Here is a 72,089-nt window from a genome sequence, read left to right on the forward strand (position 1 = left end):
TATCAGTAACTTTGATCCTTAAGAAGCCACTATCATTATTTCACCCGCTTTGTTGCTTTCCTGCATCCTTCCTCTGTGTTTTAAGGACATTTTTGGTGGTACTTATATCTTAATTGCATTACACTGGTTTGTTTGTAAGCCCCCAGAGTCTCATTGCATCAAGGTAATTGCGATGTTGTGGTTAAATCACCATGGCAACATTTTTTATCTGGCCGTTATAAACTTCGACATTAAGAAACTGAAAAACAATCCGGCTCACTTTCCACTGAGCAAGCTGGGGGCTTTGGAACCAAATGCGTCCTATTAAGTTTATACACCAGCCTGTAAAACCTGTGTGTGTGTGAGTGAGTGTGTGTGTGTGTGTGTGTGTGTGTTTTGTGTGGTATGTAAAGAGGGGGAGGGGTCTCGTTTTATTCAATTATGGGACTCCTTTCTACCCAAATCAAGGAAGGAAGTTGTCTCAAGTGTTGACTGGCAGTCTGGCAGAGTGCGGTGAGACTGGAAACTAAAGTTAAGACATTCAAATAACACAACCATCCTAAACATCCTGTATAATTATATCGTAAAGAGCAACAGCAGCTGAATCAAAATCTATAACAAACAACATGATTGGGAAATTTTCCTTTCTATTGCACACATACCCACCTTTAGAACAGATGATGGCAGAAAAGGGCACAAATGCACCGCTTCAACCCGTCTATAATTTGTGAGTACTCGCTGACACATCAAAATGAGGAGTTGCATGCATAAAAAGTCAAATACTGTAATTAAGTACAATTTTCAATTTTCATGTATACTACTTTATACGTCTTCACCATTACATCCTAAATTCTGTACATTTTGCTAAACTACATTTATTTGACATATTTACGTACTATTCAGATTTGTGTTTTTCGTACAATATGGTCAGTTTTTAAGATATGATGCATTGTTATAGATTAAACTACCCAACAGTGTATGAAGTGGTTAAAATTAGCTCCGTCTTGACCAACTGCAATACAAAGTACTGTTTACATGTTAATGTATAAACTACCTTGACATCATGATATTACAGCACTGACAGAGACAGTTCTGCATAATTAGTACTTTTACTTTTGATACCTTTATTACATTTCATTGCAGATACTACTGTACTTTTGCTTGAGTAAAAATGTGAATGCAGGATTTTTACTTGTAATGGAGTTTTTTTATAGGTAATTATCAATTGGAATGATGGAAGAAATATTGGGATCTTTTACTTAAGTAGCATGGCAAAATCACACTATTAAAAAAAAGTCCTGCACTCAAAATTTCACTCCATTCGAAGAATAATTCCGTTAGTCACAAAATATATTAACAGTATATAAAAAAGGAAAAGTACTTGTTAAATTGCCCTATTTTAATAATAGCGTTGTGGAGCAAATTCTTTACTTCTTTTTAAATCAGTTTAATCTACAACAATGCATAATGCTTTATGGGTTGATCTCATATTTTGTTATTTGTCTAATAAATGTAGTGGAGTGAAACATTTAATATTTCCCTCTGAGATGAAGGGAATTGGGGGACAAAGTGAATCAAGCAGTGCACAAGTGCCTCACAATTGTACTTGAGTAAAAGTACTTGGTTACTTTCCTCCAGTAATACATGGTGAAGAGGGATTCACAGCTTTGACTAATGTCTGTGATGCCTGCAGGCTAACAGCTCCACTGTGAATTACGAACATTTGTATTAATGATACAAAATATGCAGCATTTGATCTAAAAAAAGATGCGTCAAGAGGAAAAATGCTAAATGAAAAACAAACATCTTGAATTGGTCGAGAACCAGATGGCCTCTTTGACATTAAGAAGCCGCTTTGGCATTTTGAGGAGGCAGTCCCAGAATGATTTCCGAGGAACTTCCGCAAAGCGAGGTACAAAGCCCACAGATATTTAAGCAATATCCATAGCAATTTACTGTTTTATTTACAAACTGAAACATATGTTTCTAGACCTTTGCAGCCCCCCTCCCCTCCCGTCTTTCTCTATTACCACACAGATTTACTGCTTCAGGATTTCTCCCACACTATCTCTGCTTTTTGCTTTTATTTGTCACCGTAATATCTTCTTCCTTACCCATCAGTCATTCAAACTCTCCCTGCAGACCTGCCTGTTAACGGCACATCCCCACCTTTACGCTCAGCTATTGTTTCTCTCCTCCTCTGACTCTTGTGTTTTCTGTGTGCGATGCTGTCCGTGCCTCTGGGACCACTGCGAGCTCGCATCTGAAACATTTTACAGAGACACATATTTGCTGTTTTAGAGCACAAAGGGATATGCCATGGCAGAGGCTGTTTGAAGTGGCTTCACAGGGGGAACCAGAACCAGAACGAGGGATTTGGGAAACCATAAAGAAACGTTAGCGCAATGTAACTTTGGTGAATTCATCTAATCTAATGGAAGTGGGGATTGATTCAATGTGAAGGCGCACCCCTTTGAAGCTGGCCCTGTTGATGTTTCTAATGCAATAGCTCTGTTGTAGAAACGCAGCATTCCTCTCTACCTTGCACACAGTGCTTCACTGTGAGTTTGACAGGAGTGGATGCGTGATAGTGCCTAATCCAGGAGATCCCAGGTTGGCACTGCTTCCAGTAAAGCAGTATTTGAAGTGTGAGATTGGAGACAGCAGTGCCTGACTCCCTGCAGGCTCCTTATCTAAAGACATTATGTTCGAATTGATTTGTGGGGTGTTTTTCTGGTTTACGAACAAGGAGCTGTGTAGAGTCCAAAAGGTGTTTCAGTGCCCTTACAATTTGAAGACATTCAGACTGAGAAAAGAGCACATTCTATCTAATGTATCTATTAAAACAAGAGAGGATCTGAAACGCATTTACCTAATGGTGGTTTTCCTTTTCTATCCATGGCCTTGTATTGCATTGGTGTGAATATATTATAATATTATATTATACTTTATATTGTCTTCCTCACATGATATTCTGTTGTCAGCGATCAAGTTTTATATGAAGCTGTCTTGTGGTTTAATAAGCTCATTTCAGAAGTTCAAGTCGAAACAGCGGCCGTATGGTCAGCTCTGATTTTCTGACTCACCGACTCTTATAAGTGTTGACAAAGAAGGTGAACCTAAAACATTGAATTTGAATAGCTGACTCAGCAGAGGAAATTACTTTCATGTGATGATTTGCTATATATAGTGCTCAATCACGTCAGCGTCTTTCTGCCTGGCTGTTCAGAGTCAGCATTATTAACTGAAATAGGCAGTGTGTTTTTTTCAGTTTGTCATGTTACAATTTTAATAGAAGCAAAATGATTCCTTTTCATCCACATAGAAGTTACTGTTGCTGTTTTTTTTCTTTTTGTGTAGCCCATGTGTCACATTATCACATGCACACAGAGATCATATGACCTGCTGTTCGCACATATGGACATGATGTGATGCAACATTCAAGCAGCATTACCCGCTCACTCACATGCACGCACATCTAGCCTCAAATCTCAAAACAAGTTTAATCTACCACTAGCTTGTTTGATGTATTTTTTTGTGTAAAACACTGACAAACTTTATAAAGAAACTTTTTAAAACAGACCCCACTTTACAATGCTTTATGTTGTAACTAATGGCTTATTAAAAGTTAATAAATAACTTATTAATGCTTCTTATAAATATTTTTGGGTTGACTGAGTGGACCATATGACAACTTACTTTCTGGAAAAGGGCTTTTTAATAATAATAATAACCTACATTTAAAACAGCATTATTACCAAAGGGAAATTGTATGTTTTTCTTAATAATGGATTAAACATTTGATTAAGTTTTTACAACTTTAAAGCCCTTTATAAAGAGAAACAGTCTCAACTACACACAGTGAATGTCTGCATTTAACCATCATGCACTTCTTCTTCCCTGGATGTCCCAGAATAAGCCACATGAGGCTTTCTCCAGCATAACCTGGTGCTCAGCGTACACCAGCCCAGCATGCTGTATCCCCAGCTCAGCTGGGAGCTCCACTGGGACTGCTTGTAATGTGCCATGGACGAACCCCAGCACTTAAACACTGTAATCAGAGCCAGAGCAGGATATTGGCTAAATTACACATGAAAGCAGGGACATTTGAAGGAAGCTTGAGCACTAAATATTATGATAAATTACGGTCTAATACGAAAAGATAAGTCACAGCGAAACAAGAATAATACAGGCTTGCACGCAGTGCAGGAGGGAAGTGTTTTTAATGCACAATTTCACTTTTAAAATTTGAAAAACACGTATATGTTAAAGGTATCTATAAACATCTTACAAAACCATCTCACTGCAAGGTCCATTTAGTTGCGTTCTGGAGATTTAAATCATGTCACATGATCCTTGTCAGCGAATGGATGTTGCAGGTTGTTGTTTCTGTAGATTCCATATAAAACACGAACATTTCTATACAACATTAAATAATAGGAGTGAATATGCAAATAAAAAATATGAAGAAAAACCAAAAAATTATATTTATTAACAGTTCAACACACACAAAAAAATTGCAGATCCGCTTCTTCCGGACTGTGTGGGTGTGATTGATCAGATTTGATTGACAGACCTGGCAAGATGAGAAAACAGCCCATTTTGATTTGAATACTGTGAATGGTGTACACATGTATATCATCTTTTTCCATATGAGTCCAGAGGAACACAGAAAATAACAGCGCAGACAGACATTTCTCAAGTGAAATAACAAAAACTGCTCCAACGCTGTCAAAAAGTTTGATTTCATTCATCTTGAGAGGCTAATTTGGGAAACTGGTTTTCAGGGCCTTTAAGGATGTGTTGTACATGTTGTCTTATTAGTTTTATAAATTAGAATATTGAATAAATTATAATCTCGATAAAAATGTGTCTGTGCCTTTGTGGGCCCATTCTTACCAACTGCGCTTCTTAAGATTTCTTTATGAATTTGTCATTCCAAATCTCAGACTTAATGGAATAGTTTGACATTCTGGAAAATGTACTTATGACTTTATTGCTGAGAGTTAGATGAGAAGACTGACGCCACGCTCACATTTGTACAGTAAACACGAAGCTACAGCCAGCACCAGGTTAGCCTGGGGGAAACAGTTAGCCTAGCTCTGGTCTTTAGTAACATAACTAACCAAAAAACACAATTTGTAATCTTTACACTTTTAAGGAGGGTTTAACAAACAAGATTAAGGTGTTATTTATTGACCCTTAGAGGCTGATTGTGTACCTTAGGAGAGAGCAGGCTAGCAGTTTCTCCCTGTTTACAGTCTTTATGCTAATCTAAGCTAACCAAGCTGACTCCAGCTTTATATTTAACTCACAGACACAGGGTGGTACTAATCTTCTCATCCAACTCTTGAGATGAATATTCTGTGTCCACTGATGGTTAAACTCTTGAAGGTAAACCTTTTTCTACACCCTTGCACAGTTTGCATTAGATTTGCTTATCATCCACACCTCTCGTCTCCCCGTGCCCCCCCCCCCACACTCCACCCAGTCCCATCACCACCATCCCCCACATACCATGCACCTTCACCCCTTCACCCCCCCACCGCCCGCTCCTCCAGAACCCCTCTAAGTGGATACCCCACAGGAAGGGCTTCTCCAGGGGGGAAATGGGTCCCAGATGTCTGCCTTTGTGCCACTATAGGCTCCTCGGGAGGGATGGAGCCGTGGACGGGTGGGTATGGGGTGGAGGAGGGTGTAGTGTGCAGTGTGCAAACATCAATAACAGCAGCCAGGAGGGTGAAGAAACTCCCGGGGTGAAGGTGAGGAGGAATTTAATGATTAGTTCCTTTTGTCAAGCCAGCGTGGATTTCCAAACACATCATTTATGATTGGTCACACTGCCGCGCTCCTACCAGCTGAGCACGTCACCGCAGCGTTTCGACTTTTTGGTGTATGACGGTAATTGAATTGACTGCATTACGAACTTAAAGAAACTGTTTTCCCCTTTTTTCTTTTCCTGGAGAACTTCAAAAGTTTCAACATGGCCGCTCCACAGTGCAGTATTTCAGTCAGGACCAAACCATATGTTGTAGAGACAGAAACAGACAATACATATGCCTTCTTTGATATCCAAGCCCCCATGTGTATGTGTGTGTGTGTAAGCCAATATATACTGATATTTATTGATATGTGTATGATCTATTTTCAGCTCCAGAAAGGGTTAATTATGACCCCCGTGGAAATAAAACGAAGAAGAGAGCAGGGCCCGAGTGTTTAGTGAAACATTATGTCAGGACTCTGACAAGGAAATGAAATGTGCAACATCAATCAGCCTATGAGGACAGAGATCAAACGAGCCTCCACACTCCTGCATCTGGTTCTGTTTGGACAGCCTCACTTTTTTCAACCTTCTCTCTCTCCTTTCTTCTCCTTTTCTTCTCCCCTTTCCTTATTCTTCTCCCATTCTCTCTCTCTCTTCTCTCCCCTTATGTTCTCCGATGTGCCACGACATTCCCGTTGGCCCACTCGCTTTGTTTGCTCATTTTTTCCATGATGGTGGCACAGAGCCACGCGTTCTCTAAAGGTAAACGGCAGCTCCCCGAGATTAGCCTCAGCAACAATGACTTTCCTGTCCCTCCACTGTCTCCACCAGAGCTCCCAATAAGCCCCAATTCTAATACCAGTTAATCCTGGAGTTGACTTGGCCTGTTATGTAAATACATCCTCATATAATTCACTGTCTCTGTCCATGGCCTTGCTTTGATGGCCAGATGAGGGTTTTTTTTTCTTCCAAGTTGATTGAACCCAACTGGGATCGAGCTACTTTCCGTTCAACGTCCCTCTCTGAATGAAATGTAAACCAGTGCAATCACGAGGCTCATCAAGAATCTTCTGAACTGCTCTCTGCACACGCGGTCCTTCAAAAGCTGCGGCAATCACACCCAAATTGACGGCTACAAACTGTCAAACAGCGTGTCAAGACTGAAATGGGGTTTTTGTTACAACCCAGGAAACCTTTGTTGGTAAATAATACAAGTTTCTGAATATCTTGTTTCTGCGTCTTCATATAACATCTAAGGACAGTGACTGAATTTGAATCAGTTTGTTGGAAACCTCAAGGATGGAACAACAAGGAGGTGTTAGGAGGTGTTGAAATATAAAAGCTACCATTAAGTATGCTGTCATCAAAAAGTACCAAATTTCAGCGGAAAACTCCGCACAAGATTTCTCTGCAGTGATCCACACATGAGTCACTCAAGTCATGACGCATGTAAGGTATTAACGGTCACAATGTTGGGAAACAGATTCGGATTCAAAGTAAGATTAGCGCAAGATTTAGTCATTTGTCTAAATTGCAGGTTGTTCTAAACAGATTGAACAAAACATTAGCTTGAGCTATGTCATGTAATTTTCTCAAGGAGACCTGTCTGCTGTGTCATGACTGCCAACGTGTAGAAATGTCTTTAAGTGGCTGCAGACCCAGATGGGTTCGCGGTGTGGAGGTGGAACATGTGTCGGCGCTGCCCCGAGGCCATGGATGGCACAATTACGTGCTCTCTCACCTCTGCAGACTGAGGTCACTGGGCCACTGAGGTCAGGGGTTATTTAGGGTCCTGTCTGTGCTCCCTTCCCAACCCAAGGTAGATGACTAGGAGCAGCTGACGTCACCATTCTTAACCAAACGCTGCTTATGTGTTAGATAATGGTTGTCTTTGGAGGTGTGGAGGAGTTCAGTGTGCGTCAATGTGTACTGAGACAATGATTTCTGAGGAAGCTCATCCTATGAAATTCTTTCCAAGATGCATGCTTGCACTACTTCACACTTAAAACTGCTGCAGCCAAACAGATTTATAAAAAATACTTTTTTTGGTATGCAGGACTTTAAGGTCTGTCATGGCAAAATTGATAGTTTGTGCCATTTATGAACATAAAGACCACATCATAAACGGCATTGTTTAACCCACGTTGTGACCCGGGGTAAATGGATTTGTTTTATAGTGTCTGGTTACCAGCATGATAAAAACCATGGCGGACAAATGTTAGTGTGAACTCACACTTCTTTTTCTCATGTTAAAGGAAAAAAAATGAAAATTTCTTAGTACTACATCAATGCACATGATTGAGGGCTTTTATGTTGTAGGAAAAAAAGCTGTTGAGAATTCGTGTTCATAAAAATACCCTATAATAAGTATTCAATATCAAAGTTTACACTGATGACTGTCAAATAAAAGCTTTGGATTTATTCCTGTGCTAATAGTGAGTTGAAGAACGAGAATACAGACACTAGGGTGCATGCCGACTGACGCTCCAGCCCCAAATCTGGAACCCATAAAGCCTCAGACATCCCTGCAACATTAGACACAGCACTTCTTATTGGCTCAGAGGTCCACTTACCCCCTTCCTCTATCGCCCGCCCCGCAAACGCAAACTTCCTGCTTCTCTGCCTGGCTCAGGCTGAACCACGCCCTCTGGAAGTCCTCTTAGCCAAAGAGAACTGCCCGCAGGACTTGAGTTAGCGTTGGGTATAAAAGAGGCGGAGGTGGACCTGCCTGTCAGATGGTTTGTTGTTGTTCTGTCTGCCAGGTTCAGAGGGGAATGTGAATGTTAGAAATTTAACAAGGTAACCAGGAAACAGGACAGCCAGAGCGACGTCCAAGCTGATGGAGTTTCTGAAGCCGTAACATTCTTTGACGAGAGAGAAGACTTTTGTTACACAAGCTGGTCAAGTTCAGGTTTGTTGTCGCTTGCAAAAGAGCATCACAGCGACCCGTCTTTGCAGTGGAGGCTGAAAGGTTGTTGGTGGACAGTACAATGAGAGAAGAGGTGTCCTGCACCAACTCCCCCGAAGGAGGTCTGGGGGCAAGTGAAGAGGAACTGGAACGAGGATCGAAAAAGTCCAACCAAGCAGGAAATCGAAAACGTTCCCCTTTCCCCAAGAAGGACAGCCTGGGTCAGGCGGAGGAGAGCAGCACCGGCAGCCCCACCAGCCTGCTGCCAACTGGTCCGAAGAAGGTGAAGAAAAGCCCTACGACAGTCGTGTCGTTGGCCCCCACGTCGCTGGGCCCCAGGCTGGACCAGCCGTTTGAGGACCTCCACTCTCAGCGTGTCATCGCCAACGTGCGGGAGCGTCAACGCACTCAGTCCCTGAACGATGCCTTCTCCTCTCTACGCAAAATCATCCCAACGCTTCCTTCAGACAAGCTGAGCAAGATCCAGATCCTGAAGCTGGCCTCGCGCTACATCGACTTCCTCTACCAGGTGCTGCAGAGCGACGAGATGGACGCCAAGCTGGCCAGCTGTAACTACCTAGCCCACGAAAGACTGAGCTACGCTTTCTCCGTCTGGAGGATGGAGGGAGCCTGGGCAATGTCCACCAGCCACTAGGATCCCATCGAACTTCTCTCCTTAAACCCTCTCGTGTCCACATCTCCACCCCACCGCCTGTGTCTGTGTTTGCACCCATTTCATGACCTCTGAACCTCTGAATTCTTCCCCTCTTGGTCTGATGTTAACCTTTTCATCTCAAACTTGCATACATTCCTGCTCCATCTCTGTGCTCCATGATGGTTCACTTCATCTCTGCACCAGTATTAACATTCAGAGTTGGACCTTTGCAACTAAAATCTCTCACAGTTCACCCTGTTCTCCTGCATCGTTTCCACCTCCACTGCTCTCCTCTGTCTGTCCTAAAGTTTAGTCCAGCGCAACAAGACGCTCCACTGCAGCCCCTCAGGTATGGAAAATTATGCAAAAACACACACACACACACACAGACACACACAGACAGAGACAGCATGAACACATACAGAAATCATACAAACACAAACATGCACATATGTACACTCACCATTTCATCAGCACACGTGTCTTGGTTTTTCTTTCCATGTTCTAAATAGTCTTAGCAGTAACTTATTTTTATCCTTTCAGCTCAACAAATAAATACCTCCAATTAACTTCTCAAACAAAATACACAGACAGGAATAAAAAATAAATAAATATGTGTTTAAAATATCCTGTTCAAATAAAAGATAAAGATAAAACTGAAAATGTTCTAAACTTTTATTTTATAAATAATTGAGAGACATGCAGCACATAATGAAACGGGTCAATTTTAGATGTATTCAGACTAAAAACCTGAAATAACGTTGTTCTAAAAAGCACTTTTAACTGTGCATAAAATGTCATATTTATAAATAAACAATACAATCTCAATAATTGTATATAGCAGCTGTTAAAATGCCTTAATTACAACGCATCAACACAAACAAAGTGAGCCTCCATTATCTTTAGTTGTTACATAAAAAAAACACCCAATCGCAAAAAAAACATTTTATTACTATTATCTTTTACAGATTTTGTAAAAAGCAAAATGCTGATAATTATGGGCTGATATTTAGTTGTGTGTTGTTACATAAAGCAAATTTAGTTGATGAATGTCACATTGCTCAGATAATATGTCATCAAGTCAAGCGTTTGTTCTGTGTTGGTTTGTGCAAAATATTCTGAAATTTTGGGTGCAACTCTTGCAAAAACATGTCAGGGTCAAGAGATATTTCCTGTTAAATAAAAGTGTTTAAGAAATAATATAAAACAAAGGTAAAAAACTAGATATAAAGTTGATAATCATTTTAAATCTGATAACAAAGTATCAATATATTTGTAAAAAGAAATAAAAGAAATGTCTAAAAATCCAGTCTAAAAACATCCAGCATATAAACAAACCTCACTTAAAGCCATGGCCACAATCAATAACATTAAAACAATTCAATCACAATAAAGTAACTTGGATAAAACATCACCATTTCAAAGAAAACATTTCAAGCACTTTGGTTGTTTCCCTTTATTGACTAAACTGAACTAACAGCACATTATCATCATCCTAATCTAAACTCTCCAGTGTTTGACAGACTCTGATGTATTTATGACAAATGTTTTCCTACAGAATCTGTAGGATCGACTTCACACAGGGTCTGTTTTTTTTCAACCATTTTAACAGACACCAGATTCCTGCACAGGTACAGCATGAAAGCAGGGAAAGAAAGGGAGAGTGAGGAGAAATAGTGGAGGCACATCTCTCTCTCTCTCTCTCTCTCTCTCTCGCTCTCTCTCCCTCTCTCCCCTGCAGCCTTGCCCTCTCTCTTTAGGATCTTGTATCGTGCAATCAGGCCCCGCCGGGGCCCAGACAAGCAGGAACCTTTAGATTGGAAACAGTTGTGAGGTATTAGGAAGGTGTGTGTACCAGGGTTAGGGTCAGGCACACGGCCTGTGTGTGTGTCAGCGCATGTACATGTGTAATGGTGTGTGTTTTGTATGTGTGTTTGTAGTGAGCTTTAATTACCTGTGCAGAGTGTGTTTATGTGAACACATCTGCAGATTAGTAAACAGGAATACACATACAGATCTGGTTTTCTGGATTTTATCTCTCCCCTCTCCTGGTTTTAGTTTCATAAGACTTACACTTTGATTTTTGGAAATAATGCAGCTAGGAAGTCCTTCAAAATAAAATGAAAACATACAAGATGAGGCGAGGAACAACATTTGTGCTGCTGTTCTGGAAGAAATACACACTTTTCGATCAGCTAGATGTTAGGCAGAGTAAACACTTGACTTTGAACAGATATTTATATAAGATTAGATAAGATAAGATAACATTTTATTAGTCCTGCAGCGGGGAAATTTACAGGATTACAGCAGCATAGAGCATATATATAAATGAATACAAGCAAGTACAGCATTTGCACAGTTATACGTTATTCAATGTGCAGGAATCAGTGAATCACAAATACTACTGCAAGTTCTACTACACATACAACATATATTACAATGTCCAGACACACACGCACACATACACATGCAGCCGCCGGCCATGTGCACACTGCAGGTGTTCCACTCTGCCTTATTATTAAACCTCCAGTGGCCTCAACAGCAGACGTCGAGGGCTCCACTCAGTGCTGTGGATGGAATGCCAAGGCCCCTGCACGTGGTAGCAGAGTGTCCTTGAACGCAGCGCGGTAGTTATGACCCACCACTTTGCCTGCTCTGCCTGTTATCATCAGCTCTGCAGGGGCCGCCACGGAAAGTGCTAAAAATTCAAGGCTTGAAAATGACCTGAATGTTTAAGTTTAGGAAAGATGATGAGGTTAGAAAAAAGTCTGGGCAACATCAAAGACAGAGTGTGCATGCATGTATGTGTGTGTGTGTGTGTGTGTGTGTGTGTGTGTGTGTGTGTGTGTGTGTGTGTGTGTGTGTGTGTGTGTGTGTGTGTGTGTGTGTGTGTGTGTGTGTGTGTGTGTGTGTATGGAGTGTAATTTAAATTAAATTGTGCATACATGCGTTAAATGACATGTATATCAGTTTCACTCCGTTATGTGAATACAAACATAATAAGTGGTCCAAAAAGTTGAAGCCTTTTTTACATTTTTCTGAAAGCTTAAAAAGTCCTGCTATTCTCAGTCCAGATGTCCTCTATGGTAGATGGTATTTAGGGGGTGGACAAAATAATTGAAACACACTGTCAATGTATTTGATTGCAGGTCATTGTTAAGGATGTTTCTGTAATTTTGTCCACCCAACATTTCCAACATCACAAAATTAATATATATTTTTTTCAACCTTGGTTTACACCATCCGTACACAAAAAGTATCCCCATTATTTTGTACTCACTGTATGAGAACCTTTGAATTTTCCTTGAGAGTATATAGCATGCACACACAAAGGCACAAACAAGAACACGAACACACAGCGGACAGTTTTGTACATTTTGATAAGCATGATTTTAGGACGTGTGGGTGTCTGGCTCAGGATGAGTCCTTCAGAATGGGAGGATTGTTCTGTTTGAGTTACAAAAAACAATACTCTCCCTTCTGTTTATACTATAATCAAAATTCCTGTCACTGCTTTTTCCTCTGCCGGAACCACTGGCTCTGCTGCGTCTGTGAGTGAGTGTTAAAGAATTTGGACTGACCAGCTGTTGGATGCTCTTCTGTGCATATTAAATCTCTGGCTTTCACTCCGGACTCATCCGGGACCAGATGTATAGTCTTCTGTGGCTCATCTGCGTTTTAAAAGTCTCATCCAGAATTTGCAGCTTCTGATATTCATCTTTATTTTTAGAGAGCCAAACTGTGAGCTTGAACGCAGGTGGGAGGGTTGTGTGTGTGTGTGTGTGTGTGTGTGTGTGTGTGTGTGTGTGTGTGTGTGTGTGTGTGTGTGTGTGTGTGTGTGTGTGTGTGTGTGTGTGTGTGTGTGTGTGTGTGTGTGTGCTTGTATTAGTGTGTGTGTGCATTTGACTGCTACAGGCATATGTGATAGTGCATTTATATGTGTGTTGGCCTTGCTCAGACAGCTGCAGGGATAGAGAGCCATAGCGGAATCACTTCTGGTTTGACACGTAGGCAACAAAACCCCACATAATTTTTTGTCCATAACGCATCATGAGCTGTCAAATATTTACATGCACAATTCACAGAAACAGAAAAAGTTATGTGCATTTTAAAATCAAAGTTTCAATAATTTAAAAAAAAGTGCAAAATGAAAATGTTCCACAAAAAAATGTCAGAAGCCCCTTTCAATTGTTTTCTTTTAACAATTGTTTTTGGTGAATCTTTAATGGTGAGGTAGGCGATATAAATCCAGTGATGCACCACCAACAATAAAAACAACAATGAAAGGTACCTACTGAATGTACATAAATGTAATGGCTACTGCAAAAAAAATGAAGACCCTAAGTAGCATTTAAAGTGCGGTTTGATTTCATGAAAATTTTATTTTAAATGTTGTAAAAACCAGAGACATAAATGTGAGTGTCAAAAGTAACATTTCAATAAAAATGAAGAAAATCAAATGCGAAGAGCAGATTAGAGGACACCTTTCACTTTGTTACAGTACATAACAAAGAAAAGCTTTTGTCTGTCAATTTACACATTGACATATTAATGGCATAATGAGAGTCATGTGATGGGCTCACACCCACAAACACACGTCTAATTCTTTCTTACTGACTTCTGCTTCTCTCTGTGTGTCTTTCTTAAAGCATGGAAAGGCACACTGTAATTAGGGTGAACTGAGAACGCTTTAGATGAAATGTTTGCTTGTTAAAACACAGAGGAGAAGTTAAAGGAGCTGTAGGGATTTTTCCACTTTCCGCTAAACAGAAGTGTTTGTTTGTTTGTACACACATTTTATAAACTCAACATACATCTCAAAGAGTTATTTTTTTTTGCAGAAAATAGGCTTTAGAATAACACAAGCATTCAATGTTTTCTTACCTTGAAAGTGTTACGCTAATATAACGTTAACCGTTAATTCTCATCGCTTTGTTTCTCATCTCTGCAGAAAGCCGACAAATGGAAAATTCTCTACATTCGAAGAAGAAATGTGTTCCTGCCTAACCAGATAATCCCCTATTTTTTAATATCTCCCAAAACTTTTTTTTTCTCTTTCTCTGGACACGTGCTCGACTCATGACACTGAGATGTACTCTCGCAGCTTGACTCTAACAGTTTTGTGTTTCTGAAACACTGCTGAGGAGACACGACAGTCAAGCGCTGAACATTTTTTATTGATGAAAACAAGGAAAAATACAATCAGCTGGCCTGCGTTGACAATGAAACAAAATGGCTGCTGGTTCGAGTGCCTTGGGTAACACCGTGATAACCATCATCCATTTCACTCCTCGCATCGGATGACTCACTGCCAGACAGACATTATGATGACTAATGATAATGGCACAGTGATGGTTAGAGGGCGGTCACAGCCAATGAATGTTTACAGCTAAAATGCTAATAAGCTAATCGCTCTGGCTCTCAAAGCCCCGTCCTGTGGGAAAAGGGGAGCACGAGGAATCTGATGCAGATCTTCTTATTTGTTGTGCTGTAGTAAGCTGGATTGCTTTCTGTGTTTTTGGAGGTTTTTAAAGTGTATCTGTTTGTGAATTTGGTGTATGCACACTGTATTACTTTAACTCTGCTCATGCATTACACTTGGCTTTAATGAAAAATGCCCATGGGAAAACGACTTAAACCACTGATCACAGTTCAGCCACTATTCCATTTGTTTTTTTCACTTCAGCTTTGCTGTTTTTTAGTGAGCGTCACAGAGAGTTGTATTTTAAAATGCAAGACAATCTGATTGACGTATGTTTCTTTTCCTGCCGCTTTACGAAATCTTTGCAAACTTGCTGGGAGAGTTTTTTACTGAATAATACAAAATAAAAGCTGAAAGTTTCTTGTAAAATGCATAAAAGTGATGATGAAGTGATTCCAGCCACGATATAGATATTGATACCACAAGTAGTCTAATTACTGTTTGAACATGTTTCTTTTGTATTGTTTTGCATTTGCTTTTGATAATCTTTATTTTGTCAGCTCCTGTGGACAATAAAACTTTTCTTGATGCTGTATACGAGTGTTGTATTTTGATAATCAAAGGAATAATGCATTGCGTGTCGGCATTCAGTAGTAATTCAGATATGAAAGGAAGCTGTGGCGAATTTGCATAAAACATAAAATGATGCACGATTAACAAATTTAAAATGAGCATGCAACAAAAAATACATAAATGATCGTTTTCCAATGTATTTAATTTACCTTTATTAAGGATTTTTTTGGGAAACAGAAATAGTAGAAAAGACAAAGGGCCACAAAAAAAACGAAACAAAGTAATTATGTACACTGTACAGAAACAAGTCAACGTAAGTTAAGAGAAATCTGGACCTTAAATGAAGATCCAGTTCATTTAGGCGACCTTTACACAGGCTGGTCAGAATGATACTTTAAGGCACACAGGCTGACAATTTGGTCTCTACGTACGCACAGGGTTCATTTTTTAGCTCAAATACAAAAATAAGTAATTTGAATTTATTAAGACAAAAGATAAGACATTAGATATGTCAGTTCACTGTCACGAATGTTCTCATAAGACTACGCAAAGTTACACTCAGGCTGTCCTACATGATATGGAGCCGAAATTTGCCGTCATTTGTTTTCACATTTTCATTACATTAACAAATATTTGACAGGTTTCGAGTTGCGTTCACAATGCAACATAAAGAAAGAAAGAAACAGAAAAGGCAAACATACTGCACTTAAAAAAGTATAATCCATAGCACCGTCATAATTGTGTTAGACATGCAAAGAGCACTTCAAAGACACAGAATCTGAATGTATAAATAATTTTTTGGGGGAGAAATGAATTTGTTTATATATCCGTCCTGTGCTTTTGGTGCTGTTCAACTGTTTGGATAGAAAAAAAAGAAACATTCACAAACTCTTGAAAGTCTTTGAAGCTCTTTAAGCCATGCCAGTCCAGGAATGGCACATTGTTCTGATAAACTTTGGTTGCGCTTAACCTGTGTCCAATTGCACTATGTGGATTTTCAACTATCTCAGTATTATTGCTCCATTCTAACTGCTAAAATGTCGTTCTTTGGTCCGGGGAGCAAAACAATCCCCGCCACTGACAGTAAACATAACGTTGCTACGTCAACAACGGACAAAGGACACATCAGTTTGTCCTCATTATGAAAGAAATACAAGTTTAAAAGAAATTACAAAGTACAGCAGGAATGTAAATCCACAGGTAGAAACACTGGTCCACTTAACAAACATTATCAAAGTTCAGATTTTCAGACTGAAGTCATTCTGATCCTGCCATCCTGAGGGCAATGTAAGTGCACTTTGAGTGTGGGATTGTCATTAAGTCTTTGGATTGGGTCTCATCCCAATGCATCTCAAGTGTGATCTGCATTGTCACATATACAATCATTTCTGAGTGGTCACGCTGCATTGAAGCATCATGGGTGATTTGTCTTTGCTGACGTGTAAAGAACGTCTTTCACCCCTGATATTGATACTCCAATGACGAGAGGTATTAGCTCTTCATTGTTACTAATGCCAACTATACAAACTACAGTATGTCTACACTTTTAAGATGCACTTCGTCAAACACTGCTGTGTCTTCTTTGATCTGCCAGGGAGCCAAATCAATAACTGCAGCCATCTAGAGTCTTGCTGCATGTGCTCGCCCGAAAGGCTAAGAACTAAAAAAAGACTAAGACAACATGTGGACTTACAAAAAAATATGAAACATATGTATCTCAGACTTCACTGTAGCTTCACTCTTACTGGATTCTTTAACAACATAGAAAACGGCTGACATTTGCAAAAATGTGTGCCAAAGGTAAAATAAATGAATATCAAAATAATCTATGAACAAACAGGATGTTTGATTGTCACCATGGCCGAAGTGGCTGCGTCTCCTCCATCTCTTCCAGTTCACATTACAGAACAGTGCAGTGCAAAACTATCAGACGCCCCTGATCTGTTCCTTCTTTGGATCTTTGTCACATTCGGACAAATGACATCATCATAGTGGGACACAGAGGATATGTCTGCTCTCCTTCACCGGCACTCCCTGTAGGGACGACTCCTTCCGCTCTGAGTGATTGGCTCCAGTAAGCCCAGGAGACCTTTGACCCTGCCTTCAAGGTTACAACATTCTGCGTGATCTCTCGCAGGTCTGTTTAAAGTCACAGAGCTGCGCTTTGTCAAGTGTGTGTTCCTGCTACGTCATGTTGTCAGCTCCCAGTGCTACAGGAGAGTAAAGATCCTTCATTAATGGGCCTCCAGTTGTCTTTCTTTCCCACTATTTCTCAGTTCAGTGACAGATGTCCCCTTCAGGACAAGCCTGTAGAGACATCAGGAGGGTGTGCTTTTTGCCCAGGTGAATCTTTTTGCTCAGTGTGTGTTTGAATCAGAGTGATCAGACTGCAGCCAGTAGTTTTGCAGGCAGAGGAGTTTTCATGAGGCGATGAATACAGTGGTTGAACTGAGGAGGACATCTGCTTCCAGTGATGGTCCAAATGCATAGCTGTGTGTGTGTGCGTATGTGTGTGTGTGTGTTTCCATAGAGACTTGGTTAAAGGCAGCTGTCAGGAGAGTCTTTCCTCAGAGAGAATCTCTTTTCTCTGTCAGTTTTTCTGGCTTTTTCCTTAATGAACGAGAGAAGGAGAAAGATTTTATGATACATTCATTTGGGTACTGTTGCTAAAGCAGAAGATATTAAATAAGACGTCATCAAAATAAGACCTCATCCCTACTTTTCAGAGGCGATAGCTCCCATCGACAGCGAGGCGATGGCGCTGACGGCCTCGCTGTCGGAGTCTCGTCTCAGGCGCCTTCGCTGCGCCTGCAGGTAGGACAGATCCACCGTGGCGGCCGAATCTCTCACACTCTGCCAGTACTCACCTGCAGGATGCAAGAAGATGAGAAAGAGGGAGAAAAGGAGGAGAAAGAGAGAAAGATTAATGACCTCAGTTCTTGGTATTCTGGAGTTGTTTTCATTCATGGTTCCTTGAGGTGAAGTGCCTGCTCTTCATTATTTAAAAGCAGAACTTGGTGTTTGATCCACCAGTTGTAGCTGTTTGATCTGAATATAAGCATTGGCTGTCATATAAACAGCCCGTGGTCTAAATATCCATGTTGATAATTTCTAAAATATAAACTCAAATCTGTTCTCTCAGGGTCCCCGGGCTTGAGTCCTGTGACACACAGTGGGAGTAAAATCAATCAGTGTTTGAAAATGTGTTCATCTAGGAGCATGTGTGTGTTCTGGTCGTGCATGCAACTCGCATATATTTCACCCCGGGCCTAAATTATGGGCTTAACATTCTTGTGGCTTTGCAAATATTTTTAATTAATCTAATTTGGTTGGGATAACATTTGTGTGCAATCAGGAGGGGATGTTGCGAAGGTCGTGTGCCAGAGAAGTGTTTGAAGATAATTGGAGCCAGGGCAGCTGTGTGTGTGTGTGTGTGTGTGTGTGTCTGTGTGTGGGACGGCTGCAGGGAGGGATGGGAGACAGGGACGTAAAGGAGGAGAGGTGGCCAGAGAGCAGGAGGGATGAGGAGATAAAGAGGGGAGAGTGCTAAGTGGAGAAATAAAGAGACCACAGATATAGAGGATGAGAATGAAAAAAGATACTGAACAGTTGCAGAAATAGAAACTGTTTGAAGTTATGGATCATAAAACTAGAAAAGTCGATCAAGAACTGAACAAATGTTCCCGTAACTTGAGAAATATTCAATAAATTATATATTTTTTCAAAATGTTAATGTTTGTAATGTTAAATAAATCAATAGCAGCAGACATAAAGTTGCAAAGCAGCAAGTATTCATTTCCAAAACAATGTGTATATTTAATTGTACGATGCCTCTTCTGTTACTCTTATTGAGCTTTTTGTCATTTAGGACTATATAAATAATAATTGACTTCATATGAAATCTTACCATGTATAAGGCAATGAACATGTTGGTACTTTACGACTATTATCGGATGCAACAGTAACAGGTGTATTTCTTTGATCTGTTCTTCAACTCACACCAAGCAGCAACACTTTTCTTGTTGATGTTTATTGGAAATCTTCTTATTCCCTTCAAAGCAGTTGATAAGAATATATTTACATCCCACATTTATTGTGACATTTCAAAAGTATATGTGAAATGTGGCTTGTAAACTGGAGCAGGTAATGACTGACTTTGGAGAGGGTCAATGAGAAATTAAAGGCAACTGAGATAGAAAATGGAGGTGAGTGAATGAGAAATTGTGCATGTTAGATAAAGAAAGATGACAACAACTTTAGAGGACGACTAGAAAAAGAAAATAAGGTTTCGAAACAATTGAAGAATCAGCACCAATAAGAGAAATATGGGTGCTCAATGACCCCCTTATTAACGCCATGTATCCCACCTGAAGGCATCAATATCAGATTTTGTAGTTTCACAAAATTAGCATAAAGCTATATTATGAAGAGTATTTTTTTTTCAAACTGTACAGTAAATATAGACAAAATAATAATTTCTGAACTCCGCCGCTCTGTTCCTCCTCCTACTATCAGAAAAAAAGAATTTATGTACTTAAAAGGGCCACTGTGTAAAATTTCTGGGATCTATTAGGAGAAATAGAATACGATATCCATAACTATGTTTTCATTAGTGTATAATGACCTAAAACAAAAAAAATCAGAACAGCTTGCCGCACACAATTTACTGAAACAAGGAGGGCATTTCTGCCTGTGCAATCTGACCATGTTACATTTTCTTTTTATCAATTTTGATTTTTTAAACATTTATGTAGTTACTTGTTATGCACTTGTAATTACTGCCCAGCAGCCAGCTCAGAGCAAATTTGATTAGCCTACTGGTCAGGTTTGGGTCTTACGCAGTATTAACGTGTCAGGTCGGTTCAGGTCTGGAATTGATTTAGCGACAATTTGCAAGTAGTGGGTCGGTTCAATGCTGAGCAGCAGGTGAGCGGAAACTGGAAACATGCAGGACTATGGACACATTTGTTAAAATGTTTTTAATACAATTGTCATTGGCTCTACGGCCTATAGTCAAATTTCCGTGTTAACATGTGACTGGTTTCTTTGTTAATGCATTAAGTTCAAGTGTCGGTTCTCACCTTGGACCTGGAGGACTTTCTGCAATGAGTGTACAGCGTTTTCACAAGGCTTCTGGTCCAACACGGACTGGGACAGAGGCTCCACCTGGAACACAACACATTAGTGGTTAGAGGATGGAACATACTGTAAATCTCTAAATAAACACACACATGTATTGTACACACACACACACGTCTCACCTCCATGCCCAGCAAGGCACTGACGCAGGCTTCAGAGGCATCACAGATGGCTTTGAGGTCATGTCCCCCTCCAGAGCCAGGACCACCCGACCCCCGGCCAGTGACATCAGCTGACGGGTCAGGAAGCCAAAACCTGGTAGAGAAGATCACACAAACAAACACTTACACGGGTTGAATCAGATAATGACTGGTCAGGGAGTTGTCCCCAGATATTGATAAACGAGATTGAAGGATTCCTTCAGTGTTGGTGAAAGTTTTTGTAATTTCCCACGCCAGCCTTGAACTCAGAAAAGCGCTGCGAACGAACTTGGTGTCCCCCAAATTAGTTCAGAGCGGTGCGTCCTGCCTAGTAGATGACATTTACTTCTATTCAGATCAGTGCTCATCATTTAAGAATCTACATTTTATTTAAAAATAAAAAGATTTTCTCAAAACAGTGCACAAACAAACCTTACTTTATCTCCCAAGTTGAACTCAGGATTTTTTTTATTTTTTTCAAAACTCCTGCATTTCGCAGTGCTTCACACGGGTTACGTTGTAGTTGAAAGGTTGCGGCATTGTCCAGTCTGGGAGTTTTTCCGTGTTTTCGTCTTACAACTTTAACCCTTTCACAGTATGTTTTCAGTGCAAATGCATATGTCGAACTTCCAAACGGCAGTCCACCAACCAGTAGGTGACGTCAGAGTGACTACATACACTTCTTACATACAGTCTATGTTATAAGTAACTCTGCGTGATGTTAACACTAATTCATACCCATGCCATGTCTGTGTGTAAGAGTATGTTAATAAGAATGTGTGCTGTGTGTGACTGTGGGGCTGATTGATGCTTACACTTGGCTGTGACCTTGTAGCCTCCCAGTGACGACAAATGTCCTTCGACAGCATCAAAGCCAGCGGACACCAGCACCACGTCAGGGGAAAACTCGTGAGCAATGGGCATCACCACGGCTCTGAGGAGGAAGAGAGAAAACAACATACAGTTACCAAATGCTGTATCTTATGTTACACTCGCTCAAGCCCTGTGGCCTAGCTGAATTAGATAGTACATTTAAGTAATCGTATTTTCAACAGGTGTTTATAGTTTGTGAAAAAAAAAGAACTTGGAACAGTGTACAATATATTATTCTGAGAGAGGAAGTCCTTGAGGGATTGATTTAAGATCATAGTAGACTGAATATGATTAGTTTTTGTAATAAACTGAATAATAAGTTGCCTGTAAAGTTAAAAAAACAACAACGTAAAAACTGAAATCACAGCATAGCTAAGGTGATTGATTTGCGACTGGAACACTTTACAACAAAATACTTTTTCCCCCCTGGGATTGTTAACTGCAAACATTTACTTCATTGTAAACTCCATCCATTTGAAAATGATGAAAGATAAATTATCAAAGGCCATGTTCCAAGCTCTTGATCTCTGTTCTCGATCAACTCCTGGTAAGTGGCCAACACTGGAAGGTGGGGTAGCTCCCAGGTGTGAATGTGTGCAACTGTTTAAATGTGAAGCAGAGCACTGCTGAAAAAAAAAAAAAAAAAAAAAAAAGAAGCATGAGCGCTCTACAAACCTTACCCAGATTTTAAAAAATGGCTGAAGTAAAGCTAATTTAGGCAGGTGGCAAACAATGCAAAAAGTTTCTGTTTTTGCGAGTGACACAAGCGTATAAAAATGAGACCCTTGACGTCTCAGAATTGAGACGCCCACATACTGTACGCTCTACTCAGGGGAGACCACTTTCCTCGCCTCTATGCTCTCCTCCTTACTTCCTCTCATCTCCTGCTGCCAGTTATTTAGCAAGACCGTACGGCCCATGCCGCGTTTGATTCTCTCTCTCTCTCTCGCTCCCTCTCTCAGCGGCAGTTCAAAGGCGTTTGTGTGCGTCTGGTTCCTATTAGGATCTCGTCCCTCTTCTCACGTCACTGACAGCCTGCCATCTGGGATCCATTGGGCCTAATTACGCCGCCTTTGGATTCCCTAACAATGCACCCCCCACTTCTTCTCTTCTGCTTTCCTCTCTTTCATAGTTTGTCATTCGTCCGTAGCCACCTAGAAAATGCACAAGAAATATGTGCATGCACACATACATGCTATACAAAGGCCAAATAATAAACATACGTATGGTCTTCCTTTAAACTGGACGTTAGGTTTGTTTGCTGTGCTACCAGTGATTAAAATCACCTTAAATTCTGACCACTTTAGTAATCCTCTACACATACACTCACACGATGTCATGACACTTAATCTCAACACAGCTGAGCTTTCTCTTGATTGTACTAGAGTCCCACCACCACTCTCGACCACAATATTTCCCCTGTCACAGCACACGCCCAAAAACAGAGACACACATCATCAATAACTGCTAGTTTTCTGTTCCAACCTGAAGAAAAACACACAGAGGTTGGAACATCCCGTCGCTTAAATCATGTATTCAAATTGAATTATAGAATGGGCACGAGACTAGATACTTAATTGCATAAACATGAATTCATGATGCATTAAATTTTGTCTACGTAGCGTGTTATGTTTTTATTTTTGCCAGTTAATCCACAGAATGGTGGCAAACAAAGTCCACTGAAAATCCACTGTTTTCACATGATCCCTCATGTTCTCTTGATTATCTTGTTTTGGTTTTCCATGTCCAAATTACATTTTTTTACTATTATTGTGGAATTTGTAGCCTTAATTAGATAGTTGACACTGGCAGTAAATATGGGGTTGTTCCCGAGGAGGATATGTGATCTTTCAACGGAAATGCGGCTCGCACATCACAGCTATATGGTATGTGCCTCAAACCACTGGACCACCAGGACACTCCGTCTCCACAGAGCTTTGATACAGGGCAAAGTTTCTCTGGGTAACACACAATACCGTACAGTACTACAGTGTGGTTAACTGAGGAAGTTTTACACATGAAAACACTTGCCGTTTCCCAAACTGGATGAAAAATACCAAAACCAGACGCCTGCTCAGGAAGAGCCCAGTTGTTTCTTAATTAGCAGTAAACACTGGACTTAGTGTTTTCCGAGCTTGCCTATTGCCTATATGGATTTTTACCAGTATGGCTTAGCCCATTAGCATCTTTCCTTTGACGAGGGGCCCACCCACTGTGTCTGCTGCATGCAGAACCGTATAGAGCTCACATAATGTTTAATCATCTGGTGGCGAGCCAGAGTTGCTGACAGAGTTTGTAATAGTGTAGAACAGAACAAAAGTATAAAAAACAGCTTGAATGAAATGAAAATTGTGGCGACAGCAAAGGGTAGTTTCACTAGCACATGCGTGTATGGCTTTGTTGTGACTTATATCACCGCAAAAACCATATCATCATGCAAAGTGTGTAGACGTTGAATACTGCCAACCATTTTTCTGAGGATGTAAGAAATCCAATATCAAACCTGCTTAGGATACTACAGGTAATACATCACAGTGAACAAGATCCAACATTACAGAATAAGTTCATGAATATACACTCAAAAGTGGGCTTTAATCAGGACGAGGGAAATAGTGGCTTTTTGTTTGCCCTCCTGGCACACACACTAGTTGGAGTTAAAAAACAAACATCCTGTTTCTCATGAATATAATATGCTTTTCTTGACATTCCGTCACTTTGTATCTGGTGTTTTTATTAGCTAAACTAGCTTACCAACATTACGGTACCTCATTGACATCATACCTGAGGTGAATAACAACCTTGACAATGATGTAACTCACCTGATTGACAGCAGTGTTACAAACTGAATTGTGTGAAGGCCTGTGTTATGCTTTTGTAAATGTCCAACAGTCAGTAATGTATGCAAGCATATCTAATTTGTAGCAGATGGGCTTAAACATGCAGAAACACAAGTACAGACCTTTCATTTTAGATTTGAAATTGTAGAGTACTACAGTATGGAAATAAATATGATGTGGCTAATAGAGACAGGTTGAGTTCATTGTTTACCTGAATGCAGCCAGGTACTCTGCATCCCCCATGGGAGGGTTCAAACCCCCTGTCCATCCTACGTTAACATTGAAGCCCTTGCCTGCACCTGCACCCACCTGGATGGAGGGAGAGAAAGGGGAGAGAGAGTGAGACTAAGAGACAGAAAGAGTCTCTGTGAATGTCAAGAAAGTTAATGAGTCCCAGTGAAAGTTGAGAAACTGCGAGATGTTGACAGATTTGTGTCAAATGTTCATAAAAGAAGCACGCCTGTTCCAAAACCTTGCATTGCACCAATCGAGGAAAAGTGACTGACTCTGTTTAAGGCAACACCAGGGAGTGATTATGATTGCCAAATGAGGGACCGATGGCTATTAATTCGACACCCCTGTCCCTCCATTTTGATTTTGATACAATTTGTCAAGTGACCTTATAAATCAAACCGAGCCACAACAGAGCTACACCCGTTTATGATTCCCAAGGATAAAGTTATAGCTATACTGGGAAATAGTTCACATTTGGAAATTGCTGTATGATCTCGTAAAATGTTCTATTTATATATTGAAAATATATAACTTGCATATAACTGGTATGACTGTATACTCTGTTTTCTGGATATATACATTTAGTAGGTTTGCATATATGACATGTCAAATAAAAAATAGTAAACTACTCTACACAACTCATTTATATTTTATGGCGCAATGTAAATTATTTTAGTGGATATAATAGTTGTTGTATTAAGATTGACGTGTGTTTCCAAAATGCCAGGCAGAGTTGACCTCACATATTTGGGGCAAAGAGTGAACTGAGGCCCGCGTCTTGGAAAGAAGGTTTAAAGATTCCTGCCTTTTTCTTTGTAGTCCTGCTAGCAGCCATTTAGCTGTTCTCAAAGCCCCTCGCTATCAGTCAATGTGTCAGTTTGAGGGCAGGATGAAGAGGTTGATTGACATACTCTTGGCAACAAGGCGTGGTAATTTCCTTTGTGTATGTGTGTGCGCGTTTATAAATTTGTGCGTGTATGGGTGTGAGAGGATGTTTGAAAGAATGCTGATGAGCATCGCAGAGCGTCTGTCTCCATTCTTCTCTCAGTGGACGGGATGTTCACAGGGCAAACTAAAAACACATGAGGCCTCCTGTCCTTTGCCAACTGGTAATGTACCCGCATGCATGTGCATGTGCACACAGACACACACACACACACACACACACACACACACACACACACACACACACACACACACACACACACACACACACACAATTCCTGCTATTGCTCCAAGTCTCTTGCACTCCTCTCTGTCCTCTTTCTCTCTTTCATGTTTCAAGAGTTGCTGGACTGGATTAGGCCGTCGCTGGTTTTCTGTGTGGTACTCAGCACTCTCTGTTATGGCTATGACATCACACACTTACCCCATGGTGTGTTATATACCTACACGGGGGACAGCAAGACTCCAGAGGTTTACCACACAGCCCAACAGAGGTTGAGGGGCCACTTAAGGCAAAGCCACATCCAAGCCAGCAGAGCGTTTTATGTACCGTCCCTCATCGTGGGATTTTATGGGAAAACATTGACTATTTTATCCTCATTATTGTGGGGGAGGATGGAAGAGTAAAAGGGGGGGGATTTGAATGGGTTGTGAATGCCACCGTGGGTTGGGGTCAGTTCATCTGACTGAGGATAGTCATCACACTTGGTTTCTAGTAAGACCGCAGGCAGAATTCATAGGCATCTCAATTTCCTGTATGCAAACATAGGCATGCAACTCAACTGTACACATCCTGTTGTGAAGTTCTTACATCCAAAGCCCTGAAGTGTCTTAAATGAACTAGAACTAGGGAAAGAAACCTACAGCAGATACACAAATCAAAGTGCGATGGGCTCGAAATTCGAAATTTCATGTTGAGAATGATAGTGGACAAATCAAACAAGCTATTATGAGCTATTTATGTTAAGCTGGAAAAGCACTAAAACTATTAGAGATAATCTAAATGATGTTAAAAGTCATTTTCAGGTTAAATGCGAAGACAAGCACTTTGTGTCCAGATTTGTATTGTAGGCAGCTAATATTAGAAGATCACATTGCTTAGATTCCAGTAGTATAATCAAATACGATTGATCTTTCCCTGACAGCACCGACTGAGGCTCAACTTTAGGAGGAGAGATTCTTTTTAATCCCATGTACACTTCAAGATTAAATATCCATGTTAACCTGTCCCATTTCTGCTGTGCAGTGCAAACTCACTTATAATTGAGGCTTTAAATCATGTATATTATTAAGGGATTTATTTTTATAATCCTTGTTCTTGTTTGGACAAGTATATGTTAAACACAAGGCTCTTGAGCTCCCTAATGTGCCACTGGAATCACATAATTACCAAATATTTCTATGCCCACATATCTATCTTCACATGGGTGGTATTATCATGAATTATGTGTTCTTAGGAGTCAAAGTACAAGAATCTACTCAGATCATCTACTCTACAAAGAGAAACTGTGTTGTAAGTATAAATGTTACTCATGTGCAGTTTTTTTGTTAAAAAGAATCTAAGAACACGTAAACACTCACAAACACCAAGACATCACTATGACAACAGGAACAAAGCAGAAAAACACATCACTGTGTGGGAAGGCGACCAACCTCACTAGGATGTCCACTACCAGGAAAGAAGTTGCCATTGTCATAGCGATGTAGAGAGATGTACAGCACGCTCGGATCATTAAAGAAGGCTTCCTGGGTGCCGTTGCCATGGTGAACATCCTGGACAATGATTGGATGACAGGTTAGGAAGTTGCCGTTGACAGAAGAAGATATACACACATAAATAAAACAATGATGGATTTGACAAATTTGTGCAAAACAATCCAAACAATCACAAAAGAGAACTTCTTTGCCTATTCTCATATTATGAGGAACACCTTAACCATATGAAACCAAAATGCAGAGCAGGGACTGTAAACTCTGCAAGGCTTTTCCTGTTAATGGCATATGTGTTTCACATCTAAAAAGCTTTTTGATGAAGCAGGTATTAATTAATGTTTGACGCAATAACATGTCAGAGAGCACGGTGTGTGTAAAGACATGGTACAGGCTCATATACACACACATGGTGAACAGAGACGACCACCTGGCTTCAGATCATATCTGCACATGTGCGTGTGCTTGTGGATGTATGTGCATAAAACTGTGAGTGATTGGGTGTCTACTGTAAGCATACAGCGCATGACAGTACAGATCTCACATGGAGACCAGAGATAACACTGCCTTAATTAAATAAATGATAAATAGAAGTGCTACTGTAGAGGGCTGCTCTGCTTCTGGGACCTTGTGTGTGTCCACGATGCATTTGTGCGCCAGTGCATGTGTGTTTTTGTCTCCTATACATGTGGGGACCAGAGATGCTGGTCATGCGGTGGATCCTCACCCAGTCCACGATGAGGATCTTGCTGACGTTGTGTTTGTGTTGAAGCTGCTTGGCAGCGATGGCCACAGAGTTGAAGAAACAGAAGCCCCTGTGGACGAGCAGACAGGAAGAGAGTATGTGTTTCAATCAGGACATCTTCAGCAAATTAATATCACAGAATCACCATACGGACCTTAGGAACCTCGTCTAAAACGTGTCTACAGTTATGTGGCATCATGTAGTGGCTATTCAGTGCAGGTTGTGACAATCACAACACTGACTCTAATGTGCAAGTCATAGAGGGAAACTCCTGCATGGCAAACATCTACTGCAAATATTGGACGTTGTTTTGTTCTTCACCTTCCACTGCTGACAAACAATAATGGCTTTTCATATCAGAACATTATGCTGAGTTTTAAATCGTGTACCCCTGAGAAATGCAGAACCCACACATTTTGTGACAAACAGAAAACCAAGCTTATCATAAAATTTACTCAACATTCCAAATGATAACAGCGTGAATTGCTGGCAAGACGTGTGAGATGATTTCAGAGAAATTAACTCACAACTTGGAGCAGCAGTTCCTTCAACACTTGCTGTCTACAGTAAAGATATGCAAAAAAAAGTGTTGATGTTTGAAAAAACAATGGAGGAATGTTGGAAGTGGCAGTGTCAGCATGGGTCGTAAACTGTGTCTGAGTGGAAGGTATATCATATATGCTGTCCAAATCTGCTCATCAAGAAAGTCATTATCATCCCATAAATAACCAGTGACAAGCACTGCTGAGCACACACACAGTCCCAGCTGAATGTGGTTACTTGGCTAATGCCTCCTATCAAAGAATGACACACAGCCATGCACACGAATACATACACATACTGTGCGCACACACACACAAAAACACACACACACACACACACGCATAGTTTCTTTTGAGGGGCTTTGCTCTGTGTCTTGAAAGTTTAAAAGAAACTGAGCGGAGGCGGTAGAATGCCTCAGGCATCAGTCAGGTAGCACACTCACACAAACTCAGACAGACACACACACACACACACACACACACACACACACACACACACACACACACACACACACACACACACACACACACACACACATGCATGTAAGTTTGTGTGTGTGTATGTGTGTGGGTGTGTGGGTGTGTGTGTGTGCGTGCGTGCTGCTGTACTTACAGAGGGGAGGAGTGGTTTGCATGGTGTCCAGGAGGCCTCACTACTGCAAAGCCATTCTGTGAGAAGAAAGCAAAAACTAACACCTTTCTCCAACCATCACAAGTTATTTAATTTAGCTCTGTTCATTGCAGACAACATCTATCTACAGAAGAGGATTTACTAAAGCTACACTGTATGATTTATAACGTTTGTTTATTCTGCAGCCTGTTACACTGCAGCTCTGAAATTCCTCAAAAAACACATGGGACTTGCTAATAAGGTATTTTATCACCATGACACACCTTCAGCTCTCCTTGTGCCACCTTCAGGGCCAGGTCTGTGACACATCCTGCAGCAATACGGGAAGCTACTGATGTGTGAAGTTCATTCCAGGTTGTATCAATGTCTACCTGTCAGTATGAAAATGATGAGACACATAAAGAAAGATGTTAATTGAAGATACAATCAAAATAGGCTTCTAATTGTGTTTTTTTTTTAGTTTACAACTAGTTTCAGACTCATCAAAATTGGATTCAGTCTCAACTGAGATTTACTGAAATCTGACGGTCCCACTGGAAATTGACTTTCAGCAGGTTTACCACATTTAATCTAATCCAGCTGGTGTTGGTGAATGAGAAGGTGACTATTGACAGTTCTGCCTATGATGATCAAACTACCTCTATTTGAGAGAATAATTATTCTAATAGTGCAGTTTATTTTTGCAGTGTATTGACAGAGGACCTTTAACTTCTGAGGATGCTTACAATTGCTGAAAGACTTATTTTTTTTCACATCCACTTTCTCTTTGTTGCAGCTATTCTTTCCATAAACCCCCATCTTGTGTTTCAACATTACTCCATGTTTGAAACTTCACATTCGTGGTGTGCCGCGGTGGAACAATGAAATCAGAGGAATTTCTTTTATCACAGACTCTGCCATCTTGTTCCAATCACCCCTCTTCACCAGAGCAGCCAAGGTCCGGAAATCCAGGCAGATCAGTCGTCTTATCAACTAACACCCAGCCCCCTTCTTCTCTCCCTACCTCCTCTCCTCCCCTCTCCGACTCTCTTATCTGCCTCCTCTCTTATTATTGTGCTACACAACAGTTTCTCATGCGCATTTTCATCTGTCTTTTTCTAAATCAGAAGACAAAACGTCTTTTGGTCCTTTTATAGCCTCTTTATTGTTCCTTCTCTCGTGGTCCATTGTTTTGTTCTCCTACCTTCACAATGTATCTTGTTTTTCATTCCCTGTTTCCCCACATCCATTCCCTCTTAATAAAATCCTCTTTCACTGGCACGCACCCCTCCAAGCTATAGTCTCTATGTGTACCCTCTTTCTTCCCTTCCTCCTCTCTCTTTCTCTTCCACATCTCACCTTTGTACACCCTTTGAATTCTGATTGGGTTTCAAAGTTGTCTTAGCCAAAAACAATAGCATTAGCAATTTGTAGTGTTATTACTTTAATTGTGTAATGAGGCATAATCAACCATGTAATGTTTGCTGTATGCAATTAGATAAGTGGAAAGATTCCCACATGACTTGTGTTTTAAAAGGGTCTACGATGTGTATGCATGTGTGTGTGCGTGTGTGTGTGTGTGTGTGTGTGGCACTAACCCCAACTCCTCCACAGGGTAACATCACAAACATCCGTTGAGATAAGATTCCTGAAGAAGATTATTTCTGTCATTTAATATAATCAAAACTTCAGTTTTATATTGTTTTATTTTATTTATTATTATTATCGATATTACCAGCCAGCTTGTGGTTATCCAGTTTGAGGCGGTTGAGTGGGTTTGTTCCGAACAGAAGCACATGTTTCTCTGAATGGACCGACTGCAGCTCTTCTAGAGTGGCCTTCCTGCTGCGGATACGCTGCATACAGAGACACACAACTACATATAATACTGACTCTAGGTATATGGATCTGCCAGTATGTGTAGAGTGTGTGTGTGTGTCATACCTCACACTGGCTCCTGAGACCTCTTTCATGCAGTCTGGACCAGATGCTCTGGACCCTCCCAGCATGCTCAGGGTGGCGGCTGTTGTCCCCACAGGTACACTGGTGCTTCTGCATCTGAGCATCATAAACCAGTCCTAGATATACACACACGCAAACATACATTTAAAACTTAGTGTTTTCCTTCCTCAGCAATTCATCATCCAATTTGAAATTAATTTTAATTCATAGCTTCTTTTCACATGTTCCAGATCAACAAAAGCAACCCTCACCTGTGGTGAAGCGTAGCTTGACGTCTGTTGCAGTGCTGGACAGTGACAGGGAAGGTGTGGTTGTGGGTGGATGTGGAGGAGGAGGCAGGGAAGTGGAGGCTGGGGAAGACTTGGTCCGAACCAGAGGCTGATGAGGCCAAATTAGGGCAGGCACACCCAGGGGGTCCAGCTGGAGACCTGATCTAAGGTTCACCTGCCTCTGTGGTTCCCAGGACAGTGGACGAAAAGAAGAACAGGGAATGAAGGAGCATTACTAGCAGCAAAACATGGGAAAAAATAACTGGAGTAAACTTCCACACACTCGTAAGTCAAATGCCTCTCTCCAGTACTTTGCAACTACTAATTTTTTGGTCAATTTATTACTGCTTGCCTAGAACAAGCAACTGATAAAGAAAATACATCATTGCCAAGCATGCTTCCACAATACTGTAGCTCTCCCTCTTTTCATCTTGTATAAATAAAGCTACAGCGCCCTCTGATGTCCAAAACAAGCTATGAAGACGTGAATTTATGTACATAAGCACAAACTATTTAGTTTTTCGCTTTGTCATTAGATAGAGGACAAAAATTTTGTTAAAAACTTTTTATTTTAAGGAAAAGTAATACATCATCCCCATGGAAACTCTGCATGTGTCTACAGATATGAGTTTAGATCAGTACCTGACTAAGTGAATGTGAAGGCTCGATCAGGCTGTCCCGTGAGGAGGTATTGGACTCTGTGCCATAAACTGAGTCTGTGCTGGCAGTGCTCTGTCTCCTGTGGTAGCCATCCTCAGACATAGAGCCCGGTTCTGAATCGCACACGGACCCAGGCCCCGAACCTGATTCTGATCCAATCTCCTCCAGGTCCATGTCCTCCGATGGGATCTGTGTCAGACAAGGCTTCTCAATGTACTTGCTTGTCAGCTAATATAAGGTATAGGTTTTACAGTGTTAACAAGTCCAAAATGCACAATGAGTAGGATTAGTTGTTGAAAGCCAACTCCAGATTTACACTTGTTTCAGAACAAGCTTTGGCTGATTGCAGTTTTTCTTTGCTTTTTTGCATTTTTTTGTGCCCGCCTTTTCTTTGCTATGTTTTGGATGCATGCTTGCAATCTGGCACCTGGTCACTACGTTTTTATAGAAGTTGACACTCAGAAACGCCCCGAACAAAAAGAAAGGAAAAGGAAAGAGAAAACACAGGCACAGGGCAGTGTTTCCGCAGGTACAGACTTTGTCTAAACTTCTAGTGGGTCATAAGTGATGATTTAGCAACCTTGCACCTTTAAGGTTGCTTATGCTCTCTTAAGCAGCTATTTTTAACAGACATTTTTATATAACTGAAAAATATAACTGAAAAAATGAACTGAAATCCAAGCACAAGTCCAAATAAAGTCTCCAGAGAATAACCTCATAAAGATCTACCACTTTCAATATTAGTTTGTTAATTTGTATACAACATGCTTGTGTCCCTCTTACCTTGCTCAGGTATGCATTCTGCTTGAACCTCTCCAGCCCGCTCTTGTGGTATTGCTGGGTGAACTGGTGCTGGATGTGTGAGTGACGGCTGGCATGCAGAGTAAGGGGTGAGTGGCTGTAGGGCGGAGGCTCTGAACGTGTTCGCTCCAAAGGTCTGTGGGAGGGAAACGTAACTAAGCCTTCCCTTCTGGTAGACGAGGACAGGTGAGGCTGCTGCTGCTGCTGCAGAGGAATGGAGCTCAAACCATGAACTGCAGAGAAGGGGAAGAGGGAGGTACAGGTTAAAAGATGGCAAATAGAGATGAGGGCAGGGGGGTAAGGGTACATGGGGAGGAGAAAAAATAAAAGCACAATGGCTGGAGATAAACCTGTCAAAAATGGGCAGAAAAAAAGAAACTAAACTGGTTAGGAGGAAATTAAAATGGAAATAGTGATGTTTGGATTTAGACCATATTTTTGTATTATTTGTGAAACGGAATAACCATCAAGTGCCCACTAGAGGGCGTCCTTGTGCTATTTATATTACAATTTCCCCACAAAAGAAATGTAGCACAAAACAGAAGACATCAATGTCCTACAGTATTTATAGAACTGAAGAAGAATTATCCAAACCAAGAACATGTGCGACAAAGGGGGAAAAGTGAAAAACACATGAATTGCATAACTTCCTGATTATAGGCCACAAAATCAAGGCTTACACTTGTAAATAGCCCCTTAACCTTTTATGTGAAAGTTCCACCACTGACCACTCCCCACCAGTTCCTGTGTACCTAATACTACGTTTGACGACAGGAAACCAGTCTGAGGTAAGTATGGTTGGTTGGATGTCACCTGTCCTTACTCTGCCGTAGTTGCTTAATGTACACAAGAACAGAAATTGCCTTAAATGTTTGGAATAGAAACACAGCTCAATTTTTGCTGCCTTCTAAATCTTTAAGTGTATCAATGAGGAACATTTAGCGTGTAGAGCTAAATGCAGTGCATTCCTGTTTTCTTCAAGAACAAATAAACTAGTGGTGGGTAAGACGCCTTGCTTGGACTCCAAAATGTCATCTTTCATGGTAGGTTTCCTTCTTAATAACCCCAAAAGGGACATTAGTCCTTGGTATGCACACTGTCAAAAAAGGTAGGGGAACCATCCAGCTGCCTGTGTCATGTCTAACAATTCCCACTATCCAATGACTGCAGAAAGTTTAGATCTTCAAATAAAGATCGCATTTAGACACACACATATTGTAATGTGTTGTGCATGTCTACATGCATGTCTTCTGTATATATGCATGTTGAGGTATTTCTGTTTCTGTTGTACAACACATTCACAGCTACACAACTCACAAGAGACGAGCTGGGAGTGCACCAGTCCGGTATGTGGTTCCAGTATGAGCACAGGCTGAAGGCGCTGAGTCAGGGTTTGACTGTTTCCTTCCAGAGGCAGGTAGACCTGATGCATAGCAGAAACTGCTAACGGCCTGGCTACTCGCAGGTCAGCCTGTGAAGAGAGGTGATGAGAGGAGACATGATGGTAAGAAACTCCAGAAAGACCACTAGGAATTAGGGAAGTTCTCATCATTGTTGCAGCTTAACCCAAATGAGCAAAATGGAGGGTTTGTGCGTGAGGTTTCAGGGGGCTTAATCGGGCTGTTCCCAATGTAGAGATCTACAAACATGTTAACATTGTCATCAAGTGAGTAAACTACCACATGACTGATGCACAAGATATGAAAGTACCACAGAGATCAAGAGGGAAGTGAAAGCCTGAATAGACAGCATGTTTCTAAAAGTGTTCAAGTGTGCAGGAACTGTTTTAGACATGTAGTCTTATATACACACACATTCATAAAAATACACACATGTGTATCCATGTGATCGCTATTTGTTTTCAAAGACTCTAAAGGGACCCCTAGAAGTTGATGTTCACCTGAGCAGGAAGTCCAGCAGTGATGTTGGGCATTGCAGTGGGGTTGGTCGATGAGGTGAAATGAGCCAGCAACCTCTGTGCCTGCATGAGACAGAAATAATTAGTAAAGAGATTTTCTGTACAGATCATTGAGTACAAATGTTCACATTAACCAACACAAAACATAAAAACACATATTTACACAACAAAGTTAATTTGACTTCTCTCCCTATTGCTATATATCAACATCCACACATATTGCAGATTATACTAAAATATTTCTTATACAAGAAGTGTGTGTTAAAAACTGATGGACCCACTCTATATCAATGTTTAATGAGATGAGGAGTGATTACGTAACATGCATTTGTACAATGGGCCACCTGGCCTTCTCAAATCTCCCTGTTTAAAGCATTGGGCACCATCACTGTACTGCTTTTAACACCTAGTTAACATCAAACTGTAGGTGGCTGTCCTTTAAAGAGCAGGGGTACAATCATGTTTGTACTGTTCAAAAGAAGAAAGCAAAGGGTTTTTTAATTAAATGTTTTTTTAATGAATCCACAACGGGAAGACAAAACAAAGGTGCATGAAGGTTGAACACTTCTTGTCTCCTGTATTGAACAGGACACTGATCCCTAATATATATATAAAAAAGAAGGGCTTACCTCATGAGCCACTGGGAGGTGCCCATTATCTGAATGGAGGCTGTCGTTGGGTGAGCTGCACCCTGATGCTGGGGTGCTGCTGTTGCTGGGGGAGGAGTCTGGGTGACAGAATTAAAAAACACACCCATCAACTCATAATAGCCAACACTTTTAGTAAACATGTGTTCATACAGGTCCAAAAGACCTGTCAAATTGGAAATTAGTCAAACTGTGTCAGTAGAGCATGTGTTGAAATAACATGTAACAAAGTAACAGAAATGGCATATCAAAGCAGTATTAACTTGAAATAGCTAAAAAAGCAGTGCAAATTAAAACAGAAGATCATGAGTTCCGGCTAAATGTAAATACTCTACCCAGAGTTTCTGCCCGGTGCTTGACAGCTGGAGGGGCACTGATCTTACGCTGCAGCGGGTTTGGTCTTGTGCTGATGAGCTTCTTTAACTTCCACTTCAGAGTGGGCTCAGAGACTGCACACACAAATATAGACAAATTCATGCATGAAGAAGAACACACACGCAGACACAGACATACTTTTCCCCAAATTCTCATAAAAAAGGAAAGATATCTGTGGCTTTTAAACACACAGAACTTAATGATAAACTGACTGATGACATATATCTTCTACATCAGCAATACTGCTCCCACCCAGTAATGCAAATACTGTGAGGATGCACTCAATTTCCCAACAAAACCAAATTGAATCAATCTGCAACACAGCTGAACTAAGCAAATACCTCAACCCTGGTCAATAGCATAAAAAGTCCCATGTTTACATTGGTCAGGCTCCAATGAGCCCGAACAAAACAATCAATCAGTGGCTGGCTCAGAGCAGATAAAAGGCGGCTTTGTGTTGTCACCGTGCCAAAAAAAGCACTGGAGGGTGTGTGTGTGTGTGAGCTGGCACCTAAGGGCTCTAGGGCAACGCAAATAAATATCGTTTGTGTACTCGCAGAGATGTACAGGAAGACGAAACCACGCCCACTCTCATTCACATGGTGAGAGAGGCCTGCTCTGGACTCTCACGTGGTTCCTTTTACAAATACCTTTTTAAAGTTATGCAACTGCTTTGTTCTTTGTGTCCCACAGTTGTTTTTATGACTGCTCGGCTTCTCTCTGGACCTGCAGGCCTAGTGCTTCATGAGTTTCCTTCATGTCATTGTAAAGGACACACTTCTTTAGTCCAGAATATGTAATGTAATGACAGTTTGCTGAGACACTGAAAAGTATTGCAAGTAACGAAATATCCCGCTGAGCATTGCATTCAGATGACTCTGACTTTGTTCAAATCACACTGAGCGCACTGCAAGAGAACAGACCTAAAAATGGAAAGTCACCACTGACCTTCACCGCTTTAACCTCAGGGTGGGAACCCTCATCCCAGACACAAACAAACAGAGCAAACTCACCTGTCCTGCGCAGGGCAAGGTCTTTACGCTGGTCACAGGCTGTAGAAGTTGGGGACATGTCAGGAGCCGGGAGCCTAGGTGACCAAAATAATATAAGATAGACTTCTTCACTCATGAATTGGTATAAAGAGATTTGTTCTAATAAGATAAAGTTCTTTATCTTATTAGGTCGGTGTGATCAATCATTGATCTTTGTGTCCGTTTATCTCTCTCACCTGCATCCTGGTGCAGGACTGCGGTGGTTGGGAGTGACCCTGTCATGGGCAGGATGGTTCTTCATAATTATGTGTTCCCGAAGTTTTTGCCTTACCAGAGGACTGGATACAGCACCTACCGGACAATAAAGTCACTTCATCAGAAAAAAGACAGTGATTGGGATCATGTACAGCCATATAATAGGGAGACCTACAGTCCAACAGTGGGGCTGATAATATAAAATAATGAGAAAAATGGGTCTGATAGAGAAATGTGAATAGTTTTTCTTCACAAGGTACTGTATAATACTATAGTATCAAAAAGGAGTCAGGCGACTTCAGAAGTAGGATCCATGATATTGGTCACTTTTCTCTGAGGTCTCATCATTTCCTCTGTACGGTAAAAACAAAAAACAGCACAAAGTGCTTCCTAAAACAAGTTTGTTTGTTTGCCTTTGATTTGATATGAGTGCAAATTTCCTTGGAATCTGAGAATACATCACAGCACTTTTGGAAATCCCCTTCTTTTTATTGAACCATACAGTGTGCTATGACTCATATGAAGAGCACTTCAACAGCTAAATAGTCTTTCAGAGAGCCTACGAAAGCACATCACAGTACCGTGAAATACATTACATGATACTCACTCTGCTCATTTTTACTCTTTCGTATAAGCTGATGTAGCTCTTCTCTTTGCTCCTGCTCCATCTCTCTTTGCCTTTGTTCAATGTTATACTGAGAAGAGATAAAAACATGAAGTGATATCAACACTGATCAGTCTAGTCAGCTTGGACCTTGCATGTGAGATTTGCACAAAAAGGGACAGACATTTCTACTGACAAACCCCCCCCACGAATATTCTCTGTAGATTTGCAAACTAAACAAGACTTCATGTTACACTAGAGAAAAATAGCACTAGCAGTGCAGCACCAACCAGCTCATCCTCAACAGCTTTGATCAGAATCTAATGCTGAGAAGGAGGTCTGTTTACAGTAACTTGACCTGCTGCTTACTCATGTCTGCTGAGAATTCATCAGCCTGTGTAAAGACCTGTGTCAAAAGCAGCTGGCTTGTTCTTGTGGTTGATGTGGCAGGAGGTCCATCTGCCTTTCACTCTGTGCATTTCACCATTATCAAAATAAAATGCTGATGCAGGAATGAATGTTGCCAGATATTCCATGACTTGAGCGGGTCAAAATTTCACAATCATACTAACTCATATTAAGTCCCTGTTTATGTACTGAATGCTGAGGATACAGAAATATCAAGGCGCTTAAACGATTATTTAAAATGATTATTTACACTGCTCCTGGTTATGCTTGGTGCTGCTGAAGCTTTCCTTTGTCAACCTCCACCTATACGGGTTTGTCCTTACCTGCAAGTGTTGCTGGGAAAACTGGGAGCAATGCTGAGAGGTCAGAGGTCCAAGGAAGAAGGGAGGGCGGGGGGCCAGCATGGCCGAATCTAGGCCTGGATGTAACAACCTCTGGGTCACACTTAGGTCCATGGGCTGCTCCCCATGTATGGATAATGACACCCGATTGCTGCTGATTACATCCACTGCAGAAGGAGAGAGAGGGAGAAAATAACACATCCATTTGTTGAAGAGCACCACTGACAATGCTTATGGGTGTCAATGTGGGATGAGGATTATTTGTCTCTCTGGAGTATATGTTACTCTCTTTTTATGGGACTATTTCTCAGTGTCCAGCACACTGATCAAAGATATATTGTCATTGTAGATTAAGAGTATCAAAAGTAGTACAGATATCTTAGATGTGGTAACACAAAAGGAAGCATGTTTTTAATAAGTTTTCAAAGAAAAAGTCTGAGAACAATCCGAGACGTCTTTTACAGGGTGTGCTTTATATAAACATGATCAGAGTGCACTCAGTTTATTTGGCATAAGTGTATGCCCAGATGTGTACTCGTACTTGAACTCTGCACATTCAACCAGTCATATTTCATTTCATTCAAGTCTTCCTGCCTCAAGTGAACTGGCTATTGTCCAACACTGCATTCAGGAAAGCAAAAGAGAGGGGTGTTTGTGTGTGTTGGGGTTGGAGGGGCACAAAAGAAAGAAAGAATGAAGGAAACAGGGTGGGGAGATTGGATTTGAACATTGTGTGGTCAAGGCATTTGGGTCAGGTACATCAATCTGTCATCTCCTTTCCATGTTTTACTAAAATTAAAGAAATAAAAAGCTAAGTTTAGCACGAGTGACACAATTGAACTATGCTTTGGTGTCCTAACGAAAGACAGATGTCTTTTTATAGGTGCAGGGGAGTGCAAAAAGGTTTTGATCCATTTATGAAATCCAGAAGCCACTGTTAATATGTTAAACAATCTTGTAATTTCAACTCAAATGATTGAACCGTGGCATGCATGGCACAATATGAGCCTGATGGTATGACCTATATATAATAACAGGAAAGCTAATTATAACTGGTAGTGAGGAAACATCATCCTAAGTTTTTCTCGAGTTTTGTGATGCACCATAACAACAAGACAAAAACACGTGCAAGCTCACAGATAACTTGATACCATTTTCACGTGTCAATGCGACTGACACCTGAAACCAATAAACATGGTGAGGAATGTTTTGGTGCCGATACAAAGCTTAGACAGATACAGTATGGAAAGAGACACCTTCCTCCCTCTGGGGTAAGGGGACAGTGGGAGGGAGGGAAGGACATGGAAATTTACTGAAACTGCAACCCAAAATATTACTCAACATTACTCACATAATTCCTGCAACTGGATGTTTCTTTTGATGACACACCCTTGTGAATTACATTATCGTGACACAATACCTCTCACATCACAGTATCTCAGAAAAGCACACTTGCATTGAAATTATCCACTTGTTTGAAAAGGTTATCCTGGATTTAAATTTAGAAGATTACATTAACAAACCAACTGCGGTGACACAATAAAAAAGGTCAAAATCCAAATGACAAAGGTATAAAGAGAAGTCAAGTAGATTGTGTTAAACATTCAGCATTTTACAGGCTTGGCCTTCAATGTCTATTATTAGAATTAACAGTAACTCCTGCTCAAATGGTTCATTGGCTTAAATGTGGCCCACAACACTACTACCACAGAAAAAATCAGCAGAAATGTTCAGTGCTGCAGCTCAAAACAAACATCCATACAGGTTCCACTGAACTTCCCTCCTGCAGGAGCCTTACAGTAAGTTTTATAGACCCATGCAGCGTTATTTGACCCTCATTCCCAAAGCGAGACTGACTCAGAGAAGGAAATGTCCATAAAGGCGTAATGTGTTGACACAATTCCTCTTAAGAAGAAAACACTCCCACGCTCTTATTACTGCAGGTCAAGTGAGACTTGCACATGGTAGAACATTAAATAACATATGGGGAGTTAATAAGACCAGAACTATTTATAGTACAAGATAATATTGTGCAGTTTAGGCCACGTAGTTTCAGTTCTGTTGTCCTGCTTGATAACAAAATACTGAATTAAAACTTTGCATGATTATTTGTATAGCTAAAAATAGAGACAGGGAAACACAGATAAGTGTCCTGTAAAAATGATGCATGCAATTTACACATTCTTGCACCACTGGAATCCTACCTTGCAAGGTAGCGCAGAACAGTTATCTGTAATACTGGAACCTGTCCCACTTTTAGCTGGTTCATGCCTGCGTAACAATATGTCAGAGCTGAAGTTGAAGGATTGGTTTTGTTTTAAGTGTCTGGTGCTTTTTTTTATTCTACTGTAATTAAAAAATGTTAAACGTGCAACAGGAAATACCCATTGTAACAGAACGGTATGTATTACCAGAAGAATGTCTGTGTGTTTTCAAAGGAAATCAATCGCTGGAGCAGCGGGACTGTGGTGTTAGTGGTGGTGGGGACTTAAATTATCTGCATACACCCTCTCTGTCACACACAAACAAACACATGCACACAATTATATACACGCACACACACACACACACACACACACACACACACACACACACACACACACACACACACACACACACACACACACACACACACACACACACACACACACACACAATTAACAAACAAGTCAGCTCCCTTGACAGAAAGGAAATGATCAGGAAGTCAGTGTTACTTCTCATCTAAACAGAAAAGAAACACCTGCGGCATATTTTTGACCTAATAAAGTAAAGACCGGGCTGCAGCAACCATACATATGTAAATCTCACTTTAAACAATGTAACACAAAGTGTCCTCACAGAGACACATTGTCTACACTGACTAACTTGTATTTAAAAAAATTCTGCATTTTTCTGCAGTTTCAAATGAAATGTGTTGGCTGAGTTATGTACAGTTACTGAATGACTTGCAGCGTGAAAAATAACTGAACCAAGACCAGCTCAGTCATTGCATGATGCATTCAAAGAGCAAACTAGACAGTCAAGGTTTCCTCCACAATGCCCCTGAAGGGTTTAAAAAGTTTGTAGTTGTTCTAACATCACATTGTTAGAACAACTGCTATTCTTCGACTGTGCTCGGAAAATGCAAACATACATATTTTAAAACTGAAAAGAAAAGCTATAAGATATATAACTAATAAAGTCTTGAACGTTTTAAAAATAAGAAGATCTGCATTCAGATAAGATCTGTGTGTGCGCTTCTCTCTCATTTGAGCGTTGTGGTGCTAAAAATAAGCAGGCGAGAAACTTCTGGTTTCTGTAATAGCATATTCGTTTCACAACCATCATCCTCTTTCTGTGCGCCTTCTGCAGCAAAACACTGAATCACTGACACACAAGCATGCACACACCTGCACACATACAGAGACACACACACTCACACAGAAACAGTGACTTCCTGTTTCTAAAGTTAGTCTGCACCATAACATCCTCTTGGTTCATTTAGACAAGCAGAAGCTGCTATTTTAGTTGAATGGCTTCACTGGATCATTTCTGCAGCTTGAGGGTTACAGATGTCCTTCAGCCGTATTTATATCCACTCTGTGGCCCTAAAAATGTGCTTTGTTTATTGTTGGAGTGAACTCCACAGTGCTATTGGATGGAGTTACGTGTGGAAGTCAAACATCAAGTTAAGTGCTAGCTACTATTTGTATACATAAACACTGGAATCAAGCACAACATTTATGGCTGGTTAGATTTGCCACAAAGCACTAAGAGCCAGAGTTCACAGACAAAATGTCATGGGAACTAGAAACAAATTAACTACTAATTAGTATTAATACTGTTTCTAGTAACCATGCCAACTTGTGCTAAGTGTACATTTATTCATGTTTTACAGGTTGACACTGAGTTATGTATTAACAAACCCACTCACACACGCACACACACGCACACACACACACACACACAATAGCAACTTAATGACAGCTACTCCATGCTGGTCACCATCACCAGCTTCCCGCTAGCCCACCATCTCTCCTTCGTTTTCTCCGTTCCTCCACCGTCCTTACATTTAGAGGAATCCACAGCTGTTGGGGACATTCTGTCCCTCTGCTTCCGAGCAGCTGGAGTATCAATCCCCGTATGTGTGCATCCGTATGAGTGTGTCCTTGTGCGTGTCCGTCCTATACGTGCCAAGGTATTAATAGCTTGCAGTTGTTTCTTTTGAGTGTACACAGCAGGTCTTTGTGTTTGCATAAGTGGGATCTGCTTGTGCGACAGTTGAGGGTGCATGTACACTTGTATCAGTGCTGGCGTGTGTCGGTGCCGATGTATTATTAGTGCCCATTTGTTTCTTTTGAAGGAGCACTGTGGCTCTTTGTGCAAGTTTCAGTTTATGTAACCATGAAGGTTTATTTTTAGTGTCACCTGTCACTTGTTTTTTTGTCTGTAATCACGCAAGTGCACATGAGTTTTGGGACACTGAGTTGATTTGCTGTTTCTCAATATATTAATAGCATCTCACCACTTGTTTTTATGAGTGTGTGGCATGTGTGTTCTTATAAGTGTATTAATAGCATTCCCAATTGCCCACACATGCTTCTGTTTATATGTATGGTGTGTGTTGTGGCTGTCAATAAGCCTCAATTTTTTCAGCTGTACTGCAAATGAGAGTGGATGAGTTAACTACAGCCGACCACTGAGAGTGTGAGCTGATGATATCGGCATATCCCAGTATTGGCAAAAATATTGGATGCATTTTTAAGTATGTTTGACTCTAACTCTTTTCGTATCTTTCGATTTTTTTAATTGTTTTTACGGTTTTTATTATATTATAAAGTATTTCATAAGCTAATTGATAATTGTTTGGTAATGGGTTCGCTATAAAATGTCAGAAAATGTCAACCAGAATTTCCCAGAGCCCAAGGTGAGGACTTTAAATTGCTTGATTGTATGTCCAAAAACACAAAAGCTATTTAATTTACTAAAACACAGTATCAAGAAAAGCAGAAAATCCGACATATAAGAAACTGAAACTATTCATGTTCAGGATTTTGAAATCACTGAAACAGTTATACAATTATCAAATATTTCTAGATTAATTTATCTGTAAATCTTTCTACACATTTTACAAACAAAATGTGAGGAAATCTTGTAAAAAATCTGTGTCATGCCAAAAATGTGTAACCTATAGCCTATATGTCATCATAAAATGTTTGGCATTTGTTTTAACACTGCAAGCATACCTCACTTCCCATCTCCTTTCCCCCCCAAGGCTTAGGACGTTTAAACTTATTATGCCATGACATAAGCCCTCCATTCACACACTTGACTGTCAACAGGATAATTGCACAAGCAAATATGAGATTTCTGCATCATTTAGCCTTTTCTTTCTTTCTCTCAGAGTCATCAGTACATTTTTAGTAATGTCCCAGTCAATCTTTTCCACTAAAGGATCAAAGGTCAGACAGTTATAAGACTTCTCTTGATGTCGTGACCCTGAGGCGGCGCGGGAAAAAGACGAGGGGTCGCCAGCTCACTGTATAGTTGTGTGTGTATGAGAGTGTCACAAGCTAGCATGCTCTTACGTGTGATTCTTAAGCTTGATTTCTCACAGCCAAAAACAGACTGACAATTGTTGACATTTTTTCTCCTGTGGGTTCGAAACGGTCATCTTTTTCGGAGGGGGAAAACACGACTAAATTTGGCCCAGGGAGCTGTCATAAGGTTTGCATGAGAGTGAAACTCTGTCTTGGCTGAGAACAAACAAATTGCGTCTTACTGCTAAAAGAATAGACCCTGATACTTTCATGACCTGCTCATGCACTCTTAAGATAGCGGGGGGTCAGTACCTTAGTGCCAATACACACCCTCATTCAGACATTCAGACAGACCATACACAAATGATCTCCTCAACATTGCCCTCAAGTATGCAAATGAAGACATGAGCCAACAATTGACCTGATGGGAACACCATCTGACTTCCTTTTTGTACTTCAAAAGAAGCCGTGACTGATTCAGGTCAGTGGTCCGTGCACCATCTCCAACTAAATACATCCACCCCTGCTCTATGATCTTGAGTGAATTTGCCCCCCCCACCATGCCCCGCACACACTAACTTGCATGATACACAGGCAGAGGGATGGTCCTGTTGCTGTGTTTTTGAGGAGCAGCTTGTATCAGTAGTCAGCTGAGTCGATCTTAAATCAGGAACAGGAAATGTGATCTGGTGCTTTGGCTGGTCCAGAACACTGTTCCTATTGTCAGTGCACTGCTGTGGCTCCCACTGAGAAAACACCGGGGACTTTTAAAGGTTATCTGTCCTGGGAAAAGGTTGGTATTTACTTTCACAACTAGCCTGCGGCACAAAGGTATAGCCAAAATGGATATGATGGATATTAATGAATGATTGCCTGCTCACTAAATATGACTTTGTCCTTGTTGTGTTTATAAATACAAAGGCCTATCTGGGGTCATTAAAGGAGCTTTTACAGCAAGCTTCGCAATCAGTGTTTACTCAACTAGGGTTGAACCACTAATCAAATACATTGGAAATAAGCGATTAATCTACTAGTGATGGAACTTCCCTCACTGTTCATCTTAGTCATCCATGCAGCATACAAAGTAAAATAAAGCAATCTACTAAACTTCTGATGACCTCAATTTATTAAGCTGAAGATATAAAAGAATTATGAATGTGTGTCCCATACAGAGCTGAAGAAATTATTTGTTAATCAGTTGATGGAAGGCATTTTTGGGGGGGTATTTGAGTATTTCTTTATCAAATATGTGATTCTTTAAGCAATAGAACCAATACGTTTTAAGTGTTGATGAACAAACGCAATGTGAAATCAGCTTCTTACCTCAACATCCAGTCAAAACAATACAGACTGCTAGCAACCACATTGTAGTGCAACTGATTTATATGAAGAGCAAGCATTACATTACAGCTAGTTAGGCCAGAGACTCGCAGCTGATGCCAGCTTTAGAAAGCACAGAGGTGACTTATGTTGACATCAAAATGTCTTTGTGTACAAGAATGTAGAAAAACCCTCCAGTCAGAAGTACAAAAACAATTTCCACATTTCTACTGTTAGGAGGGAATATTTAACCTTTTCTCAAAGATGCTGGCATTGAAGTTTCACTTGAACCTTCAGTCAAAGTGTTTATCATTGTAACAAAGCCAAACCCATAGGCTGTTACAACGTGTGGAGCAAAAGGGCCTTTGTGATCAACAGTTTGAGTAAGATGACACTTATCATGTACAGAAGCATTAATCGCTGATTATTATGACCAAAGTCAAAGAGATACGCTTTTGTAAAACACACACACACTCGGTTGGATACATTATATGCACGCTGCAAAAACAATCATGCACACAATCCGATATTTACCCATTCAAAGAAATAATGATCACTGCTGGTTATCTGTGATGGTTAGTGGAAAAAATGAAGGAGTGATCTAAAAGGCAACATAAAGGGGACAGAGTGTAGGTGGTGTCGATTCCTTTGGCATGGCCCACATTAAACTAATGTGACTATATCCTGGCAACAGCACTGAGGCTGTGACCTCATCCCAACCAGAGAGGGAACCTGGACACATGAGAACATTATTCCACGCATGGCTGCCATGTCTGTGTGTGTTTTCATTTTTTTAGGGACTGAAGGGGCTTGGGTGGGATCTAACAACTTTTACGACTCTGTCATAATACAACACACACTCATGGTCCAGCAAACAACCAAACATTTGATGCCTAGCAGTGAATGAGTCAAACTTCTCAATGACGTTATGGGCAGAATAGGAAATTCTACACTAGCACTCACAATGAGGCCTTAATTCCATGATTACACAATCATTAAGCCTATTTACCATGTTAAAATGATCATGTGGCCAATTTGTCGGATTAAGATAATTCAGGCAGGTTCTGCTAATTCAAACTGAAGCATCTGACTCTGTGTCATGATCTCAGGACATTTACACTTATTCTGATTTTGGAAATTATGATGGCAGTTTTTTAGTTGCTGAAATGCATTTATTTTAATGAAAAGAAAAAGGACATCTCACTGCAAATAGAAATCTCAGCCAGGTAAGCATTTACACCTGTAGAGTTTGGACGCCAGCCAGGGGAAGGATAACAGTGTTTACCTTCCAGCACAGGTAAACTACATCATGTCGGTTCCAGTATGTTAGCTGACATGCCTTCTTGCACACAAGGAAGCAGTCGTTATACAAAAATAGTTACAAGTTTACTTCCCTGTGCACTTTAGCAAATAACATAAAGTATCGCCTACCGTTTGCAGATGACGTTCAAACGCAAAGCATTTCCAACTTCAAGCGACACTAAAGGTCCTGACAGCCGTTTTTAAGGTAGAAAGAGCAAGTCAGAAAAAAATAGAAGACGGATAAAAAGTTAGTCCAACTGTCTGTCGTTGTCATCTTGGATCTTTTTGACTAAACTTGTCAGATATTAGACTGACCTGTCAAACTCCAAAACGTTGTCAGAGCTGTATACACACAGAAAACTAAGCAAAAATGTCATTATGATCATTATGATCAGCGAAATCTGCCTCTCACTTGTCTGTCTGCTTCTCACTGAGTGTCAGCGGTGGTGGAACCGCTGGTATGACCTGCTGGGAGTCGCTTTCATCTGCCTGTGAGCTGCTGGTGTGAGGGCTCCATCTGCTGAACTGGGTAAGGATGCTCTGTGTGTGTGTGTGTGTGTGTGTGTGTGTGTGTGTGTGTGTGTGTGTGTGTGTGTGTGTGTGTGTGTGTGTGTGTGTGTGTGTGTGTGTGTGTGTGTGTGTGTGTGTGTGTGTGTGTGTGTGTGTGTGTGTTTAAATCTGGGAAATAAAGTGTGGAAAAGTCAAAAGTGCTGTAATCCTGTTCTGCCAGTTCTCAATGTGATTTAAATCTGGGAAATAAAGTGGGAAAAGTCAAGAAGTGCTGTAATCCTTCGAAGGTCAATACAAAACACAAAGGAACATACTGCACGCAGAAATACAGTAAAAGTTAAAAAAAAATAATAATATAATGAATGTATTCAGTGAAAAAGGACTATAACTACAGCCATCAGACATTGGAGTACAAATATAAGGTTCCCTCACAGACACTCAACATTAATTATACAGTACCAGTCAAAAGTTTGGACACACCTTCTCATTCAATGGTTTTTCTTTATTTTTATTTTTTTCTACATTGTAGATTAATATTGAAGACATCCAAACTATGGAGGAACACATATGGAATTATGTGGTAAACAAACAAATGCTCAACAAACCAGAATATGTTTTATATTTTAGATTCTTCAAAGTAGTTGAGTGAAAAGGTGTGTCCAAACTTTTGACTGGTACTGTACATAAGAGTCAGGTACCAGCGCTTTAAACCATAGCTGAATACTTAACTAAAGGCATTTAGTTGCTTAGTACCTCCTCCAAAACCACAGGAGTGTGGATGCAATATGAATTAGTTTCTTCAGATTTCAGCTACCACATATGTTTCTTACAAGAGTACCAAGTAAAAATATTGTTTCAGGAGATGCAATCCAAAACTTACAAAAAATAATATCACTTCCAAATTCTTACAAAAGCCTAAAATCTTAAACACCACATTCATCAACTTTGTTTATTGACACAAAGTAACGATGTTTTCAGTATATACGCAAACTGAATACAGGTAATGAATTCAGTTGGCTAATTATGTACATATGATGATTATATGAAATGAATTGGCCTACTGCAGGAGAAAGACATACAAAGAGCTAAAATACCTGTGAAGAGGGAGAGTAAGAAAAAAAAAGAAGCAAGTTTATAAACAACAGGGCAGGAGTGGCAGGGGTTATGTATCCGCTGCCACTCCTGCCCTGTTGTTAATGGTAAATAACTATCCTGTGCAGACAGTGGATGAGTTTAACTTCTATGGAATTGCTTTTGGCTGTAGGCCGAGTTTTACAGTAAATAAATCTTTAAGCAATGTATGTCTTTAGGACACTTTTATGGCATCAGACAGGATATTTTTAAGGGAAGCGGTGAGCCCAGAACAGAAACAAAGAAATATATTTGGCCATCGGAAATATTATAAAACTACAGAGCCAAAATACATATGCACATTATGCCATGTAAAAGGCCTCAAATAGAACATTATTCTTAACATCCACTCAACAACAGATGTAATTGTCTTTGTGCAGGTGCTGCAGAGCCTTTAAAACATGTAAGAGCATGTACAAATGTATTTATACTGTAGCTTTATTGAATTCTTACTATGCTGCTAATTTAACATGTAGCTCCTTCTGTACCAACATGTTTGTTTTACTGTACTGTATTATGTGCTCTCTTTCTGATTTTTCTGTATTTTTATTTTGAGATCTGACCACATAGTGAAGCCAAAGGCAAATGTTCACATTCATGGACAATACAGTTCTATTCTATCCTGGATGCAGGCACAAACACACAGACATACGCAACAAATTTACTCTTAATTTAGACAGCGCTGCCCGTTCTCACATGTCCTCTCCCAAACTGAACTCTCAGTGTCTCTCACAGTTTCCTCATCCTGCCTGTGGCCAAATCTCCTCCACCCTCTGCCAAAAAAAAATCAACATCATTCGATCCATGAAGATAAACCAATCTGGGACAAACAAACTAGTGAAGCTGAGCCAGTGTTTTATTTAATATGACCCAGGCCAGTCCTGAGAGGGAGTCAATAGCTTTGCTGTTGTTCAGTTAAATTGTGTCCAAGGGTAAAATTATAGCCCTAGTAAAAAAAATGGCTATCAACAAAACTCAGTATAATTACAACAACAGAGTGTCTTTCTGTTTGTGCTCTTGGCAGGACTAAACAGTCACGGGGTTGAATGTCTCCTGAATCATTTGAGATACGTACAAGCAAATTGAATTTCACAGCAGATCTCCATTTTCAGATGTCGAGAATGCTTGGTGACTGTTACATTTTCATTCAAAACATTTTCTGTTCCGAATATTAATTAATTGCTATGGGCTTGCACTTTACATCATTTCTTGAACCATTATCAACACGTCAATGTTCATATCAATCGTATCAACATAGGTCTGTGAATGACCACTGTAACATTATGACACCTGTTCAAGTTATAAACAATATAAATGATACATACAGGAGCTGATAGCTGAAAGTAGGTATCAATTTTGAGAAGAAAATAAACTAAGGAATAAAGTAAATTGTCACTTTCCAGCCATGGCCAGTTGAACTGGGCGGTAAGGGACAAATTTGTCTCAATGTACATTTGATTGCGAATAATTAAAGTCCCTTATAGCTGAATATGAAATACATGAATACAGACTTTCACAGAGTTTCACAGTGAGCCATTTAGAACATTGAATAAAAAATGTTCATGAACAAAATTAATTTAGCTTATGGCACAATTATTGAGCCCATGTAAATAATTGAGCAGATATGCTAAACCATAAGCACAGTGTCTGCTTTAAAATTCTAAAACACACTTTTTGCAAATGAATATGTGCGGTTATCTACATTAGCAACATCAACAATCACCTGCACCCAGAATGCACACGTGAAAACACCTGTAACCAATTAGATCGCTTAGAAATCAGAACTTAAACACTATAAATAGGAATCAGGTTTGTTTGTTGGTGGAGACTGAAAATGCAATATACTGTATTTTTGTTAACAATACAATACAGTAACTTTGTACATGTCATTTTCAGTTAAAGTAATTGTGTTTGAGTTTGTTATAGGTTTATAAGTATTGAGAATTAACACATTTGATGGTTTCCCTATTGCATTTGTGTTCATAGTCTATATTTACAGCATGCTACAAATAAAAAAGCTGAAGACTCGAGATGATAATGTTTTATACATTACATTACATTACAGTCATTTAGCAGATGCTTTTATCCAAAGCGACTTACAATAAGTGTATTCAACATAGGTATTCAAGAGAACTACTAGTCACCAGAAGTCATAAGTGCATCTCCTTTCTTAAACAAGCATCTAAAAGCATAAACCAGAGCAAAAGTATAGTGCAGAGGCAAGTTACTACGAAAACAATAAGTGCAACAAACTAATACAAATGCAATAAGTGCTACGAGGAAGGCTCAGGGCAGTACTTCTTGAAGAGGTGAGTTTTCAGCCTGCGTCTAAAGATGGGCAGCGACTCTGCTGTTCTGACGTCAGTGGGGAGTTCATTCCTCCACTGTGGGGCCAGGACAGAAAAAAGCTGTGACCGGGTGGATCGGCCGCAGGGACCTCTGAGCGACGGGGCAACCAATCGCCCCGAGGCAGCAGAGCCAAGTGGTCGGGCGGGGGTGTAGGGCTTGACCAAGGCCTGGACATAGGAAGGAGCTGTTCCTTTCACTGCCCTGTAGGCTAGCACATGAGCAAGCAGTTGGCATGTGAGAAGAGATATTTCTTTTTTTACTTTGTGTGTAAGGTTGTGATCCAAAAATGTGCAAGACCAGTTTATATAGTTTTGAATGAAGTGTTTTTGAATGAAGTGTTACTTCTTTTTTTTGTGTGTAGATTTTCAATAAAGAGCGTGCTGGTTACGAGAAATGTGAAGAGCAATTGTAAAAATACTGCAGCAAGACAGATGAAGTTGACAGCATAATTTGTGTTTCTGTTAAGACGTCATCATCATCAGTTATCAATCATCATAAGAGACAGTGTTACTGTTGGGTAGCTTGCGAGTGTTTGGATCTGTGAGCATGTGGGCCTGACTGGATTATAGAAAGTGAGAGGGTCAGTCATTAGACTCCTCAGTAAAAACATCCCCACCTTAAAGTACAATGAGAGTAGAAGCAAGATGCTTTAGAAAAGTCATCCTTACAAATCTTGCCACCAGACGCTCATAGAGATGGAATTTTATACAGAATCCCTGAGAGGATTTTAAAAATCAGTGAAGAAGGGAAGAGACACATATGGCATACATGGGTAGGACTCCAAGGTGGAGTTTTGTGGCCAGTAGGGCTCACTCCTCTTCCAGTCACAGGAAGCCAGTAGGAATGAGAGGAATGCAGTCAGGCAATGGTGATGGAGGGAGCAGCAGTTGCAGGGCAGATAGCCAAAAAGAGTAAAAGAAGAAGAAGGCAGTCAGGGAAGCGATAGGGAGAGTGAACAAGTGATTATAGAGTGGAAAAGGCTGGGGAGTGAATTGGGATGCCCAATGGCTGCTTTTGTAGTTACACGCAAATGTGATTGCTCACTCTGATATTGACAGCTTGATGTGGATAATGTGTGTGCTATTGGAGGAGTCACGTACGGAAATACCACAGTACATTATTGTGACCCGTGGAATTTGTGGAGTTATCAGTGGAACAGATTTCCTGGTATTGGGTGGAGGCTGGGGGTCCGCAAACAAGAATTTGTTTTTTAGCATCCAGGGGGTCATCCTACCTTACAGACACACACTTACACACACATGCATGCACAGACATGCAGACAGCACACTCAGACATGCACGCAGAAACGTGCAACACAGACGAACATACAGTTCCTCTGTTCCTCTGTCTTTATCTCTTTAGCTTTTGTTGCTCATTGTTTCGTTTTTACTGCAACTTTACTGTTTTGATTCAGTTTCCCTGCTCTCATCAAACCTGTTGATGAAGTTTTTATTCAGCTCTGATACTTCCCCTGTACACCACCTGCCCAGTACCAAACAGTCGACAAAGTTAACTAGCTGCTGAACATAGTGGAGCAGTAAGCTGATAAAGAGCCAAATTCCTCAGTAGTTGATGGAGACCAAATGGTGTTTGCCACAACAACTTTATAAGGGAATGATGATATGTCAGTTGTGTTTTCAGCTTGTTGCACTACCCAGAGGCCACAAAAAATCTGTTAATTTAGCTTTAAATCACCAGTTAATGTTGAATGCAGTAAAGAGAAAATAAATTAAACGAAACTAAGTATCTACAGATCATTGCTTTGTTTTTACATAAAAGAAAAAAAGCTCCATCATGTATTTAAAACAGTGGTTGCAAAGCACTTGAGGTCTGCACAAAAAATGCTATTGCACGTGTTCAGGTAGGCCACGCTAAGAGCCAGCTAGCAGCTGTGTGGTAACTTTGAACTGAGAAGGCGCTGGAGACTGCTCGCTGTGGTGGGTAGCCTCTAAAGCCTTTCCATTCCCAACAGCAAAGCAAAGTCAACCCACAAAGGGGATAAATAGCATTCAGCGCTCGCCTAGTTTCTCTGGAAACTGACTGTGATGCTGGAAAGTGTTGCTTTACGACGCCTTCACACTTCTGTGTGCACATATGTGGAAAAAGGTCAAAACATATAGTTGAAAACAGTGTGTACCGCTTTCAGAAGGTATGTGACATGCCTTTTAAAGTATTAAACATCTCATCCTGAACAAACTTGCGAGGAGGCATTTCATTTGAGCTGCTGTGAAGATAATGCTCAACTTGAAAAATTCTTATGATGTCTGTTGTTCATGAAGCACTTTTATTGAGGGAAACGTCTTAATATAATGAGAGAAACAATACATTTTCAAACATCTTTGTGCCATTTTACTCTTGGCATAGATAATAATGTAAAGGAATTTGGAAAAGGCAACAATCATTGTCATGAACGTATTATTTCCTGCTCAAAGGGGTTTCCAACTATCTAGTTAAACCACTTCGTCAATGACAACATCTTGCAGTTTTTGCCTGTACAATTAAACTTCCACCTGGTAGTTACACCCAAATGATAGCAGATTATGGCAGTAAAAATACTCTTCCACAAGGGGGTGATACACAGATATGACTTCTTCTTTTGTCTGTTATCTCAACACAAATAACAGCCTGTTCAAGAGTTGTAAGTGAACTTACAATCAGCTGCTCATTAGTATCACACACATCAATCCACTATGCTCCTTCTTCATTCTTTTGCAGTGCTCAGTTGACCTCAGTTGGCAACCTATGCTCTGATGAAGAACCCTCTAAAGACCTGAGCTTGATTAATGAGAGGTTATCTGTTTTGGATCACCATTCTTTTATCATACAGCCAAGTTACTGTACTGTCCTTCAGCAATTTGGACAATGTGATGGAACAACTACAAATCCAAATTCTTCTGGTGATTGAAAACAAATTTTAGAGAAATCTTCTAAGTTGTGTATTTAAACGTTTGTCAATAGAAATAAGGACTCCTTTCAGATATGTATTGGAACTTTGAGAGAGGATTTAAGAACTGCACAGAAGACAAATGTCACATCTTTAAAACCAAAACACACAACATTGTAACCAATCCTTCTGTGTCCTCAGTTGACACCCACTCGGCTTGATTTAGACTCTTTAGAGGGAGAGATTCGTCCCTGAGGGCCACTTCTAGCTGACTGTGGCCTCTTAACCTGCTGCCCCTCGACCTTTACAAACCAAACAAATCCAGAGTTTCATAATTTATCAAAATGACATAAATATAGACCATCAAGCTATTTATACAGTTTGGCTCCTAAGACTGATTTCTTTTTTTCTACCCTAATACAATAAAGTATTGCTTCAGTTGTCAATGTTTATTTTTTGATTTGTCGATGAATCATTTCATCTATAAAATGTCAATGGGAAATAATGAAAAATGTCCATCACAAGTTCCTACAAGTCGCTAAGATGCTCTTTAAATGTCTTGTTTTGTCCCACCAATTGTCCAAAATCCAAAGATTCAAATCACAGAGGACATTTGAAAAGCAGGAACTAGTATAATTTTGCTTTGAAATTGTTGCATTCTCGCTTAAAATTAAGCAAATAATTGCCCATTCATTTTCTGTCAATCACCTAATCGACTAAGGGACAAATTATTTCAGTTCATTCCGTGACCCATACAATATGGTGCTTGTGCTGATAACCTCATTTTAAAGGTTTTAGTTCAACAGAGCATTTTTCAGATTTAAAGTCGGACTAATTTCACTCGCCAGCTGATTCTGAGACATATTGAAAGTATTAATTATATTATCACATAATCTGATGTACAGCTGATTGTGTTAATAAATTGAATTCCTAGAATTGATAAAAACAGCATATATAAAGTTGGACAGGATGGAATCTCTCCAATGGGTCTGGATTTCTTAAACTCATAGGTTTAATCAGTATTAAACTCCCTAAAACAGTCAAATGTGTTCATCACAATTTGACAAGGCCAAATAAACCATGAATGTCATCATTATAACCCCATTATTTTCAGAGAGAACACGGAGGAACTACAGTCTGATTTATTGCCCAACAAACCACGTAGACGAGTCTCTAAAAATGGAGCAGCATGTGAGAATAAAAATAGAGCGAAAGTTTAGTGTTTTGGGCGAGAAAGGCTGAGGCAAGCATTTCATATTATGCAGCAAGATTTATGTACAGTGTAAAAAAACAAGGAAGGACGGGGTGAAAAGCTAAACCTGCTATACAGCGCACTCTACTGACTTTTTACTTACTTTCTATTCATTGTTATTGAATTCTATAAAAAGATGTGTCCTTGGGCAAAAAATGAAGCATGCACACACAAAATTTGAGACAGCCGATGTTGTGACAGCAATTTAATTAACTCTCTTAATGTGTCAACCAAACATCTTCCCAGCGTTTTTCTGAACAAATTCTCACTCTCATCTACGTCTTTCTGTGCTTGTCTCCTCTCAGCATTGTAGTGAGGGACTGCTGTTGTGTGTCTCCTTCATTCTTTGCACTTTAATACTTTTCCTGGACAGACTACCTCTCAAGGGTGGGTGGGTCTGTTTCCAATTTTCTTCCCTTTCCTGAGAAAGGACACTTCCAAAACCAAACAAATAAAACCAAAAAATACAAGTTACAGTTATTTCTTATTTTTTACTGTTTCTCACCACAATGTTCTTCTTGCACGTATTATATGAATGTGATTCTGAAGCGTTTGCAAAGATATCAATGTAAAGTGTAGCTTCTCCAATGAATTAAGAACAAACCCAAGCTTCACACAGCTGAAGCCAACCAAAGCTGACCATCTGCCGGTAGTAACAATTAGGATGAACCAAAGCAATGAAAAAAATCTTCCATTTGGGCAACACTTTCCACAAAAATCCCCTCTACAGTCTATACTTTCCTGATATAGTGATATACAGTCATTTAAGGACACAGCTGTTACACTTTTTCAAAAATAGATATATGATGTGCAAATGTGCAACATCTCTTACCGTTTTTTGGTGCTGACATCCAGTGAGAGGTCCCTCCGTGCTCCCACAGCAGTCCAGTCAATCACAGAGGCAGCGGTTGGGCTGGCTGGGAGTTTCGGGGAGAAGATAGATCCTGCTTTGACAGGGGAGTGGTGCTGCAGCGCTGCAGCCCGGCTTTACACTGACAGAGGGAGTCACAGTCAACTGCTTGACACAACCCTCTGACTTTTCTGTGCCTTGCACTTCCTCTCATGTGAGTTTTCTCTCTCTCTCTTTCTCTCTCGCTCACTTAATCACTTGCCGTGAATTCTCTCTTTCAGAGAAGACACAGTTGCTCTGCCCTATCAGCATTGAAACTTTTTGTCAGTGCTGCCCCTGCACCAGAATTTCGGGGGGGGACTGTGTGTTTGTGTGTGAGTGTGTGTGTGTGTGTGTGTGTGTGTGTGTGTGTGTGTGTGTGTGTGTGTGTGTGTGTGTGTGTGTGTGTGTGTGTGTGTGTGTTTGTGTGTGTGTCGGAAATAAAGAGAAAGAGAGAGAGACAGATTTTGCAGTCGCTAGTCTAACAGACAATTGCAGGAAGTGTAGCTTAAGGATGGACAAAATACACAGGACAGAAAAGAGGAAAGCTGCATTAAACATTACAAACGTTAAAAAGACATAGGCTATTACAGTAGCTTTACACTACACACAGCCCATTCGTACTATAAGCAAAAGTATAAAACGCTAGTGTGATGTTGGTGTTATTGTCATCTAATTTCCAGGGCATCAGTACTGACAACTTGTCATGGCCGTCTGTGTCTGATACCAATGCACAAGGCACCCCTTAGTCTGTATGAAGTTTGATTCATGCTTGACACAGGCTCTTTCATATGTGAGCATTCAATATGATACTTACACAGTTACACTACAGACATATATTCACCCTTCCAACAGTGTTATGTTTTATTGTGGTCTTATCGCTGTGATAATTACTGACAACCTGCTTTGATTTTTCTTGGTTGCATAATAATGTAAGAAACAAACACAGGTTGTAACTTAATGATATAAATGCAGGTATTTTCTAACGTTCAATGGTTCTGGTAATTGTTAATTTCCCCGGAAATATAGGTGGAAAAGACTAGTTACAGCTTGTGGATTTCTCACAGATTTGTCACTACTGAGATGTGATGAGCTGGAGATTCATTCATATAAAACTACAACATTAGAGAGATCCAAAAGAACCGTGTGTTCACCAGGTTCAAATGCAACATAACATAAGTCCTGGGATGAGGATGGAGCACATCTATTTAACATATGTGTAATTTCACCATAACAATTCATACCTATTTTGCACTATTTATTTATAGGAAACATCATTTTATCTTCACTAATAATTGTTCCATTTGTACATTTGCTTAAACATGGCCATAAGCTCTAGATCCGATCTTTCCATAGTTTTTGCAAATAGTTTCAAATAGTTAGGTTCCAGATTTGAATAAAAGAAAAATAAATACAAGTTGATGGGTACACATTATTTTAAATACATGTAACTCCATGAATGTCTTTCCAGTTCCTCTAAATGATATCAAGATCTCAGCATGTAGACTTCCCCCTGAATGTTCAATGATCAATATCATGCATGTTTAACATTTTTTATACTTCCCTCATTGAATCAACACATCTTGTATTTGACCCTTTACAAACCTTTCAGCAGACATAGCAATGCTACAGACAGACACAACAAGTCAATAGTAGACAGCAAACTGCAGCCAAGACAGCACACATTTGTCCTCTTAGGTTGAATTAACCTTGTTGATTTTTAGGGAGTACTCGCTCCATGTTATCTTAGTCTGTCAAAGAAATGCAGCCAAAAAGGTCAACAGCCATTCTGACCTCAACTGCTGTGTGGTCTGTCTCCCTCCGCTACTGCGCTAGCAGCTATGGATTAGCTTTCTGGTTCAAATGTAACTTCATCCTTTGGGAAAACATACTGACCAAAGGAAGCTCATGTCTGGGGGTTGTGACCCTTTGTCCTCATGGCAAGTGAGAGGGATTCTGAGGTTAGCGTGCCTTGGTCTCAGTTTCACCTCAAACAAACGTTCTCAAAAGTGGAGTGTTTTGATGTGCAAATTTCATATCTACAAACAAAAGCTTAAGAGCGAAACATTTATTGCTGCAGTTGAATGTACGCCCTGCCTTACAAGAACAATAACAAAGTATCTCTGATTAAAGGAAAGGCTATTGACTGTGTTTCAACATTTTCAATAAACTTTCCAGATATCCAACTTCTCAGAATTTCCACTTAGCCAACATGAGAGCATCTTTGTTTTAATATGCATAAAAGGAACAACCTGCATTATATGATCCCCCTTTTTGATCCCTGTGGACATAAATTCCTCACAATCTGGTGTAATCAATGGGAGCTGGGCACTCACTCTTGATACAAAAAGCCAACCTGTTCCTTTTTGAGCACAGAGAGGAAAAGGAGAGCAAAAAAAGACGTGAAAGCTGATAAGAAGCAGGTTAGGAGTCCTTGAGGAATACAATGGGATTTGCATCATCTGGAAACGTGAGGTTCACGCAGGCCGTTTAAAGTTCTGAAAGATTAGCGTGAGGAGGAGCAGAGCAGAAGGAAAGAGGGGCGTCTTTATCTGCCAGACCAGTCAAGACAGATCACAAGAAGTGGAAAAAACTGGAAATGTCTTATCATCATGAGAATGACCATCTTTTTTCCCTTTATGCATTTCAACTTAGCTACTTTTTGATTGCCTCTCATGGCATAAATGTTCTGCTATGTGCTAACAATGTTTTAAACATTTTTCCTTGTTGTTGCTTTGGCATCAGAGTTGCCAACAAAAATGATTTCCCTCATGTTCGCTTCAGTGTTGGGCATCATTTGAAATGTTAAATGTTTTCATGATAGTGCGATTGCATTACCTGAATTTCAGGAACCAACTGAACATGATCTTTACTTAGATGAACATAAACAAGCTTTTCTGCACAACTCTTTTTCTTAGCTCTTATACAAGTTAAAACAAGTTAAAGTGAGCAAGAACGTTGCATAAAAATAGTCTAAAATTGGCAATTTTAAATTGAAAACTGTTTCTGATTTCCCATTTGTTCATACTTAAGACATTTTTAAAAGCAGGTCAAATTGTTTTAACCTTGACAGGCTTATTTTTGTTCCCTAAACAGCTGGATACAAGATAAAAAAAGTAAATTTGTTGGGGACTATTTTAGCTGACGAATAATACACATTTGGTGGTTTTGTGAGTATTTACAGCAGCAGGACAGTGCATGTGGGATTTATTCAAACAAACGTCAGTGCCCATGTTCATTGTGATTAAAGAACAGTTACCCAGTGTTTTTTAATAGTTTCAAGGAAACAATGGAGGTCTGTAGCTAAAAGGATGTTATATAAGGACTAAGTTAAACAAAAATTACTTGTTAGTATTTAGTTAGTCTTTCATGGGAATTGTTGACAATGAGAAAAATCGCAATACAAACAGACTATTCCTTTAAATAAACAAGATTATGAACACGATAATTACTACTGTTGCTGTCTAGATCACAAAGGTTGACAACAAATATGTAGGTTGTGATGACTTCTAAGGAAATACACAAACTGTGTCAATTGCGCTCACACACTTCCAAGATTACTGGCTGTTTGTTGAGCTGATTGCCTGAGTGGCAAGCCGACCTGTCTCCCACAGGAAGGGGGAGTTTCCTGAAAGGTCACGGTTGTTCCAGCAGACCAAACACTGGCTAATTGCTTTGTTGTTTGTCAGGTCCGTGCCTGTTTTTGTGTTGCACTTTGCCTTTGTTTAGCATTCCCAAGTATATTACCTGAGCCTGTGGCCAAAAGATGTGGAGGATGGAGGGGGAAGTTTGAAGAGTGGGAGACAAAGGAGGGGGAGGTTGAGCGCTGAAAATATGAAGGCAGCGGTTGCACGGTGGATGCCGTGATTAGCCTGCGAAGGAGCCCCCCGTCTCTCAAGCTAAAAATAGCAGGAGTAGGAAGGTGCTTATGGGACCCGGGGGGGAGGACCGGAGGGGACAGGACGAGAAGGGCCCCAAGTAATTGTCGAGAGGCAAACAGCTGGGGGAGTGTGTTTGCGGGAGTGTGTGTGGGGGTCTACTCCATGCAGCTGTACTCTGTCTTTCAGGCTCTAGATCCCTTTCAAATTGTTACATTGCCTCTTTCTCTCTCACACACACATACACACACAGGAAGGAGAGTAATGGGTCCCTGACAGCCAGAGCCCTAAAGAATGAAAGAATGTGCAACATGAGGCAAGGGAACAGCTGTATAGAGGAAACATGAGGTGGTGGGGGGAATTCACAGAAGAGGGGCGAGTACAGCCGCAGAAGAGATGATGAAAAAGGGCGGGGGAAAAAACTAGCGAGTTACAGTATGTGGAGAGGCTGACATTTTCGGGGAATCAACAAATTTTTCGGTTTATGTCAAATGTTGGTCTAAATCAAGTCCAGAACTTCCTGGCTGGGACAGAGGGCCCAGCAGATGTTTCGCTCAGCTGTTGCAGAAACGCTCGGCCAGTGGGTGGATGTGCCTCTGATTAAGTGGGCTCACTGTAATGAAACAGCCTTGGGAACTTGAGGCTGAATGAACATGACCAATGCAAAGGAGGACAAACTGCAGATCCCTTATGTGTGTGTGTGTGTGTGTGTGTGTGTGTGTGTGTGTGTGTGTGTGTGTGTGTGTGTGTGTGTGTGTGTGTGTGTGTGTGTGTGTGTGTGTGTGTGTGTGTGTGTGTGTGTGTGAGGGAGGTAGTGGAAATAACATGGTCACCCTGGCTCGTGGCTCTGTGCTACATCTTCACATGTTAAAGCTGGACCGTGTGTCTAGTTGCTACATACTTATCTACATGAATTTACACCTCAAAATGTTTATGAGCTGTCAACCACCTATTTGAGGGCAGACCTGGCCAAGATATACATCTGTCTAGTTATGTTTCTTTGACTTTTTCCCTGTCTGTATTTTTATGCTAGAAAGCATCTGCATGTGGTTTTTTCGTGCCACTCCCATTTTTCAGAAGACAAGCTACATTTTTGTTTAATGTATTCACAGCGCGAGGGCACACAAAATAGCATGAAAAAAACCAGCACTGAGAAAACCTCAAACACTGAGATACAGCCAGAAGACCGCAGTTCCACACATGTAATGTAGATACAAACATGCACAATCATGGATGCACACAGAGCCACATGCAAACACACAACACAGATGTCAGGAGTACTTCTCTCAGATTTAGACATTTAGTCATTCAACATTTATTTTTATTCCCCGTCTTTGTGTTGCTCCAGAAATGTTTGATATACTCAGAGAGTACTTCACTTCTTGTGAAATCCCCTCCTCCTCGTATCTCACTTATCACATTTGTTGGTGTGTGTGTATGAGATACATTACACGATGCACCTGTGTGCTGGCGGAAATGCAACCCTCCACACACACCCTCACCACAATACACACAGACACACACAAATACACATCGACCACCTGTACTGTCTCCTGTCTGTGTTGTAACCTTAACACTAAAGTTGTTCTCACTGCAATTGTGTCATTTGTCACAACTGCATGTTGTTTTTCCTTCATTCTTTCATGTGACAGTCAGTGAAATTAAATATTTTACTTCCCTTTTACATTTTTTCTTCTGTTTTTATTCATTGTTGTCTTCTCTTTTTTGGGGGTAATTGTATGTTCCTGCTTCAGCGTCTTAGTTGTAGCGTTTTTTTACATTTCTATTTTATTTTATTGTATAATATATTTATTATCTTAATCTGTTTCTCTGTAGTTGAGCTGCTGCAACACCCGGATTTCCCCCATGGGGATCAATAAAGGAATATCTAAAGGTGGTTTTATTAAGGAATAGGCTCATCTTTTTTAAATACTTTTTGCCAAGAAAATTAGATGTGTATCAGGTAGTCTTTGTGAAACTGGTGTAAAGACAGAACATTACTTGAGATATTGGAGTTTGAAGTACAGATTTACAAAAATGTTGTATCTAATATTATAAACATAGGTTCTATAAGGTTCTTTAACGATATAAACTGAAATTTTGTTACATAATTGATTGGAATTATAACAGGATACTATCTGAGAGTGGGAGTGTACTCTACAACTCTGTACAATACATTTGTAAATTATATGAACGAGTAACATTTTTTTTTCAAAACTGCTTTAATCAATATGTGTTTCAATTAACAACGTAACAAATGATTATGTATGTTAAAGGGGTTAACTGTAGTGATGAACCAACAGATAATTATCACATTATTCTGCAGTTTCCCTAAGCTCTACAAGGAAATAAATAATTTTTGGTTTTCTGGCCCGAACCTTTACTGTTTTGTTTCACTGTCGGCGCACTTCAAGCCTACTTTTTGGAAACAGCAAGAAACAGGTTTAACTAAAAAAAGCTAAATAAAAATCCCTTAACACTACCCTACCTGTCAAGCATCAAACAGCAGACTCACTAGAATCTAGCTGGTTAATATGGGAGAGCATTTAGCAGCTGAAGACAGACATTAAAAGACTCACGCAGACACAAAACTTTTTGAAGTCAGTGTTTTAGACTCACTTTAAATGAGACTCCAACACCATGCTGGACAGCAGTGGAACAGAAGATTACTTCAGTCATTTTGTACGCTTACTCTTTGATATAAAATGAAGTACAAGAAAACTGGAATTACCTCTTCATCCTGCATGTGTGTGTGGGAAATTAGAAACTTGAGAAGACAGTAAACTAAAGATCTGGAAAGGATAAAAAGATATGAGAGAATAAGAGTGTTAAGTAGTTTGTGCTTTGTGTTTTTGTGCAAGCACAGCTTTTGGTACAAAAATAAAGTCCAAAGACATTTAGCTTAAACATGCAATGCAGCTACTCTACTCTAAATAGATTTTTATATATATAAAAATGACCAAATCAGATTTTGTCTATAATACTGACTTTTTAGAGTCAGTAATTTCTTTCCCCCTACGTTGACATTCAAGGTTTCTGTTTCCCTGCTGTGCTGTATGTAGGCCAGGGTGACCACAGGGCTGATGAGGAGGTCGACAGGTGTCCCCCTGCCTCTTGCTGTGATCAGAAACACTGTCTGTGGTTTTTACTGAGAAAATGCCTCACTGCAGAGGCGTGAACACACATCTTCAGGAGCTGCTTACTTTACACACATGTTCGAACTGTGTGTAAAGTCAGGTGTATCTATATATATGTGTCAATAAGAAAGCTCATATTTATATAATTTAATGAAGTGGTATACATTCATCAACATCGCATTATACATACATAATACACATCCAAAACACAGATATATATAACCATCATAAAATAACTTTCAAAGTGTCCTGGTTTGCACAACCATGGTCCCACGGCAGAAATCCCCACAACAGCCACACAAACACACCTAGTAGCACACTTTAATACGAAACTTGTTCTTTGGTTTATCCACAAAGCTGTTCATCTGACATGTGGCTCCTCTTACGAAAAAGTTTTCTGTGCTTTTCACATCTGTGTGTTTCAGTCAAGCCGTAGTTTTTAAATGTTCAGGAAACCACAGACACTCGACTCGAGCGCTACAAAATGACATTTAAAGTCATGATCACACATACACACACACGCTCACACGGGTACACGTACGCACACGGGTACACGTACACACACACACACACACACACACACACACACACACACACACACACACACACACACACACACACACACACACACACACACACACACACACAAAAAATGAGCATATACTAGGTTGCTACCTTTCTCCACCAATCCATGCTGATGTTTAACAGGTATCATGTTTGCCATCTTAGTTTAGAATGTTAGCAAGCTAACATTTGCTAATAAGCACTGAACACAAAGTACAACTGAGGCTGACGGGAATGAACTTAGTTTTGAAGTTATTTTTGTCTTTTTTTATTTTGTTTAATTTTTATTATTATTACTTTTATATTTTGCTTTTTGACCCCTGAGCTGCTGTAAAAAGTGAATTGCCCCATGTAAGATCACTAAAGATCTGATTTGATCTGGTCTTTATCTTATCCTTTCTTATCTTTGTCTTTATCTTTATCTTTCATAAACCAAACTTTTTAACCTGATGACGGGGCTGGATGATTGGTCAGGAGATATAATTCAGTCAAAAGGGGAAATACATTTCTGTACACAATGTTGTGCCAATCAATTGATCCATGTTACAGGTTCACCAAAGTCAATAGGATTCATCCTCTGGGGACCATGAATGTCTGTGCAAAATTTCATGGAAGTTCATCCAATAATGATATATCTGTCTGGACCAAAGTGGTCGACTGCATGCCAATGCCATCCCTTGAGCTATAACACTTGCAGCTAAAAATGTACACAACATATAATCAATGTAAACAGTAATCAATAAGGACCAGTGCATTCTATTTATATAGCTCAGAATTACAAATTTGCCACAAAGAGCTTTACAGTATGTACAACAAATGATACCATCTATCCTTACACTTAGGGTTCAAATATGGAAAAAGTCACCAACAATGCAATAGATGTTGTATGTACATAGAAGGCAGAAAACTGAGTAAGCTGCGTGATTAATTATTGTTGTACAATAAGAGTGAAGTCTGTACAGTTCACATATAAGATTTGATTTTAAGAAGCGTGACCAGCTTTATACACTTACTGTCTTGTGAGATCTGTGTAACATATCTTGTGGTAGGTCAGCAGTGGAAACCGTGTGAAGCTGGTGAACTTTTGCAATCGATGCAACTAACTCCTGATCTTAGTTTCATAATTCTACACTGAAAACTTTCACTTCTTTTCTTAACATCAAATAGGTACGAGACTTCCTCTGGTTTTCAGACTAAGTAACAACACATTTTGGTACCACATTGACTATTTTCAGCCTTGTACTACATGAATTGGCAGTGAACTACAAACAGCAGAAGATGCTGAGAAGATTGTCAAAAATAAGAAGATTATTTCCGTCCTTTTCCATACACGAATAACAAATCAAATCGGCCAAGAAAAATCAACTGAATCCTTTCCTTGTATCACCATCAAGCTGTTTTTCACTCATATAGGATTTTACCTAAACTCAGAAATGTTAATCCGGTTGTCTGATTAGAGTAAATCCCTTTTCCAGACATTATTTATAATGTTCTGCTGCGCATGCATGACTTTTTTATGGCAATGTCCTATTCTGATTCTCACAGATTTAAGTAACCCAGTCAAATACTGTTCCAGTGTCTCAGGCCTTAAATGCCTCGCTCAAAGGCACACGGGTAGGAGTTAAGGTTCAGATTTCCCCAGTCTGTACGATGAAACCAGTCTGATACTTTATACAAACGAAAGCTAAATGCTCCACAGATTCCTGCCTTTCAGCTGTCTTTACTGTCAGAAGATGTGTTGCTTGCTGGACTCATGGAAGTCTAAATAACAACAGTACAAATAATATAAAATACCAATCATAGCTTTGAATATAACTAAAGAAATTATGGGGGAAAAAAACATGACTAAAAAGGCCAGTAAAGAGTAACGAATAACCAATCCAAGCAATGATATAGCTCATTTGGGAATTTAAGTGAAATGTGGGGTTGTGTGTTCTGGGCAAAGTTCCTCAGTAATTTTTGACTTATACACAAATATATATATAAAATCAGCACTTCTTCCAACTTTCCACCTAAACTAATGAAATCAGGCCCGTTATAGGAACCACATGACTAAAGTGGTTAGAAAGTGAATAAACAGTGGCATGCTGTGTGTGTGTGTGTGTGTGTGTGTGTGTGTGTGTGTGTGTGTGTGTGTGTGTGTGTGTGTGTGTGTGTGTGTGTGTGTGTGTGTGTGTGTGTGTGTGTGTGTGTGTGTGTGTGTGTGTGTGTGTGTGTGTCTGTGTGTGCGCACACCCGCACGCTGCACTGAGAGTATAAATATAGGGCACGGGAAAACACAGATGAAATGTTTGGTTGTTAATACAGCTATGAAACACACACACATTACCATCTTCCTTTTGCCTGGAAATAAGTGCACATGAACAACAGAATTAAATAAAAAAATAAGAGATTTTTCTTTCCTCTTAGGAACAATGTCCAGCTCACAAAGAAGATAAAAAAAGCCACATTTTTTTCTATGTTCAATTAACATTCAATTAATTGTTTTGCCTATTCCACATAAATCAAACAACTTTGTGATAATAGACAATATGATTATTCACTCTGCTGCCACTGCACTGAGTCAATCCTTGCATGCAATGCTACCGGTAACAGTGAAGGAGTAACTTATACCTCTTGAGTGCTACATCTCAGATCTTTCATGAAACGCAGGTTTATTGATGTTCTGTATGTATGTAATTTCACTCTGTCTCCACCTTCAGCTCTGTGAGAGCAGAGAATGTTATTTTGCCCCATGGAGGGCCGGAGAGTAGAGAAACATCCACGGGCAATGCATGCGTTCCTCACATTCTGAACCAAAACCACATGGTTTGTTTAACGCTAATGATATTTGGATGACTTGCATAAAGGGCATCCAAAATCCAGTCGAGATAAGTGGGCACAGAATTAATAGAAAAGAAGAAAAAAAGGTCCTCTCTCTTTCGCCCCGTGGGCTCACACACAGAGACATTCAATGCATAGCATGAGCTTCACATTACGGATCCGACTGCATTGGATCTTTTGCTTTGTCGTCTCTTCGTGACTGACTGTTTAGTTTGAAATAAAACTCTCTCTCTGTCTCTGTCTCACACACAGACGTACAAGAGATATGCACACAGAAAACAACCGTGCCCTTGTTATTACTGGAAAGTCACAACTGACATCCCCCTGCAGGCGGCTCTGTGCCAGCTGAACATTCGTACCCCAAGCTGGGGCACAAAAATAAAACACTTCTTATTATGCCAGGGGCTAAGTAAAACATACAGTTATATTTCATACAGAGGCCGCTGCAGTGTTTGAATGTAACCAAGTACATTTACTGTAGTACTGTATGTCCTTAAGTAACATTTTGAGGTATTTGTACTTTATTGAGTATTTCCATTTTATTCTACTTAATTTCTCTCCTCCACTATATTTAAGAGTCAAATATTGCCCTTTTTACTTCACTGCCTTACTTTGCAGATTTATGTTATTAAAAAAATATTTAAACCAACTAATAAATGATGTACTATTATTACATTATTAAGCTACACAGCAGTATATCAAGTAATTCAAATTAGCTCCACCTTTAAAAGCTTCAACATTAAAGTGTAGAACATATATTAATGCGTCAATTATTATAATCCAATAATATATATTATTCTGAAATGACCCATTCTGAATGATGTGTACTTTCAGTGCTTTTGATGCCGATGCGTTTGTACAACAAGATTTCGATTGCAGGACTTTTACTTGAAAAAAAGTATTATTAAACTGTGGTATGACTACTTTTTCTTAAGTAAAAGAGTTGAGTACCCTTTTCATCACTGGGCCACGGTCTATCAGTATGCACAGCTCAGAGCTGCAGTATCAGTCTCTGATTGTATGAGAGTACAACCCGTTGACCCATAAACCACCATAGACAGAAATAAATGCATTTGAGGACCACCCTATTGTTCTTGTACACTTGTGCCACTCTGCAGTGTGTGTAGATGTCTTTATCTAGTACTCATGACTGTACTCGGCCTCACCCAAAACCATAACGAATTGCCCTGGTGCGACCCTGCTCATTGAGTGCACAGTTAACAAAGGAGCACAAACATCCAGAGGTGAAATCATCATTTGACTTTGTGCATTATTTTTCTCACCTTTTGTCACAAATTGTACTTCAGAGACAGCCTTGACATGTTAACATTTAAGAATCTGGAATAAGATTCTTAAGTGAAGAATAAATTGAGAAAGTGGCCAAATGTTGTTGCTCTGTATAGCCGAGGGTCCCTGGAGACTTGGATGATAATTCGTTGTGAGTGTGTCTCTTCGAGCAACCCCTCTCACATTACATAAGTCCTCTGACCCATTATTTATATAAAGGTATTGATTAGTGCAGCTTCAAAGCTAATATGAAATGAAATACATTCCCTCAGCAATATGCCTACATTTGAAGGATCTTAAGAATCTTTGAGATTTTCAATAAATGTCCAGAGTGGTTTTAAAACTCACTGTACAAGTCACTGTATAAGTGTACTTAACGTACTAAGTTGGGTTGGCTCAAGAAGACTGCAAATCAGTGCCATTTGATTGAACAGTTAGAATAACATGAATGCAATATGGCCTGTTGCTTAATAGAACCATTTGACATCTGGACATCCTAAAATTGTTCTGTTGCTGGTTCTCCTTTACAAACCTGAATGATGCATGAGGCTGCTGCTTGTCAGTAGTGCTTTTTATCTATGGTAGGTAATGTAGAGCCAGAAATACATCCCCTGTGGAAAAGTACAAGATGTACAGTTTCTCGTGGCCGATTTGAGATAAAGCAGCCAGAAAGCCCTCACCTAAGGGATTTTGCTGCAACCAAAGTCTCTCTTTTCCCTCATCTAACCTCGTGCACAGACGCAACGGCTCAGCAGACCGCACGAGCGCAACCTTATCAGCAAGCAAAAGAAGTGTCCCTGCTTCGTTCCAGGACTGACAATTAACTGTCAAGCAATGACTGGATATCTCTGATAACCTTTTATTTGTTCCTCCTGCACATCACCACTCGTGCAATCTTGCTCCATACATAACCATGTGAGCTGAGGTGAGCTCAAATCTCTTCCGACATATTGTACATATGTCAGATATATCTTCAAATAAGCCTTCTGGGTGTTCACCAGCACAGTTGCATTTCCCTACAGACACACCACAACTTTGTGGTGAGCTTGTCCAGTATGACCTAAACGATCTTAACTGTTTCTGGTTGTCGTTAGTGTTGAATCAGAGAGGTCATTGGGTCAATGGGGGGAATATGCAGTCTAGAATGAGAGACAGGGCCCTCTGGTGGTCAAATGATATTTAAAGTTCAAGACCAACATGGAAAACTTGTGAGTAAAAGGGAGAGAGGATTTACTGGTCATGTGTCCAAAAACAAAATATGTAACAACTACATAATGAAACTATGTTTGTGGGCATCCTGGTGACCTATAACATAGTATAGTATGTTGACATTTTTTATTGTAGAGTATATGGAAAAATGGTTATGGCAAGTTATGTCGTAAAATGTCATTAAATAGCATGTCGAAAAAGTCCTTGCAGAGTATAAATAAAAAGTAATTAAAAAGTCTTAGTATAGTATGTTAAAAAAATGTATAGTATAGGATGTTGAAAAAAGTAAAAACAAAAGAATCGTTCTATTATGTGAAGAAAATAAATGATAAAAAGTCATAGTATAGTATGTCAGAAAGTCCTTCTAAGTCATAGTATTGTATGTGTAAAACTTACTTGTATAGTATGTCAAACAAGTCACAGTATAGTATGTCATAAAAAAAGTTGTATTATAGTATGTCATAAAAAAAGTTGTATTATAATATGATAAAAAAAGTACAGCATAAGTCACACTAAAATAATTCAGATAGTATGTCTAAAAACAATAGAAAGGTATAGTATGTCAAAGGCCATACTATAGTATGACAAAAAAGTCATAGTATAGTATTTAGGGATGGGAATCTCAAGGCACCTCACGATTCCATTCAATTCCCATTCAGAATGCAATTATGAAACGATGAATGTATTTCAATTATCTGTCAATACAATATCAGTAAAAATGTAAGAAATGTCTCAACTGGAGCATTACATTTTCCAACATATTTCACAGCATTATAAAGAGAACAACAAGAAACGAAATATAAAAGTGTGCCTGTAGCAGCATCCTTGTAATAACAACACAGACTCCAGCATGTTATGAATCCCTTGATAACATAAAAAGTGTCCTTTATACACAAGTAAATAAGCAATGAGCATAAAATCCCTCATACAAAAAAGATGTATACCAAAATCAAAAACAGCTTTAAAAAAAAAAAAGATAGATAGATAGATAGATAGATTTCTGTACCAGCTATCGTACAAAAATAATGCTTTGAAATATAATGTTGAAAATACAAATAATAGGCCACAATAAAATCATGACATTGCATTGAAGTGTAACTTAGCATAAGTGCTTAGCTGGTGAATGCTGGAGGAGCTGGTGTACATGCTCTGGTGTGAGTGTTCTCTGCTGTGCTGTAACTATATCTCCTGCATTAGAGAACACTCTGCAGAGACACTGGTGCATCCCTTGTATCCCTTGACCACCTCGTTGACACTCCGCCAACTGAGAGTGTCCTCAGAAAGAGAGAGTGGTGAAGCTCTTTGGTACTTGGTCACTTCCTCCTGAGCTCTGGTGTAGGCTGCATGGGCTACTGCACTCTAGCATCGGTGAAAGTCTGCCTCAGCAGAGAAAATGAAGCCCTTTTTTTGGAGCAGAAGGACCTTGGTGATCCTCCTCAGGGGTCTTGGGATGAGTGGTGTCCCCTTCCCTAACAGTGCTATGGGGTTTCCTCCTCTTCTACTCTCACCTCTTGTTATGTGAAAAACAACAAGGATAGGTAGCTACAACAGACTGGTGGATGACACTGTCATCTACCTGCTACAAAGAATCCTTTCTCACCTGGAAAAGGCTGGAAGCACTGTGAGAGTCATGTTCTTCGACTTCTCCAGTGCCTTCAACACCATCCAGCCCTTGCTTCTGAGGGACAAGCTGGAGCAGACCGGGGTGGAACACCACCTCACTGCGTGGATCCTGGACTACCTCACTAACCGTCCACAGTATGTGAGGTTAAGGGAGTGTGAGTCAGATCTGGTGTCCTGCAGCACGGGGGCCCCACAAGGAACCGTTCTGGCTCCATTCCTCTTCTCCATCTACACATCGGACTTCAAATATAACTCTGCTACCTGCCACCTGCAAAAGTTCTCTGACGACTCTGCAATCGTCGGCCTCATCTCCGCCGGCGATGAGAGGGAATACAGAGAACTGAACCAGGACTTCATAGGATGGTGCCGGCGGAACCGCCTCCAGATCAACTCTGGTAAAACCAAAGAGCTGGTGGTGGACTTCTGCCGGGGTAAACACTGTCCTCCGGAACCAGTGAACATCCAGGGACAGGACATTGAGATTGTGCAATCTTATAAGTACCTGGGTGTTCACTTGAACAATAAACTGGACTGAACTAATCATTCAAAGGCACTTTACAAAAAGGGTCAGAGCAGACTCTATCTGCTGAGGAGACTGAGGTCCTTTGGCGTGCAGGGAGCACTCCTGAGGACCTTTTTCGACTCTGTGGTGGCATCAGCCATTTTTTATGCAGTGGTCCCCCTAATGAACGACACCGCCCACCCCATGCAGGACACCCTGGCAGCTCTGTGCAGCTCCTTCACCACCGGCTGCTTCACCCCCGGTGTGTGAAGGAGAGGTATCGCAGGTCCTTCCTTCCTGCTGCTGTCAGACTACACAACCAACTCTGCTCCCAGTAGACCACATGACACATGACACGTGCAATACAATACACTGTGCAATTATAGCTATAATAGTTTTTCTGTCTGTACATATTATATATATCATAATATTTCAGTTATTGTGGATTTTTTACCGTTTTTTATTGCTTATTTATAATACTTGTTTTTTATTTCATTTTATTTTTATCTTGTCTTTCTTTTACTATGTCTCTTGTGTGCACTATACCCTATGCTGCTGTAATCCTGCAAATTTCCCCGCTGCGGGGCTAATAAAGGATTATCTTATCTCTTATCTCTTATCTTATCTTATCTTATATCTAAAAAAGTCATAAAATAGTATAGAATTCTAAAATATTCATAAATAGTTATTAGTATGTCGAAAAAATATTAATCAGTTGTCATATTATAGTGTGCCATAACAAAGTCATAGTATATTATGTTGAAAAATGTCATAAAAAGTCACACAACTACATGTCTTGAATAAAAAGCCACATAAAATTAGCATTAGTAAAGTATGTCAAAAAAGGTCATAGTTAAATATGTCTTTAAAAGCCATATAAAAGTCCTTTCATTGATTGTCATAAAAAGTTGTGAATAAGTCATTATTATAGTATGGCATCAAAAAGTCACAGTGTAGCATGACAAAAGAAGTAATTAAAGTGATAGTGTAGTACTAAACAAAAGCCATTGTATACTATGTCTTAAAAATCATAGTATATAACGTCAAAAAAAGAAATGAAAGTCATGGTACAGTTTTACAAAAAAGTTATATGATTATCGTATTGTATCAAAAAGTTATACTAAAGTATGTAATAAATGAGTGAATGTATAATATACGGATAAAAGTCATAATAGCGTTTGTCATGCGGGAGATAAAAGTAAAAAAAAGTCATAGTAAAGTATGTCAAAAAATGTCATGTCATAAAAAGTGATACAAAATTCTGAGTATAGTATTCCATGAAAAATCTTAAAAAGTTATACAATAGAATTTCATTTTAAAGTCATTAAAAAGTCAAGATATAGTATGTCTAAAAGTATATTATGTCAAATGATATATTTTTTACATTTTTTAGGCATACTTTACACTGATATTTTTAAAACATACTTTACACTGATATTTTTAAAACATACTTTACTATGATATTTTTTTATATCTTAATGACATACTATACTATGATATATTTTATGACTTTCACTGTAGCGTACTTTGACTTCTCTAAGTCACTTTTTACGACTCACTATATTTTGTCATCTTTTTATGGCATACCATACAATCATATTT

General features: G+C 39.9%; 2 protein-coding genes across 2 annotated transcripts; one reads left to right on the plus strand and one right to left on the minus strand.

Annotated features, from left to right (window-relative positions):
- The first annotated feature begins 8,733 nt into the window (after positions 1-8,733).
- On the plus strand, positions 8,734-9,306 carry LOC129106163 (twist-related protein 2-like). The gene has a single exon (XM_054617506.1). The coding sequence runs from the start codon at positions 8,734-8,736 to the stop codon at positions 9,304-9,306; it is 573 nt and encodes a 190-aa protein (XP_054473481.1).
- A 6,226-nt stretch (positions 9,307-15,532) lies between these two features.
- On the minus strand, positions 15,533-55,600 carry LOC129105997 (histone deacetylase 7-like). The gene is given in 26 exon segments (XM_054617288.1): positions 15,533-17,911; positions 18,021-18,168; positions 20,383-20,467; positions 20,563-20,633; positions 20,636-20,695; positions 21,396-21,514; positions 24,502-24,599; positions 27,123-27,242; positions 27,907-27,994; positions 29,080-29,135; positions 29,361-29,468; positions 30,675-30,724; positions 30,812-30,932; positions 31,021-31,154; positions 31,290-31,488; positions 31,950-32,156; positions 32,751-33,001; positions 34,086-34,239; positions 34,669-34,749; positions 35,316-35,413; positions 35,669-35,782; positions 36,722-36,795; positions 36,937-37,051; positions 37,563-37,650; positions 38,291-38,475; positions 55,408-55,600. Coding segments are annotated over 26 exon segments (2,886 nt in total). The 5' UTR covers positions 55,427-55,600; the 3' UTR covers positions 15,533-17,868.
- Positions 55,601-72,089: the final 16,489 nt, after the last annotated feature.

Source organism: Anoplopoma fimbria, chromosome 17 (genome assembly GCF_027596085.1).
Source record: "Anoplopoma fimbria isolate UVic2021 breed Golden Eagle Sablefish chromosome 17, Afim_UVic_2022, whole genome shotgun sequence".
Classification (NCBI taxonomy): Eukaryota; Metazoa; Chordata; class Actinopteri; order Perciformes; family Anoplopomatidae; genus Anoplopoma; species Anoplopoma fimbria.

Excerpts from the sequence above, each read along its gene's own strand:
- LOC129106163 (XM_054617506.1), top strand. The coding sequence starts at position 8,734 with ATGAGAGAAGAGGTGTCCTGCACCAACTCCCCCGAAGGAGGTCTGGGG.